Raw genomic sequence first — 70745 nt, 5'->3', positions numbered from 1 at the left:
AAAAGAAACACATATATGTTCATGAAACGTGTACAGCTATGATAGAAGTACTTAGGAGGTAGATTTGGGACAGGAGAAAAACATGAGGTGGGGATAAGAGGAATCCCAAGATGAGAAAGGGTCATAAGAAAAATTTTCTGAACAGATGCCACTGAAAGGAAGTAAGACATTACACTTAACTATGGTGCTCCCTACCGCTATCCTTGGGTACAGTATAACAGAGCTCTACTGTGGGTGCTGATTGGGAAGTTAGATGCCCAAGCAAGAGATTCTCAAGGCAACTTAAAACCTGGGCAACTCCGTCTACTCTCATAGGCAGAAAGCCCTGCTTACTGTAGATTTGGGTACCAATGTGATTCAAAGCATATCGAAAACAACCACATGCCGAAGGATTTCTTGAAGTCTACTGTTTTTTAAACTTTCTTTTGCCACATAGATAATCTCTCTCGGTGATATTTTAAAGGATCATTAATGATGAACTCTTAATCATTTTTCTCATTTGTAAGAGAAATGAGCAAAACACTTAAAAATCAATGAAAGTACATGGAATGTTGACTTTCAAAAAACCAACATAGTCAGGTATTTTAAGATGTCTATCTAATAGAGACATGTTTACTTTTCACGTAAATTTAGATATTTACATGATATTTAGAGAGGTCCTGAGATAGTAGCTTACCAGAGAAACATTTATTGTATGATATATACTCAGAAATTAACTTACATTCTGTCAAACTTCAGGTACAAGGCACTGAAGATTTTACAAAGGTAATGATTGTTCAAACTTTGGTTGATGTGAAAAACTTCAGATGGAACACTAGAAAGTATGTACCTTCGCGTAAAGCATCTCTTCCAGTATCATGTGAGTTAGAGTTCTTTGAGTAATTGGGACCTTAATTTCCATTTATAAAATTTTATATATTTATAAAATAGCCATATATATATTTGGAAACTATTGAATGGATTCTACCTAGAGTACTGGAAAAGCATTTTAATTGCCATATTTGATATCTGATGGGGGAATCCAGATTGAGAATATCCATGTTGTAGTAGGAATTATTCTACATTTCATTTATAAGAATAAACATGCATAATTATCAAAATACCATGGAAAAATTAATGCGGGAATTTTTATTTTTCAAGATTTTATTTATTTATTTTAGAGAGAGCTGGGGTAGGCAGAGGGGTAGGGGGGAGAGGGAGAGAGAGAGAATCTCAAACAGACTCCCCACTGAGGGCAGAGCCCAACTTGGGGCTCGATCTTACAACCCTGAGATCATGACCTGAGCCGAAACAAAGATTTGGAGGTTCAATTGACTGAGCAACCCAGGTGCCCCAATGAGACAACTTTTAGCTCTTCCCCCAAATTAACATATTTTATGTAGCAGTAATAATGGAAATACTGTTGTACTATTGGACTGTTCCAATTACCCACAGGCCTGGCTTTCATTCTCAACACACCTTAACATAAATGTATTCGGGATGATGGGACAATAGCTCATTTTTTCTTTCTTTCCAAACTTCCTGCACATTTGTCACATAATCTTTATAATAAAAGACTTTTAAGCCTTTTTTTTTAAATGTGACCCTTCTTCCCACCAATTGAGATTACCACCAATTTCAGATCAGAGGCCCTGAGTGTGAATGATTTGAACCTGGCCTAATGTGACAGTTGAACTAATAGAAACAGAGCTTTGTTCCAATGCTTAAACTAACACAGTCTTTCTTGAACCAGCTGCAAGCAGACTCTATAAAGAAGACCTTCAATTTGACACAAATATTGAGGTAAATTTAAAGCAGAGTCTTTTTAAAAGCTTTAATTTGGGGAAAAGAGAGTCTGGAATGTATGGAAATTATCAATATGTTTCTCTTAATCTGAAGGAGTTTACCTGTTAATCATTTTGTAGATATTGATATGAACACTGTCTCTTAGGGTATAGTGGAAATTGCATTTATATTTTTAGGTAAATATTGATAAATGACAGAGAAAAACAAAGTTCAGAAGATACCAGGATATTTATTTTGAATCACATGCGCCACCACGCACTACTGGGGTGGCTGGCTAGGGTTGTCGTGTACATGAGCCCCTCCCACTTCTCTGCCTTGGGCAGAAATTTTGACTGGTCTGAAGCCTTCATTGCTACCTCAACTACGCATCTGGGATCTTCCAACCTGGAGGCAGTTTGCTCAATTATTCACAATGCCTGTCACAAAGCAGGAGCTCAACAATGAATGTACTAATCTACTCTGCCCCAGGCTAACCTAAGTTATCCAGAAAATCTCATAAATATTGGTTAATTTCATAGTCCCCTATGAACTTGGATAGGCCACTTAGGGATCTTGGGATCTTCAAAACCCTGGGCCAACTTGGCAACGGTTATGAAACACTACAGGGCCCTGGACATGAAAGTAGGGCACAGAGAAATAGGATGGAAGTACCGCACTACATCTACACCAGCTTGCTTGTAGACTGAATCCTGGGGAGTTCCAGATGAGGTGGAGAATTTATTTTTAAATCTAGTTTGTGCCGAGCTGGTCATATTACTCCAGGAGGTGCTGATTATAATACCCACGATCTGAGTGATGTCTGCTACAAATACACAAGCCAGAAAATTGTGTCCTTGGTCGTTAAAAATATGTTTTACGTCAAGTCCATTTGCTCTATCAGCACTAGACATAAAACTCTGAGAACACACGTTCCTTCTCCCCTGAACCTCTCAACAAGCGTATGTTGCAAGAAAGGTGATTACAGGTTCTGCTGGGGGAAGTTGAAGGTGTTTCTCTCATGTCTGTCCGGTCTTCACGAGGCCAACACTTGTCTTTAACACCCACTTCCCATCCAGCATAAAGGCAAGAAATTCACCCCCTCCCTAAACATTTTGGAGTCTTTCTGGGGATGTTTTTCCTCAACCTTCCCTGGTTGTTCCTTGTTGCCTAGAACTACTGACTCAATAACAGAGGGGCTGAGAGTATGGGCTCTGGCATGGGACTCCTGGTTTGCTTCCTGGTTCCATCACTTCTTAGCCATGTGAGCTTGGACAGATTTTGTAACCTATTTCAGCATCATTTTCTGCAACTACAAAACTGAGACAGTAACCATACGGACCTCGTGTAGTGCTGCTGTGCAGATTAAAGAAATGAAAAGTACACTGCTTAGTGCTTGGCACATAACAAACAATCCATACACATAATTTCTATTATTCTCTTCTAACCCCTTCTTCACGTTATAAACTACTTCTCCAAACTTCTCATGCCCCCCAGATACTAATTTTCTAAAAAATACGGATACAGGTACCTCCTCTAATTCTCCCAAACACAGTTGCTGCTGAAGACTAGGAAGTAACAAAGGGAAATTACAATTTAAAAAATGAAGAAGATGAGGAGAACACTTAAGATAAAATAATAGATGGCTTCTAGGGGCCACTGGGTAGCCTATCTTTCCCCTTAGGCTGGACGAGCTGCCAAGCTTGTAGCAGTCAGCTTAATAGCATATTTTGAAGAATGAGGAGGCAGGGAAGCCAATGCTCTCCCTGTACATATTCCCCAAATTGCTGCTTTTTCATAATTTAAAAAAACCTGATTGCATGAGGTTGTTAATATAGAGAAGCGAGAGACATTTCATTAAATGGTAGAAACATCAGCTACTGAGTCTTATAAAGACAATTGTCAAATTGTGTTATTTAGTAAATGCTTTTTCTCCTTAATGTTAGATCCTGGCTATGTTTCTGGGCCAGCTCCCTTCATGCTCCCCCAACCCCTCCTCCTGCCACCACCCCAGAACTGTGGCTTTACCTTCACATAGTATAAAGGCCCACTGCAGCACCCAGCAGCTCTTTACAAAGTGTTTTGGTTCCCAGGATGGGAGTACACAGTGCTGCTGTTGCTAGAAGTCCCAGTCCTCAGTTCCCTGCTCCCTAGACCAGATTTGACACCTGCCCTGCTTTATAAATCTAATCCTTATTAACAGTCTCAGAATTTGACTCCTATCTCCTATCTCAATTTCTAGATTCAACAGCCTACAGGGTTACTTGATAGTATCAAGGAAAAAATGGACATCTACACGGTCGCCTAAATAAGACTTCAGTGAAAATCTGGTAAGCTGCCTCAGTTTTCCTCAACACGATCTGGATCACACCTGTCCCTGGAGATACAGGCTGAAGCCAGAAGTTCATGTGCCCTTTGGTGTGACAATATGAATTATACCCCTTTCCGCTAGTCATTATTTGTGATATGATGACTTTCCACTAGCCTGTTGATTCCTCTAATGATACTATTTCTAAATTCTAATTTGGAAAATTAACTCTAAAATAAGATTCCTTTATCTAGAATTCTGAAATAGACTCATGGTTTCCCTCTCTATTCTGCTACTTAATCTCACATGCAGCATGGTCATTTTTCAGGCTGCCATGTACTGTGGAAGATATAAACAAGTAACAAAGGTATAAACAGGTAATAAGCAACGACTTCAATTTTCAAGAGTTTCTGTTCTAGTTAAGGAGGCAAAACCGATCAGAAGGCAGTTGAATAGCCATTTGAGATACACTGTGGATAGTGCCAACTGAAGCTCAAGGAATACAAAACAGAAACAGCTGCAGGCGAACATAAACTCTTTGTGGAGAAGGAAGAGGGTGTTTGGAATAGGGGACACAGGAGACCAAGGCTTCTAGGGAAAATGAGTAAGCCAGGGTGGCCTTTGGTTGCTCAAAACGTAGCATCCATGGGTGTGTGTGTGTGTGTGTGTGTGTGTGTGTGTGTGTGTGTGTGTGTGTGTGACTATGTTACATAAAGTATATCACTGGGTTAAAAAAATGACCTTCCCATAAATCTTTGTGTCTCCATTTAAAAAATGTTAACTCTTGCATGCTACTTCCTATGACGAAGACCATATTTAAAAATAGATTCAAAGGGTAACAATAAACTATGAAAAAGTATTTTTAAGAATTACTTGTAATAGGGCGCCTGGGTGGCTCACTTGGTTAAGCGACTGCCTTCGGCTCAGGTCATGATCCTGGAGTCCTGGGATCGAGTCCCACAACGGGCTCCCTGCTCAGCAGGGAGTCTGCTTCTCCCTCTGCCCCTCTTCCCTCTCGTGCTCTCTATCTCAAATAAATAAATAAAATCTTAAAAAAAAAAGAATTACTTGTAATAAAGTCAAAATCTTCACGGGATAAAAAAATGTATACAAAATGATAAGGAAAACACTATGACTCCAATAGGCAAATTTAAGAACAGCCAATTCAGGAAAAAGACAATTGCCAGAATAGGGGGGAAGATAAGAAGTGCCAAGTTAAACAACAATGAAGTATTAACGTTGACTTTTTAAAATTAAAATTTTTATTCCATGGTAACATCTATTTTCCTTGAAATAGATGAAAATAGAGTGATACTTGTTTTCTTATATTTTGCTGGTAGATGATTAAACGGAATTTGAAACAAAAGTCATAAAAATGCTCATATACTTTGACTCCATGAATTTGCTTCTGGGAATCAATCCAAAAAGAGTAATCCAAAGTAGTAAAGTAGACATATGTACAAACTGTCCTGTGCACCATTTCTAATGGCAAACATTAAAAAGAGTCCAAGTGTCCAATAGTAAGAAAGTACGTAATTTCACTACTGACCACCTGTTAGAGGAAATATCATACAACCTTTAAAAAGATTGGGCATATAGTCCGATGTAAAATATAAAAAGGAAGGCAAACCTGTACATACAACTTTCTTAACATGAAAAGAGGTCGGGGGCGCCTGGGTGGCTCAGTCAGTTAAGTGTCTGCCTTCCGCTCAGGTCATGATCCCAGGGGCCTGGGAACGAGCCCCGCGTCGGGCTTCCTGCTCAGTGGGAGACTCCTTCTCCTTCTTCCTCTGCCTCTCCCCCTGCTTGTGCTCTCTCCCTCTCTCTCAAATAAATAAAATCTTAAAAAACAAAACAAAAAAAGAGGCCAGAAAAGATAAACCCAAATGATTCAACCAGGTGTTAGAAAGGTGAGAGTAGGGTGCCTGGGTGGCTCAGTCGGTTAAGCGTCTGCCTTTGGCTCAGGTCATGATCCCAGGGTCCTGGGATCGAGCCCCACATTGGACTCCTTGCTCAGCAGGGAATCTTCTCCTTTTCCTCCCTGCTCCTGCTCTCTCTCTCTCTCTCTCTCTCACTATCTCTGTCTCTCTCTCTCCAATAAATAAATAAAATCTAAAAACAAAAAGCAGGGCGCCTGGGTGGCCCAGTTGGTTAAGCGACTGCGTTTGGCTCAGGTCATGATCCTGGAGTCCCGGGATCGAGTCCCACATCGGGGGGTCCCTGCTCGGCGGGGAGTCTGCTTCTCCCTCTGACCCTCCCCCCTCTCATGTGCTCTCTCTCTCTCTCTCTCATTCTCACTCTCTCAAATAAATAAATAAATAAAATCTTTAAAAAAAAAAGAAAGGTGAGAGTAGGGACAGGTGTGTTTACCTCTTATCTTATTTTCCATGGTTTTATTGCTCTTGTAATGGAAAACATGATTGTAAAACTCCTAAGCATTATTCAAATATAAATAGTGTGGAACTTGTCTGTTCCTTTCTGCCTCCCTTTACACTCAGCCATCCCCATGCGGTGAAAAGGAGTGGTAGCAGCTAGAGCTGAGACGCCATCTGGGTTTCCCACAGTGGAACGTGCTCCTCCTAATAGTCCATAAACTACCCCTGTCCCGTTCAGTAGGCCCCAGGGGCTTCTCAGACTCGGACCCGCAGTTTAAATCACGCCACCACCACTTTGGGAAAGATGACTGACTCACACTCACTCACCCACTCGACGTCCTTCCTCTGCCTCAGCAATAATGACCAGGAGGTATTTCCTGTAAGAATGAAAACTGACCCTCTAGTACATCCTGCTCGGGGTTATAAGTCAATATTGAAAAACTCCAAAGCTCTTTTGCATTTGTTTTTCTTTCCCCCTCTCTACTTTTCTATTAGGAATGGTTGACAACACTTTTGAAGACTGATGCACATATGGGCACTACTGTCACGAGTCGCCTCCTGTTTTTGAAACTCATTTCCCTGCATCAAAAGGAAGCGACTTCAAGCTGGATCCCATATGGATGATCTTGGTGCCACAAGGAAAGATGTCTGGACCTTGCAACCATTCCATCTAAAATATATTTTTTGGAATATTTTCTTGATTTAAAATCTCTTTTATGGTAAATATCGAAAACATCTCAGAAAAATCAGAGAGTAAGTTTCCGTTTTAGAGCCAGAAAATAAGCTTAGGCCACCTAAGATAGTTTGCATAGTGCTCTTAGAGCACAAATGGTTTGATTCACTTTATGAAAAATAAAACGCTATTAAAATGTAGTTTAAATGTTGATCTTAAACCACGTATTGATTTTTGTCATTCATTGCACTTCACCCATCTTGGAACCACTCAGTGAATAAAATAGTAAAGAATGGAAACTGATTTACACTTAAACAATGTAACTCAGTCCTAAATGAGACTTCCAGGGTCCATCCATTTTGTTCATCATCTCATTACGACAATGAGCCCAATGCCTGGCATATCATGTTTTTTTTTTTTTTTTTTTGAGAGATAGAGGTGGGGGGGGGGGGGGGGGGGGGGCAGGGAGAGAGAGAGAGAGAATCCCAAGCACTCTCCACACTCATCATGGAGCCTAGTGCAGGGCTTGATCTCACAATCCTGAGATTATGACCTGAGCTGAAATGAAAAGTCAGATGCTCAACCAACTGGGCCACCCAGATGCCCTGGCACATCATTTTTTAAAATAGTCTTAACCAGGGGCACCTGGGTGGCTCAGTCGGTTCAGCATCCAGCTCTTGATTTCGGCTCAGGTCATGATCTCATGGTTATGGGATCGAGCCCTGCACTGGGCTCTATGCTCAGCAGGGAGTCTGCCTAAGATTTTTCTACTCTCTCTCTCCCTCTGCCCCTTCCCCTGCTCTCTCTCTCTCTCTCTCTCTTTCTCTCTCAAATAAATAGATAAATCTTTTTAAAAAAACAGTCTTAACCAGTTAAGGGTTATTGCATGCTTTCCATAGTGTCTAACAAACACTACGCACTTACAGACTGACTTAATCTTCACAAGCATATAAGGCAGATACTATTATTTCCAATTTACAAATGTGTAAACTGAAAGAGTGTGAATAATTTGCCAAATATCTCACAACTAGTAATAGGCAGAACAGAGATTTGGGAACAAGCCTGTGATTGGCTATTATACCATATGTCTCTCCAATATGGTAAGTCCTAAATAAATATCTGAAAAATTAATAAAAATTTAAATATATGTCTTCAGGACCATGCTTCCACCTGGGGATTGGAAATCTGAATATTAAACTTTGTCTTCTACAAGTGGTGGTAGGCACATTTTCAGAAGCCAAGTATAGAGACTCCATTCACAAAAGGTCCTTGCAGAGAAAACAATTTGGTTTGTTTATGTTGCAAAAGTCAAATCAAGCTACTATCACCTCTCTCCAAAACTGAACTCAACCAGTTTTTATTCTAATGATAATTGACTAGCAGCTGTTTTAGTGTTTGAGGGAACCCCATTAATGAGTACCCTTTTTCTCCTGAGTGTTAATGAAAATTAAAACAAAGGTTTGAGGCAGTTAGAGACTAAACAACCCACACATACACCCCCACACACACTCATGCACACGCCTTTATTAGTAACTGAACTGACATAAAGAACATGGTTGCCTTCTGACCCCCAGAATTGGATGTATTGACCATTGTAGGCATTTATCATTAAGTTTACTGCATAGCTGAGAACAATAAACAATGCAAGATTTGTAGAGTCAAATTCAGTCTTAAAAGAAATCAGGAAGAAAGGGGTGACAAAGAATGCCCAGATTCTGCTTCCAAATTCATCAATAAGCCACTCGACCTTGGCAGAATGAATGAGTTGGTGACAAGTTATGAGTGTTGGGGTAATGGGGAGTAAAGCCCTCAATCCCGAACAAGACACCAGGTGGGGAAAAAGTTCTCCACCAGTAGCTTGTCACTTACAGTGAGCTCAGTATGCACCACACTCTCTTCTGAGTCTTTTGCCCTCATTAGCTCTGGCAATCAACCCAGGAACTTTAGGAAGTGGGTACTATCATTGCCTCATTTTACAGGGGAAATAATGGGATTTAGGGAATTCGGATAAATTACTCAAAATCACAGCTAGATGTGGGGCACCTGGGTGGCTCAGTTGTTTGGTGTCTGCCTTTGGCTCAGGTCATGGTCCCAGGGTCCTGGGATCGAGCCCCGCATCGGGCTCCCTGCTCGGCGGGAAGCCTGCTTCTCCCTCTCCCACTCCCCCTGCTTGTGTTCCCTCTCTAGCTGTCTCTCTCTCTGTCAAAGAAATAAATCGATCTTTAAAAAAAAAAAAATCACAGCTAGATGTAATGACACCGGTTTTCAAATCCTTTAAGCACATTCAGTATAATTTGTGGAGTAAATTCCCTAGACTTCATTTTGGAAATCTAAAGCACCGGAGAAGAGGATACACTCCACAAATATTAGTCATGGTCAGTTTTTGGCCAGGTTTGTGTTCTGGAGTGTAATCATTTTCACATGGGGAAAGAACCCTGAGCAAGGTACTGAGATATGAAGTAATTCCAGAGCCAGGCATGGTATATACCCACCCATCAGCAGGATCTGGGTGATTGCTGCCAGGACTTTTCCCTCATCTGAAATAAAGTAATGCGCTGACTTTGACCAGAGGAGGACACTTAGAGCTCACTTACACTTGACTCTTCAGTGGAAACCCCTTTATTTGCTTACAAAGTCCAGAATGTCTGCTTTTAAAATTTTTAGATAAAAGGCTTTCCTTGAGGGCGCCTGGGTGGCTCAGTCGGTTAAGCGTCTGCCTTCGGCTCAGGTCATGATCCCAGGGTCCTGGGATCGAGTCCCGCATCGGGCTCCCTGCTCGGTGGGGAGCCTGCTTCTCCCTCTCCTCCTCACTTGTGCTCTCTCTCTCACTATCTCTATCTATCTTTCTCAAATAAATAAAATCTAAAAAAAAAAAAAAGGCTTTCCTTGATCCTTTGATTCTTGGATTTCTTTTTAATTTAGCTTTTAACTTTTATGGTGCTTAAGCCCAGTTTGTAATTTCCCCCCCAGATTCTTAATCATGTATGTTCTATGTCAGTCTCACTAATGAGAAACCGAAAACATTGCAAATGAAGGAATATTCTTCCCAAGGGTCATTCGTGGCTCAAACAGTGACAGGAAAGTGCTATAGTTTCCACCTGCCATTAGATTTGTAAGAGCCCTCTCAGTGAGCTGAACAAATTCCCATTTTGTTGCCAAATAGTCCTCTTACCATTAAAAATAACCCTCTGTGTTGTTATTACTCCTGGAAAGTCAGCAGAGCTATATGTGAATATCCCTCCACCAGAAAGCAAAATTCTAGTCCCAAAGTTCACTTAGGGAGGTACTGAAACTCTGCTATTACCTTCTGTTTCAAACCAAGTACACATTAGTGGGGAATATCAGCAATGAATAGCCAGAGTTTCAAACACATGACTAACTCTCTGATATTAGCCAGGACTCCTCATCAGCTCATACTCTGCACCACAAAGTAAACAGTTGGAAAATTACCCTCAGGAATACCTCTCAACAATATCACTCCATGAAGTCTTTACCCTCTCCGTAAGACCTTTGGGAAGGAAGTAGAATAGGGAAAACTTAGCTAAGCTATTAGATTCCTGACTCTACAAGAACTCTTAAATAAACCAGTTCTTTTCCTACCATAAAATGATCCATAAGGATTTTCCTTTCGCATAAATATCTCTCCCAGCTCCCTTCGCTAGCCACAAGAGTCTACAAAGGAGTAAGCTAGAGCCAGATTTATCCCATCCAGTTCTTTGAGACTGAAGAAGCTCGAAGAATCACTCTTTATCTGAAAGGCCTCTAACCTGCCTTAGCAGCTGAAGCCAGCCAGGTGTTTGAAAAGCCACATAAGAATTGGGAAGCATAATACACCCCAAACATGAAAGTATGTTTCAGTCTTCCCAGACACGTTGGAGTGTTACAGACCAGAGTTCAAAGCTAAGTTCATCTTTCCACAAGTACTTACTGAATAGAGCAATGAATAGACAGAAAGGGTCCACCCTCCTTTTGAACTCAGATTCTAGCTCTCTTTCTTATTAAGTGGTGTCCTTGAGCAAGTCACTTGGCTTGTATGAGGCTGGGTGTCCTCATCTCTAAAATAGAGGAAATAGTATTTATCCCATAGAATTCTTGCACGAGGGATGCCTGGGTGGCTCAGCCGGTTAAGCGTCTGCCTTTGGCTCAGGTCATGATCCCAGGGTCCTGGGACTGAACCCCACATCGGGCTCCCTGCTCAGCGGGGAGTCTGTTTCTCCCTCTGCCTGCCTGTATCACTCTCTCTCTCTCTCTCTCTGACAAATAAATAAAATCTTAAAAAGAATTCTTGCATAAACAAATGAGAAATTATATCTAAAACATTTAAACAGTTCATGGATTATAGGAAGTTCTCAACAAATAGTTATTTTGATATTAGCCTATGATCTTGAGATACAGCAAAACAGTTTGCATTTGTCATCAAGTGTCTGCAGTAATGCCAAAGGATAGGAAAGTAAATTTGAAGATTTCAACTCAACCTTCCACTGATTTCACCATCATCTGTTTACAAAGATCCAGGCTTCTATTTCCACTTCAATTCCTATAGTTTCTCATGTATTAGGCACTGGGGTCAGCACTGAGGAGGCTAAAAAGGAGGATCTGATTCAAAGCTTTGTTATTTTGGCTTCTTTTTGTGGGAATGTGTGCTGCTATACTTCCATTTGTGAAGTGAAGGTAGATTATTTAGTCCAGAGTCCTTTTCACAGCAATAAATGTGTGTATTTTCTATCAATGTCCTGCTCTTCACTGCTACCTCACACAATCACAGGAAATTTTCATGATGGGTAGCTAACACTTTTACTCAGCTCAGCTTCTCCATCTAGTGGCCTGAGTAAAAGTGCCCCTTGAAGGTTAGAAGTGATCCCTAGCAGTGGCATATTGATTTCCAACCCTCACCCCTGAGGCATTGACCCTTTGGCTTTGCTCAACATTGGAACTAAGTAAGCCACCCATGGGACAGTCTCCAGACTGTTTGCTCAAACTGTTCCACCCAGAGTCTGGGATATCTTAATTCATACTGATGAGGAGTCAGCAATAGTCCTACTCACTGGCTAAATGTCCTTGGCCATTTTGTTTTCTCCATAATACTGAAAAATTATGGTTCCCTTCTGCTGCCCTCTAGGCAGGGTGAAAGGCACAGATGCCATTGAGGAGAGGGACTTTTAGATTGAATTGAAATTTTTTTTTCATTTTTTTCCTGAAGATAATGGGGAAGAGAAAGGTTAGTTATAACAATGTGTCAAGACTACTTCATTTTCTCTCTCTCTCTCTTTCTCTCTCTCTCTCTCTCTCTCACTCACACACACACACACACACACCACTTTCTTCATACACAGAATGGCAGACCATTGACTGTTACCCCAGATTTCTTACACACAGAAAAGAATGCGTTAGATAACTTGGAAGACATTCCCTAAAATGTATTGCAGTTGGTCAGCCTGGAAAAGAAAGTGGTTTTGACAGAGAAGAATGGGAGAAACAGATTAGTGCAGCCCTAGATTTCTTAGACCTGCATTCAGTGGACACCCCTAATTTTCAATATATGCTTTGTTAAGAATTTTCTTTCTTACTTCACTGCTTCACTTAATTCGCTGAGGAAAGGGTTTCCTGAATTTTAGATATTCCCCGGGCAAGAAAATCTGCCACCCTAACATCTTTCCTAGAGTTAATTACCCGAGGGATTAATGAAAACATTGGATGGTGATACTGTTGGAGAAATATAATGAAAAAATCTCCTGCCATCCCAGAAAAATCTTTCCATAAAAGTAGAAAAAAAAAGTTTTATTATTGAATAAGCACGGAACCAGAATGTGCAGCAAGCCACAAGTGATTCACTACGGAGATTGTAAAGACAATGGAATTGTGCCCTTTTATCTAACCAAGCAGATACAATCCATTGCATGCATTCTCTCAAGATAAACAGTGCCTAGTCCTCAAATAAGAGGATTTGACTGTACCACCTGCCACACACAACTCACCCTAAATTCATTTGGTAACATATTTGCTAATTGTCCTTAAGAGAGCATTTCCTCTTTTTTCCATGGAAGTAGCTTGCAGTTTGGAGTCCCCAGGCCAGCTGAATTTCTGCGGCTATTCCCCAGGGGTAGGGGGACTGGGAAGTTGGGCACAATCTTCCTTGATGATTACATTTCAAAGAGAAAGCTCCCAGATCCTGAAGGAAACTTCATTCCTGGGTTGCTTATTCAACCTTTACAAGAGTTACTTGCCTTTCAAAGATAGAAAGAACTTACAAGTTTTCTAATGGAAAAGCTTTAAGAAAAGAGCCAGAGAGAAAGTCTCCACCCTCATTTTCAGCAGAGAGAATTAAACTTCTTATCTTTTAAATTTGTATTTGCCCTTAGAGTACTAAAATGTTAGAAATACTCATGTATTTTGCTTTGAGCCTCCAGTGCCCCTAGACTGGCATTGCCCTCCTTTCCTTACGGCTCCTCCTCAGGTCAGAATGTTTTCTCCTCCCCTGCAGGGACTGTTATCTGTCTGCCAGCTGGTAGTGAAGCCCTCCTGGAAATGCTCCACAGAGACAGACTGAAGCCTGGGGAGCAGCTACCAAGGGTGGCTGCAGAACTAGTACCCTCCCCATGCTGCTCCTGACTGTGGCAAGTGTGACCTCTGCATTACTCAAGGACAGGCAAGAAAGTAGCTTGCATTTTGTCTTATCTCATTTCACAGAACTCCATGAGGGCAAGCCTGTATGTGCTTTGCTCCATGTTGAACCCGCCGTGCCCAGCGTATAGTAGGTGTTCAACATATACTCGTTAAAGAAATGAAGAAACGAATGAGTGATCAAGCTGGAACCAGCCATCAAATATAAGGATAATACCAAAAATCGATGGTTCCCTGTCCCCGAGTTCATTTCTTTGTTTTTATAACCTCTTTTTTTTTCCGTTGAGACATAATTTACATACAGTAAAATGCACCCTTTTTGGTAGACAGCTATTTCGATTATGAGACACGCATGCAGTCATGTTGCACCACCACAAGATACAAAAGAACAGAAAAATTCCCTCCTGCCCCTTGAAGGTCAATCCCTCCCCCACCCCTTGCTCCTGGCCACTGCTGATATATTTTCTGTCCCTACCATTTTGCCTTGGACAGAATGTCATATAAAGGTAGCCTTTAAGTCTGGCTTCTTTCACTTCGTGTGATGCATTTGAGATTCATCTGTGTTGTTGCATGAATTTGTAGTCCATTCCTTTTTATTATCGGTCAGTCTTGGAGGGATGCAACAGTTTGTCTAGCTGTTCACCCCTTGGAAATCATTTGGGTTATTTCCAGGGTTTGAGGAGCAATTCTGAGTAAAGCAGCTATTGCATGCAGGTTCCTAGAGATCTTATGTTTTATTTCACTTGGGATTGCTAAATTGTATGATGAGGCTATGCTTATAAGAAACTACCATGCTGGTTTTCAAAGAGGCTAAACAAGTTTGCATTCCCATCAGCAATGCATGCAGCAAGCCCTGCGTTCCCTCACCAGCGCTTGGTGTCATCAGTTCTTCTGTTGTTTTCAATGTTAGCCATTCTAATAGGTGTAAATAAGACAACCACAGACCCACAATGGCTTTACTTAGGCTAAGTCACCAAATGGGGGCTTAATACCTAACTAAGTGCAATTTCAATCTCCTCCAGAAATTTAAGTCTTAACTGGTGAGTCGGGAATTTTCTGATCAACATCAGTGATCCTCTTCATCCCGGAAAGGAAGATGAGGTAATCCACTTAATAAGACCCCCTGTCCATCGTCCCTCTAAGGGAAAGTGACTTTGACTGGAACAATTCTTTCTTTTATTTTGCTAATAACTTTCCTGCCCCACCCTCCTATAAAAACCTTCCATTTTATACAGCCCCTCAGAGCATCTCTCTACTTGCTGGATGGGATACTGCCCAAGTCCTGAGTCTCTTATAAAGCCAATTAACTCTTCAAAATCACGTGACTGGCCTGTTTTTTAGCAAATGTGTATAAAGGTATTACATTGTGGTTTGATTTACATTTCCCTAATGACTATGGTATTGAACATTTTTTTCATGTATGTATTTACCATCTGTATATTTTCTCTGTTGAAATGTCTGTTGAAATATTTTGGCCATTTTGTTATTGGCTGTTTGTTTTCTTAGTGAGTTTTGAGAGTTCTTTATATATTCTGGATAAAATCTTTTTATCAGATATATGCTTTGTTAATAATTTCTATTGGTCATTGGGTTGACTTAACTTGTTTTAACCTTTTTTGTTTTTTGTTTTTAAAGATTTTATTTATTTTTATTTATTTGACACAAAGAGAGAGATAGTGAGAGAGAGAGAGAGAGCACAAGCAGGGGGAGCAGGAGAGGGAGAAGCAGGCTCTCTGCTGAGCAGGGAGCCCGATGCGGGGCTTGATCCCAGGACCCTGGGATCATGACCTGAGCCGAAGGCAGCCGCTTAACCAACTGAGCCACCCAGGCACTGCTAACCTTTTTTTTTGTTTTAAAACAAAATTCCCCCTCTGACTTTTCCAAGACTATGAAGTGGTTGAATAAATTTAGGAATCTGAAGTGAAAAACTCCATGGCCTGTCTGTAATTGCAGATGGGGCTTCCCCAGAAGCTGAACGCTCTCCTTGACCAATGGCTTCTGGTTAAGGCCAGTAGCCTGGTTCCCTCAGGAGTTGGGAAGGAAACATTTTCCTCTATTCTGGCTGGCCTATGAATTAAATTGACATGAAACAAATTAACAGGAGAGAAACAAAAGCTTAATAACATGTCTATCTCCTGTATGTAAGGGAGAGACTCAGGGAAACTAAGCAATTCCCCCAAAGGGCTGAAGCCATCACCTTAAAAACCATCTTCAGTTAAAGACAAAAGACGTTGGGGATGGAGGGTCCGTTGTGAGAGGAAAAAGCACAGTAAGCAAGGGTCATGCTGTTATGCAGATTTAATTGCCTTCTGCATCAGTAACAGTTTCTAGAGACTTAGAGCTCCCTTTTCCTGATACCCTTACACATGGAGATTTCCCTTGTCAATGCAAAAGTCTCTTACAGTAGGGTAATTTCTACTTGATTTTCAGAGCCCATTTTATATCTGAAGTTTCTTTAAAGTAACCAACTTAAAATAATATGCCAAAGAGGCGTATCTCTGAGTGGCGAAATTTGCTCCCGTTTACGGGCTCTGACATTTTAGGAAGTTGTGCGTGCGTGCACCTCAGACTCTCCTCCCCCTGGGGTCCTCCTTCCTTTGTGGGGAGGTACTCTTCTCCTTTCAGCTCTCTGGCACTGGTAGCCAGAGCAACGCACACTGGGTCAGGAGCTGCCCCCTTTAGAGCACCAGGCTGGCTGAGGGGAAGTCACCAAGAGAACTGAGAGAATGGGGAACTCTCCGCTGAGGGAAAACAGGTGAGTCCAGTCTCCCCAGAGGAAAGCAGCGGACGTGGGACAGAGCCATCAAGAAAAAAAAAAAAAGAGGTCTTTGGGCAAGGGGAGGGAACAGGGTAAAGAACTGAAAAAAAATTAAGTGCCTACTGAGGGTCAGACACTAAGTTCAACTCCTTATAGTGCTGGCCTTCTCCCCAGAATCAGAGTGAGCAAGCAGCTGGTGGAGAACCCCTAAAAGGCAGAAGGACTTTATCAAGGGAGGTCAATGCCGTAAACCATGACTTAAGAAATGCAACAATTTTCTGAGGGCTGGCAGGGGATGGGGGTGGGTAGGACAGTCTCCCGAGTTCTTAATGCCTGCAAGGAGCTCAAAGACACCACTACTCTTTTAATTACTATTTTAGTTCAAAATAAATAGCAAGCTTCTGCCCACAGGGAGGGCTCACCCGGTGCACATTCCCTGCAATGGGTAAGCAGCGGTCATTAAAATCGGTCAAGAATTTGGCTTTTTCTAGACTTTGGTTTCCTAATTTTAAGAGGAAGTAATAATACAATACCTACCTTGGAAGTTTCTAGTGCGTGTGATGCTAGCACAGTGCCTTACACACAGTAAGGTTCAATAATAATAAGATATTATTTTGAGGGACCATCATCTTCATTAACATCAAAGCAGTCATTGTAAAAATTAGTACCACCCAAAACAAAGAGAATCCCTAGTGAGGTGGTCTAGGAAGAATGAACTCGCTGGGACAAGGAAAGGGGAATACTTCTAAGGATTACGTTTGGCATCCCGAGTCCCAGTTCCTGCCACTGGGAGCTAAGACACGGGACTCAAAATGCCACCTGCCAAAAAGAGGCTTGGTCAGCCCATGGGATGTGTCCTGCCCCTCCCTGAAACCCAGTGTTTTCTGAAACTCCTCCCTGGTTCCTCAGGCCTTGAGCCATCTGCAGCTCGGCCATGTTATCAGCTTATAAATCCCTATTCTCATATCTATGTGTGAGTTCCTCAAATGGGGACTGTTTCTTAGTCATGTTTGAATTCCTGTTTCCTAGCATTATTTCTGACAAATAGTAGGCACTCAAAATGAGTTTGATGAATGATTGGAAACGTGAAGAAATCACTGTCTTGAGAAGAAAAATAAAACAAAATACAGATATAATGTGACTGAGAAAGTCATGATTGATGTGACATTTGTAGTTTTTTTGTTTTGTTTTGTTTTTAGAATTTTGGTGTGAGGGTGAAGGATTAGGACTTTAATACATATTAGTTGTAGAAACAGTGAAAAATACATGAAGTATAAAGAAAAAAATGGTAACTCACAGTTATAACTGTTGACAACATTAGATACATCTTCCTTATTTTAATGTCTATATTTATCAGTCATTTGTATTTCTTTGTCTGTGAAGAGCCAGTAATGTCTTTTGCCTATTTTTTGTTTTGGATTTTGGTCTACTTTGTTTTACTGATAGTACAAGCTATTCTCAGTTTGAAGAAATTAGCCCTTTCTCATATTACAAAAAAATAGTTTTTCTAGTCTGTATATCTTGTGCCATGCAAACTTTTTATGTTTTGTTTACTATTTCTTAAACATAATTGAATTAAATCTAGAAAGCTCTTAGGTTTCTACCAATTAATGCTTAAAATTTTTCCCCATCTTAAGATAAGACACATTCACAGTATCATTTTTTTGTTGTTGTTTTATTGCTTTACATGTAGACCCATACATTCACTATATGGTGTCAAATACGCATACACATACACACACACACACCCCACCCACACACACGCACATATATATATTTTTTCCAAAATAGTTGATCAGTTGGCTCAGCATCTTCATTTCCATGCTGATTTAAAATGTTTCCCTTAGGGTGCCCCAATGGCTCAGTTGGTTAAGCGTCTGCCTTCGGCTCAGGTCATGATCACGGAGTCCTGGGATCAAGCCCTGCATTGGGCTCTCCGCTCTGTGGGAAGCCTGCATCTCCCTCTCCCACTCCCCCTGCTTGTGTTCCTGCTCTAGCTGTCTCTCTCTGTCAAATAAATAAATAAATAATCTAAAAAAAAAGATTTAAAAATAAAATAAAATAAAATATTTCCCTTAGTATAATTTTCAAAGGCTTTTAGTTCCTGGGATCTGATTTTCAACTTCACCCCTATCTCCCATTTATCATCCAGTCAGCACAGCCCCACCATGGTTCTCCAGATCAGATTTGTTACAAAAGCCATGGAGATCCCCCCCGCCCACACACACACACACACACACACACTGAGCAGTGTGTCACCTAGTCCTCTACAAGAGGAGCTCAGAGTCTTACTGATTGGTGGTCCTCGGACAAGTTACCTAACATTTTTGGCCTCAGTTTTCTCATTGGTAAAAAATAGAATCATAACATCTATCTCATGGATTTATTCTGAGATTAAATGAAATATAACATATAAAATGTGTGTGTTATATACATTTAGTAAGTGGAGTGTGTGTGTGTGTGTGTGTGTAGAGAGAGAGAGAAGATGAGAGAAAGTAATAAGCATATAGTAAGTAGTACTTAATTTTTATTTTTTTTAAAGATTTTATTTATGTATTTGATAGACAGAGACAGCGAGTACAAGTAGGCAGAGTGGCAGGCAGAGGGAGAGGAGAAGCAAGCTCCCCGCCCAGCAGAGAGCCTGATTCAGGGCTCGATCCCAGGACCCCAGGATCATGACCTGAGCCAAAGGCAGACACCCAACCGACTGAGCCACCCAGGCGCCCCAGTAGTAGTTAATTTTTAGTTTCTTTTTTCTCTATACCCTCAAATCCCCACAAGTGAAAAAAAATGGTTATACAGAAACCCAACCCGCACAAGGAACAGATTTATTTTCTTTCTTTAATCCTTTCTTCTCCTCTTATCCCATGTTCTCTGCCTTGGTGCTGTAAAAGCTGATGACTTACCTGAGACAAGCCAGTACCCTTCCCCATCCCCGTGCGCCATCCCGAAGACTGCGCCAAGTGGATAGGCCTCTCCATATGCTGATAGCCTCATGGTCATCATGAGCAATCCCAGCCGCATGGGAACAAATGATTTAGGGCCGGTGGTGTGTGGAGTTTGTCGGAGAATGTCGGTGGGTGGGTTGTTGCCATGGCAATGAGGAAGTGTCAGATAAAAGGTTGCCATGTATGTTAAAGAGAAGCTGTGAACAGATCTGAGGGGAACAGGCTGAAGCTGAGGTGATGCCGGGGTGATACACAAATGGCAGAAATGGCAAAAGTTGGAAAAATTGGTAATCAGGGAGGGAAGCCCAGAAAGGAAGAACTTAGCTCATTCCTGATATGTTGGGTTTTAGGTGGCAGCAGAACACTCAAGAAATACCCTGGACTCTGGAAAACCAAAGCTTCGAACAGAGAACATCCAGGTGAGAACAAATCCAACAAACCTTCTCCCAGCCTTTGCCCATGAAGAGTAAAGTCTGTCAGGTACTGGACTTCACATGCTCCACAACGGAGCACCCTGCCTCGCCCAGCAGCAGCTGTAATCATGGTAAATGTGAAGACAAGACAAAAGACAAAACACTTTGAACCTTTGGACAGGAGACGTGCAACCCCTGCTGCCTCTGATCATTTAGCTCAAGTACCTTTGTGCTCAGCTCCATCCTGACCATTCCATTTTAGACTCTTTAAGTTTCTATTGCTGAGGTGACTACATCTCCCATATGATCGTTAAAAGGTTTGTGGAGAGAGACACTTGCAATCACCCTGATGCTGTTAGACCAAGATTTCCTCATGAACCCTTTCTGACCAGTCCTTTTGAGTGCCAGGGAATCACTCAAATATGGAACTAGGGTCTCAGGGTCCAAGAATTCCAAAAAGTAGCAAAGCCAGTTGTTCTGTGACCTATAGACTTACCTGCCCTTTTCCCATGGTTTCAGGAGAAGCTCTTGAAAGAATATCAATTAAATTAAAAAGCAACCACTGAGCCAAAGCTTGCATTAGGAGCTGGACACCCAAAGAATCCCCCAACAGGGATCTGTACTGTATCACTGGGGGAGGATATGTCTGGACGGTATTTTTACAGTACATGTCTTCAGGGCAAGCTAAGGATCATCTATTTGGGGGATATCCCTGGACGTGTGTTAAAGCATATACTCCAAATAATGAACCAGACCAGAAGGGTCATGGGCATTATAACAAGGGAGAGACTGGGTAGACTAGGGGGCCAGGGAAGCTTTATGTAAGAGACAGGAACCTGGAATTGCCGGCACAGAGTGTGGCGTCCCAGAGATGCATCCGGTCTCCTGCAGAACCTACCCCAAACCAAAACATCCAGGCTGAAATGCAAGAATACATTACAGAAAAATTGAGTGGGGGAAATAACAAGCTTGAAAATAGCTTTTGCCCATATTTAACTTTATGTGACCCTTACAACTCCATGAGGTAAGCAGTGTAAGCATCTTCGTTTTACGACAAAGAAACCATGGCTCAAGTTTTCCAAAGATCCTCGTCCCGTCAGTAACTCAAAATCGGCTGTCTTTTCTCATCACCCAAATCTCCTTAGGGAACCAAATCTCCTTAGGGAACCCAGTTTCTTAGCACTGGCGAAGTTCAGTGGTTTCCTTCGGGCGTTTCTTCAGCCACAGAAACAGGAGATAGAAACAACGGCTGAAAGTCGCATGAAGAGGAGCCATGCCTTTCAGCCGTCAAACTCTGGGGGTACAGGGACCCCCAGTTGCTGTCAGAACACTCTGCCATGCTGGTGCCGACAGCATCTCCTCCAGCACCCTTTGCAAGGGAACTCCCTGGGAAGCTCACTTTGTGGGGGATATGTCCGGATGGTACTTTTACAGACCCTTTTAACATAGTGTTACCAGGACATGCAGGGCTTTCACATTCAACTACATAGGTAGCTGACTATGACTCAAGTTCAGAAAGATGCCCAGCATGATAGACGTCAGCCTGGATGTCTGACTGCAGAACGATCTGCCTCCCATAAAAGAGATCCCAAGTCCTGTTAATTTACCTGTCCCTTGGGTCAAGGAGGCAGATTTGATGACCTGAGCCAGTTGGAGTTACTCTGTTCTTGGCTACTCGTTCATCTATCAAATATTTATTGAAAATAGATTTACCAGCCACTCTGCCACATGCTGGTGATCTATGCCGGCGATGAACAAAATAAATCTATACGGTCCCCGACTTTATGAATCTCTAGTGTAGGATGTAAACAAATGAACTGTTAAATAACAAAATTCAACAAAGTAAATGGGAAGATCTACTTGTCTTTATTAAATGATTCACGAATCAGCAACACCCCATCTAGTAGGTAGAGAGGCTCTCAAAGGAGTTATATATAGAAGGAGGGTGGAGAAAAGAAAGTTATTAGCAGAAGAAAAAGATTATCCCAGGTGAGGCTACTACTTTCTAAGGGGAAAAGCAAGGTGTCTTATCATGCAGATTATCTCATCTTTTTGTGGGGATGGAGAAGGCCAGGTGACAGACTTAATGGCACAAATTGAAGAATTCCCGGCTGATGGGTTAAGACTACATTGATGGAGGAGGTTGAAACTGCAATTCAATTATGTTTAAGCACCACTTTGGGAACTCAGTCCAAGTGACACCATTTTGAGCCAGTGTTGTTTTGGGGTTTTTTCAACCTAACAATTATAATGTGGTATACATTTATAATTATAGTTTAAATAGGAGAACTTCAGAGTACAGTAGAATTCGCTATAAATATTGCCTAACCTGTACCAGAAAGAAATTTCTAAAATGTCCGCACACTGATACCATGATTTCCTGGAGATGACTCTTGTGTGTCCTTCATCACAAGAGACCAAGTAAATCATTGAAATTGGGGATGAGCAAGCTCTTCTAGGTGACTTGGACACATCTATCATGCTAGAATGACTCCTCCCTCCCGGGATATGAACTGCCCCTTTGGAAATATGGAGATGATGCCTATCAACAGCAGAAAGTTCCTTCCCTGATTAGGAGGTGATACGCATCGTCTTCATATTTCCAAAGGGGCAGTTCATGTTCTGGGAGGAAGAAATCATTCTAACATAATAGATGTGTCCAATCGTCTAGAATAAATACTGTCTTGGGGGTTGGGAGAGAAAAAAAGGTTTTTCACAGAACTGGCAAAGAGAAGGAGTCACCCTAATCAAGCTGCAGAAACCAACATGGTGACTTGTGTCATCTCATGGTTATTTTAGATGCTGGGACTGCTACGTTGCCGAAGGGTGTTTCTGCCTTCCGTGGTGAGTGGAGAATTGTTTTCAAGAGTTATTTCACTGAGTGTGGTTTCAATGTGGTATTTACTGTAAATCACCTGTAACTGCCCACTGTCTGTGGCCACAGGGGAAGCCTCTGACTCCCCGGACACAGTCATCTGAGAGTCAGTCAGGGAAGTAACAATTCGAGCCTGGTGAGAAATAGGAACAATAGTCTTGATGGCGCTCCTTGAACCAGAAAGCCTCAGAAGCAAGGCTGAAAGTGGCCACTGTAGAGGGAAAGACCCCTCCTCACACTGTAAGTGCTAGACTCCATGTGTGGAAGCACACGTTCCTGGTCCTTGCACAGAAAACTCACAGCCAGGGTGATCATATAAGTCCTCTGACACCCTGGGAAGGCATTGAGAGTGAAAGGCATGCTACAAATAGTTTGGGGTCCCTAAGTGACTGATAAGGACATTACCCAGACTCCCTAAGCCAAGTGGGACATATGGTCATGCTGCTTGGCACACATGTCATTGTCTCCTGAGATGATAATGAGCTTCCATTATATTTAGACTGTGTTCCTCTGGGGGACTCGTCTCTACAGAGTAGTTACCCCTGTGCTCACATGGACCACATTTGCTTGCTTGCTTGCTTGGAGGTCAGAGATCAGGCTTGGGGTTGGAATTGGAAATAACCTTGGCTCCTTATGTCACATGATATAAAAGAAATTGATATTTTGTTAGAAAAAAATATCCCCAAATAGTTAACTATGACATCACCATAGTTCTCCATTTATAAATCAATTCTACCTCAACCCATAGAAAAGGGAAAAGGGAGAAGAGAGAGAGAGAGAGACACACACACACACACACACACACACACACACACACAGAGGTGGAGATTTCTACTTGGTCTTATCTTTCATTTTTCCTTTTATCTATCTTCGTTTTCCTCTACGCTAAAGGAGGTATAACTTTAACAAATGAAAGAGTTAAAGATAAGGTTTTAGAGTCCAGTGTCATTTCCTTTGAGAGTTTCTGAATATTGAAAACTTTTCCTTCCTTTTCTTTTTTCAGGAAAAAAGTATGCATTTGTAAAGCAAAGCCAGATTCCTCAAAGACGAGTAAGTCATTGCTTTCTCATCTTTTCTACTTTGGACAGACTTATATTTCCACACCGCCCCTTCTCTGTGCTTCCCAAGCTCCTTGGGCGTCATCCTTCCAGTGTAACACTTACGTGTGGGTCTGTGTCACTCATCCAGTTGCTTGTGTCTCTCTCCACAAGACTGTGAGCTCATCGAAGCAGGAACTGGCTACTGATCTCCGTATCCCAACGTGAGGTCTGGAGGCCAGACGGGTGAACTGGGAACAATAACTGGAAAGGTAGAGGGTCACCGAGAGCAACAAGGAGGGGCGGGACCTTGTAGGCAAGCTTAGGATTGGAGTTTTTGTCTTGAAAACTGCAGAACTATTGAGGGGCTTTAAACAAGGGGCTGGTATGATGCCCTTTGCATGAAAAGACACTGCCTGGGTTGCTGTGCAGAGAACACATTGCACTAGCGCCTGGCAAGAAGAGATGCTGGAGGTTCACTTAGGGGGTGAGGCAATGGTCTTTGGAGACAGAAGAGGACTGCAGCTAAGGAGAAGAAATTCGAGAAGGAGAGGGTGGTGAATAGCATCACATGCAAGAAAGAGAGAAAGGAAGTATAGGCCTGAGGACAGGCCATTGTATTTCTAAAGAAGAAAAGTGATGGAGTTTTGCCTCTGCCTTCCTGGGTTTAAAGAGCAGAGCCTAATTCATTCACTCTGAGTCTTGCAAACTAGCTCCATAAAGTGTATGTGTGAATAATACGGCCCTCCCACCCCTAGCATCACCCCGCGGAATGGTGGGGCCCAGGAAACCCCAATCTCCATCAGAGCAAAACAAGGTGGAGATAAGACCTCTAATGCAAAAACTCACAGACGTTCCTTGCAGTGATAATCAGGGACATCCTAGATGGCCATGGGAATTTATGGAGATGTGAGAATCTGGGATGTCAGTCCTGAGGGAAGGTAAATCCATAATATAATAAGATGAGCTGCAGGGGCACACCCACCTCCTGTGTTAGGAGGGCATCCTGCGGCTTCCGTGTGAAAGCTCACGTTGGCTTATCGAGCCTGTGTGTTTGCGAGGGGGTAGCGAGTGCATCCGTTTGCCTCTTTGCTGAGTGGCCAAAGCCAGTTGCTTTTAAATAAACTGGCTTTTGAAAATCTGGCCAGGTTTTGTGTGTATCTGCTAGCAAATTCAGGAATGGGAATGCTCAATTTAAGAATTTCCTTCCGTCAAGCTTTTCCTGAGCACCAGCCCCCCCACTACTATCATCCCCTGTCACCTGCAGTAGACACGACAGTCCTCCTTTGCATCGTAGATCCTCAGGGGCCCTTGTCTGCCTCCTATGCTAGCCTGTGAGCCCCTTGAGGACAGGAACTGTTTCTGATTTTTCTTTGTCTCCCCCGTGCCTGGTACAAGGTAGGTATGCAATGAATTTTGTATGAGGGAGGGAGGGGTGAGGGAGAGAGAGGAATTGTGATTTCCCTTCCAAGACCCCACCGAATATGTCTCCCTCCACTCAGCCCCAAACAGCTCTGCTGTTTCTTTAGATGGTCCTGTCATTCCCCAGGGGTGTGTCACAGGTCAGGATAGCCTGATGGACCACTGTTTGGCTCTCTGACTGCTTATGTCCCAGTGTCCACCCCTTCCCCCCACTCCCCATCCTCTCTAAAATCTCTCCATGACCTGAAATTGATTGTATTTTCTTTCTCCAGATAAAGGAATGTCATCTGCTCCTGTGCAGGTAATGCAAACACCTCTGAACCCTTTTCTGAGATGCTGGTAGCAATGCAGATACCCCAGATGGCAGAAGTTGGCCTCCAAGACCACTTCAAACCTTGAAATGAAAGAAAGACTTTAGATGCCAGTGCTTGTCGGCCCAGGGCCCTGTGTGGGGCCTGGTGGCAGCAACGTCAGCCACCTCTGTTGTACATCTTACTGAAAGGAGCTAATATATATGGAGCCCTTTGTTGATGCCAGGCAGTGTGCTGAGAGCTTTGCCTGGAGTGTCTCACGTCACTGTTATGGCGATCCTATAAGACTGGCACTATTATTTCCCCTGTTGTACAAATGAGAAAACAGAGAGGCTAAGTGTGCCAAGGGGTTCCACTGGTTCCACATATTTGAAGGACCAAATCCCCAGGCCAGACGCTGACAAGAAGTCAGGGGCATGATTCAAAACCAAGCCTCAGTCCCAGATCCAAGGTTCTCCCTCTTGTATTTTGCTGCTTTGCTTTTTATCTCCTGAGATTCCACTGCCTGGGAGCTTCTTTTGAGTGGTTTCCCTTTTTAATAATGCAAAAATCTCTAGGATGAGTGGTTAAATACCATAAGCTGTCATGCCAAGGTGGCCTCAGATTGTTCTCTTATATAAAAATGTGCTGCCCTCGGGGTCTGAGACTTGGGAATTATATATATGACTTGGGATAGTCAGGGGTCACTCTGGAACATGGGGCAGAGAGGACATGCCTGGGCAGGCTGAATACTCTGGACAGCATGAGCTCTCTGGATGCCTGGGCTAGTGGTTGGGGTGGGGGTCGCCATTAGGAAAAACAGCCAGGGGGTGGAGGAGAGATGGTCATGGAAGACAGATTTTGACCAGGGTTGGGTCTGTGTTGAGCCTGGAGTATATAAAGGGAATGGCAAGAGTCTCACTCTTGATAAGGTTCTTCTTTGACCAGCAGGACAGTGCTGATCAGAGCTCCTCGGAGGATCTCTGCTACACCCACATTAATCATGTCGTCCTTGGGAGAAGGCTATCAGGGATCTCCAGTGAGGGGTTCTATGAGAACGTTTCCCCTAAGACCAAGACATCCAGGAAGTCCTTGGGAGAAACCGAGACTTCATACGCACTTCTCCGGGTGCCTTCCTCCCCAAGGCATTTGTCTTCCCCAGAAGATGAATATGAACTTGTAGTCCCTAGTAGAATCTCCTTCCACTCCCTGCAACAGCCACATGTACCTCTGCTACCGTCAAAGACTCAGGTTTCCTATTTATAATGAAATAGTTGGACCAGCACTTGTCTAATACCAGTAAATAAAAACTGGGGGTGTGGGGCTCTGGTTGAAGCAGGTGTGGGGTCTAGAGCCCTTCAGGCTTACCCCCCTCCACACACACAACAGCCTTTGTTACAGGGGTCTCTGCAGAATCCGGTTTGCCAACCACAGGGCCTCTTAGATCCAGCTCAATATTCATCATCCAAAGACCAACCACCTATCCCGAACACCGCTCTTTGAGAACGGAGTGGCCATCTTTGATTCCAAATAGCTTTGGAAAAGGACCAATTAGCTCAATGGAGGGAGGGGATTCTTGGTCACCTACAGCTATGAGTATCACAAAGGGTCTGCTCCTTTGTCCAGATTCTTCTCCATAAAATGTCCACATGATTGTTTCCTGGAGTCACAAGGAAACTTTATCCATCGTACTAAGTGTGCCGAGGGGTTCCACTGGTTCCACACATTTGAAGGACCAACCCCTCACTCCAAGCCTTCCAGGTGGCAACCTGTGTGTTCCTCTCACCCTGTGCCACTTAACCGTGTCCTTTGCATTGTGTCCTTTGACTCGTTGACCCTTGTGGTTTTGTTGGTTATGTGAGTTGAATCAGTAAGTTCTACATCAGGTTTTTATATAATTTTTAATAAAATTTTAGTCCATATTTTTTAACCTCATATTTCTCCCTAGAAATCTTAACAAGAAAATCACAGCATTAGAGAATGGTAGAGTAGAAAGACCTATGGAGACACTCTAATCCCATTATCCGTTTTGCTCAGAGAAGTAACGCAATGTACATTGCAAGTTAGTGACAGAACTTTATCCAGAGCCTGATTTCCTGGTTTCCAATTCAGCACTCTTCCAACATATTACCTAGAAGAGCCTCTACTCAACTGTGTGGTGTGTGTGTGGATGAACTAATACGTCATGTATAAAATATGAAAAAAGTCCACATGAGAAAAATAATACACACACATCTCCACACACATACCCCTTCTCTAATGAGCCTTTCTCTGTATGTTCTGATTATTTTTCCTAATTTTTTCTTCATTATTCCTAGAATTCCATCTATCCCCTAAAACAGAGGTCAGCAAACTGTGACCTGCAGGCCAAATCTGACCTACTGTCTTTTTTTATATATAAATAAAATGTTATTGAAACACAGCCATGCTTATTCATTTATACTGTATACATGTTCATACTGTCTATGGCTCCTCAGCCACAGAAGAGTTGAGTAGTCGTGACACACACTGACGGTCCTGCAAAGCCAAAAATATTTTTTTGCCCTCTTCAGAAAAAAAAATTTGTAGACCCCAGACCTAAACGATGATACTTGGGAGATAAACTTTATAGAAATGTGTTTGGGTATTGTAACTCATAAGAGCTGGTACCAATAAACTGGCATGAAAATATTAAACCACAAATGATATGAGTGAGGCCAAGAACAATTAGCAAATTAGACTATTTCTATATTCACACCTGTGTTCTCAACTTCCTGTTTTTTTTTTTAACCTGTGGCCATTGTCCTAATTTTAGGGACGTTAAAATAGTAAAGGTTTGTTGACAAAGTAGTATATAAAATTATGTTTAATTACTGTTTTGTCCCCCAAGGTACCTAAAGTTAAATAACTGTTCTTTAAAATGCACTAAATATAGGGCGCCTGGGTGGCTCAGTTGGTTAAGCGACTGCCTTCGGCTCAGGTCATGATCCTGGAGTCCCGGGATCGAGTCCCACATCGGGCTCCCTGCTCAGCAGGGAGTCTGCTTCTCCCTCTGACCCTCTTACCTCTCGTGCTCTCTATCTCTCATTCTCTCTCTCTCAAATAAATAAATAAAATCTTTAAAAAAAAATTAAAAAAAAATTAAAAAATAAAATGCACTAAATACCAGGGAGGAGAAATCCAGTGACATGAGGTTGGACGTGTCAACACACGTTTGCTGAGACTTCAGGCAGTCAGTGGTCTTGAGCTAAGAGCCAGTCACATCTGGATATCTTGTCCTCTGCTAATTTCCCATTTTCAGCCATGGAACGCTATGGAACCCTAACCTTGACCCTTGGCCAGGATTCACTTAGGGAAAGAGTGTGGACGCTAGAGTCAGATAATCAATGATTCAGATCCTGGCTCTATCCCTTCCTCCCTCTGTGACCTTGAGCATGTAACTTGAAAATTTGGCTTTATCACCCATGAGGAGGAGGGTTGCATCTAATGTATGTAATTCATTTACCGCAGACCTTGAATAAATGATATTAAAGAGCAAAAAGGACAAAAACCTTCATGACATATGGAGAAAAACATGTGTGGATGTGCTTGATGATCAGGGTCATCCAGTGATCTTCCAGTGGGTTAGAAATGGAATTGCTGGTTTTATACTGGAATTTGTCATTTGGGCATTGGACCATTGCTAAAGTTGACCAGTTTAAATATCTTCAGTACAATATAAGTTATGTTAGTTTGAGTCTTCTCCTATGAAAGCATTATTTGTCCCAAATAGTATATGCCTCTTACCAGCAATATATTAAGTATAAATGCTTCGCCAATGAAATTTGTTCTTATAATGAAATTCAGAGGGATGATGGAAGGGAATGATTTTTGAGCAGGAGAGCCCTTCAGGAGTGCTTTGTCTGTATATAATGCTAGTCCTCTTTTCCAGAGATTTCAGGACTTTGATGAAAGCCATGTAACCCTCTTCACAGAAAATACACATTCACACAATATTTTATACAATTTCACGTGGTCAGGGCTGTCACCCATCAATGAAAGAATTTCTGCGCTCTTGATAAGAAATGGAGGCTGAGGATTTAAACTGCTCCCTCAGAGCACAGACATCATCAGGGAACTCCCCTCCCCCACGCTTTCCTTACACCTGTACTCGGCCAGTTCACGGACGCAGGCTTTGTGGTTTCCGTTTTACGTTCATAGTAGCGTCTACAAATAGCCCTTTAGCCTGTGAACAAATTCTTATTCAGAACAGAAGAGAGGTACAAGAAAAGGGCAAAGCTAGGTCAGGACAATCTACCGTTGATAACAAATAAACTCAAGTGCTGACATTTTTCAGACAACCTTGGGTGCCAAGTGCTTCGAATATTCTCAGGAATGGGATGGAAACATGTAGGTAGAACAGGACAGGTGAGTCCCTGGAATGCTACAGGAGCCTTCAGACAAAAGGAGATTCCGTTTACACGTATCTGACTCTGTCCTTTTTCCAGCCTCTTGTGTTCAGAAGGCACCTTGAAAGTCACTGGATCTGAGCGTACCTCAGTTCTGCCACCTGTTGAATGGGTCAGTGTAAGTTCTTCCCACTTTCCTACAGAGGGTGCTTTTGCAAGGCCTTCGGGGGAGCCCTGGGTGGTCATGATCATCCCAGAGGGTCTTCTACAGTCTGATGGTAACATCTCTTAACTCATCCCTTCCCCTCTCACCACCTGTGAGAGCACACTCTTCGTGGATTCAGTCAAGCCTGAACTGAACATGACCCTAGGGAGCCTGCCAAAGTCAGAGGCTCTTGACGGTCTGAGGTTGCCTAGTGGGCTGGACATTGCTCCCCAAGACTGGGGAACTCCAGGCTCATCCATTCACCTCTCCAGACCTTGCTTTCCTAAGTATGAGATGAGGGGACTGCCTGTGGACACCACCGCCAGCAACACAGGGCAATGTGAAGGAGCGGACTGTAAGGCAAGGAAACCATAATGGGGAGCAGGGGAGGGAAGACTTACTGAGATTTCTCTCATGTTTCTCAGCACTGATGAGACTCTGAACGGGGCAGGGGTCCATGCAGAGCCCACAGCTAAGAGGGAAAAGAGGGGCAGCTGGTGGCTCAGTCGGTTAAGCATCCAACTCTTGCTATCAGCTCAGGTCTTGATCTCAGGGTTATGAGATCGAGCCCCACATTGGGCTCCACACTGGGCATGGAGCCTACTTAAAAAAAATGAATGAATGAATGAATGAATGAATGAGAACGTGAACCTCATCCTAATCAGACACAAACATGTGTAAAGGAAAGCAAATCTGTCTATTCCAATCCCACCCCAGCTGCAGGTTCAGCTGTATCGTCCCTCTTAGGCAAGGCCTTCTCCAACTAGACGACACTGACTGCTCTCTTCTCTGACTACCCACAACCCAAAGTCTGTCCCCATGTTCACAACAGGCTGTTTTGTCTTGCTGTTTCCTAGCTGGTCTGTGCAGAGCCACACTGCCCAACGAGACCAGCAGCTTCTTTTCTTATTATCGTCCTCCTCTTCGCCCATATCTCCTGGAGTCTTCTGCCAAACACATCATTAAACAAATCTAGAGCTAAGTTAAATTGAAAGGTAGAAAAGAGGGACACCCAGGTGGCTCAGTCAGTTAGGTGTCTGCCTTCCACTCAGGTCATGTCCCCAGGGTCCTGGGATCGAGTCCCGCTTCGGGCTCCTTGTTCAGCAGGGAGCCTGCTTCTCCCTCTCCCTCTGCCCTTCCCCCCCTGCTTGTGAGCTCTCTCTCTCTCTCTTAAACAAACAAACAAATAAATAAATAAAATCTTTAAAAAAAAAAGGTAGAAAAGAATTGGATGCATGGACAGAATTTTCATTGGGGATGGGAGGGGGGCACACTCCAGTACTCTGGCTGTACCCTTTCTGCCTGCATCTAAGTGACTTCCAGAAAAGACCAGTGCCTCTTCTCAAATCCTTCAGTGATGTCACAGATAATTGTTGAGACCTTATTATGCATCAGGCATTATGCTTATCGTGAAGATGCGTGGCGACCAGTAAGTTCATCTCCTCTGGCAGAACAGTGTATACCTGAGTGCCATATTTTTTCCCAGACACCTCAAAATACTTAATTCACAAAGTTCAGTTCTTCCCACACCACTGGAGCCGAGTCAAACCTATGGAAAGTCTTCTGTATGACTTGGTAGTTGCGTCTTAGTGCTTTCCAAAGGAGAAGGGAAAAGCCCACTGTCCTGGCCCTTCCTTCCAGCCCGGCCCTTCAGACACCTGGGCCTGCCGGGAGAGCACCCTGGAAGGAAGCAGAAGGGAGAGGGGGCCCCTCCCTGCTCTCCCTGCAACAGAGGAGGACCTAGCCCACTCCAGCCCCTCCAGCTCAGTCTTACTCAGGAGGGGAAACTGCCCTCCGGGAAATGAAAAATCAGTTCCAGCACCATTCACCGCAGGAAAATGCCAGCCCCATCATGCCCCCGAGACACAACACCTGTGAAACAAGCGTGACTGTGACCACGCCCACGCCAGGAATAATTTATTGCCAATAGTTTTAAATCCTTCCCCATGAAAGTTATTCATTACGTTCTCAAAAGTAGACACACGTTACGGTTTACATTTGACATGTAAAAAATAAAGAGGAAGAAGGGAAACACACCTATTTGGATAGTTTGAGGAACTGGCCTCAAAATGAGACAGCAGGTTACAATAAACGTACCCTCCAGTTAAATAAGAAAACAAGTTCACATTATCCAGAGTCCTGGATCACAAAAAGACCGGGGCAAATCTAGCCTGAGACTCACAGCTGGACACCTCCCCCGTGCACGGCAGCCCCTCACACTGACGTCCACCCACGGCCCATTAACTGAGATCCCAGGGCTAAGAATGTCTCATGATAGGACCACAACACTCTCTCTTGGAACATTTCCAGCAAAACAATTTTCCCAACGAAACAAATCCTCTGCTTCCTCATGCTAGGCAATTCCATGTCTATAGATGATCAATACAGTCGCTGACATTCCCCCTGGCCTGCTAACAAATTGGCATCAAGCCTCCAACGGGTTATTTCAAACAGAGAGTGGTTCTTCCTGTTTCAAATCCTTTTCAATCAGTGTGTGAAGACACTGAGTTTTAGAGGAAGCCTAGTCACATGGGACAATAAAAAGCCAAGGACCAGCGTGCACATGGTAAGCAGCCTTAACGATCCACTGAGGGAAGTCTGAGAAACTGTTAAGTGCAAAAACCATCCCAAACAGCAGTTGTGTTCAAAACTCAAAACACACAGGGACCCCCGTTTCCAAAAGCGGTGTTCAGGAGTCACTGGAGCAATGAGGAGATGTGAAATAAAGCACACCTCTTATTCTGTAGCTACACATGACCCAGTGATACTGGATGATGTGCCTGAGGCTGGGGTAGGCAGCTACAGGTCATAGAATTAGCCACAGAACTTTGCTGCTGTGGTCTGGTAAAGTGACTTCCTCACAGTCTTGCTAAGAGGTAGATCAAATAGCATGACAGGAGTGGGAGGACTTCAGCGAGTGATTGGCTCAGTTGTCCCTCACCTCGTACCTGCCCACTCTTTCCACCAGCACAGGCTGACAGGATCCTGCCTGAAAGGTCACCTTTGCACTAAAGAGAAAGTGTGCACGTGTGGGCGGAGGCAACTCAAGCTCCAAGAATAGCAGTGACCCCCGCACTGCAAGGCCCACCCACCTACCCCATCACCCCAGCTCCCTCAGGCTTCCTGCCTTTGCCAAGAGTAGACCCCACGGGGGTGGTTCACAGGGGCTGTTCTGCGGGACACAGAGCCCAGACTTCATAAATGCTGAATCAGGAGAAGTCTCCCCCCCACCCCCAAGTCACTGCCAGGCCTTCCATGGTAATTCGCAGGATCTTCTCTGGAAAACAAAGTGAATTCTCTCATCCCCAAACTCAGTGGAGCTCTGCCTTCAGATACACACCGACATCCTCCCCTTCATTCTGAAAAGAGAATACAGGCAAACGGAAGTCACTAATTTTTTTAAAATCATGATTATTTTAAAGATTTATGCTTTCATTTTATTTCATTGGGTTTGAATATAAACTCTTCTGTAAAATTGAAATGTTTGTAAATTCCTAACAGAGGAAGTTTTCTTTTCAGTCAATGCACACACACCCCCACCCCCCCCCCACACACACACCTCTGAACACTTTTCAGAAAGCAAATAACACAATGCTCATTTGTTTTGGCATAGCTCATGATAAATAACATTTTGATGAGGCCTGCTGAGTGCTGAGGACATTTAAATATTCAGTCCTTCTTCATAATCTCACTACTGACCTCTAAATTTTCAGTTTGTTAAAACGTCTACGGTAGCTTGTGAGAAGGTCTGCTGAAAGAAATGGTGTGGACCTGGTGTGACCAAGGAGATGTCTGTGCAAGGACCTGGGGACACCACACAGACAGCCCACGTGCTACCACAGGGTCCTCGCAGTTGACATTATGGGCTGGATAATTCTCTGTCGCAGAGAAGCTGTCCTGGGCATTGCACGATGTGCAGAAGCATCCCTGCCCTCCACCCACGAGATGCTAGTTATCTCACGTACACACCCAGTCTTGACAACTACAAATGTCTCCAGACATCGCCAAATACCCCCAGGGGTGCGGTGGGGCCGCAGAATTGCGCCCACAGGAGAATTAGTGCTCCTTGGCCAAACGTTCCTTGAGTTTCTGGAAAATCTATAAAACAACTCAAATGATTTTCCTTGATACCAAGCAGTCCTTTCAAGGACGGAACTCACACATCGGCCCCTCTGCCAGCAGCCAGCTCATCGGTTTACCACAAAAATGTGCAAACAAGATTCACCGTTCTCACTGCCTACAGGTTTTTCCTCTTTTCTCTCACATAAATCTGGTCTTTGCCTCTGTTTCTCATTTAGTGTACTAGCTGACTCCTTCCCCTGTGAGAAAACAATACAAAATAACGAACTCAGGTCAAGATGTCTAAAGTAACTCAGACTGCCATTTTACATTTGTAAAGCAGATTTCTCCTCCTCATCCCCAGCGCCCCCAAACATCCATAAGGTGAAGTAGCTCCAAAACCAGGGAAGGCGGGAGGTGAGAGCTATTACAACAATTCCCTGACCCTCGAGGGCATCATGCCGCGTGAAATCAGTCAGACGGAGAAAGACAAATGTTGCATCAGCTCACATGTGGACTCTAGAAAAAGAGAACGGACTGGTTGTGGGGCAGCGGGTGGGGGGCTTGGGTGAAGGTGGTCAAAAGGCACAAACTTCCAGTTATAAAATATGTAAGTTCTGTGGATGTAACGTACAACACAAGGGCTAGAGGTACCATTGCTGTATGGTGCATTTGAAAGTTGCTAAGAGAGGCAATCCTGAAAGTTCTCATTACGTGGAGAAAAGAATTTTTAAGTCATTGCTCTTTTATTACCAACAACAGCCAAACGATGGAGAGAGTCCAAATGTCCATCGATGGATGAAGGGATAAAGCTGTGGTGTATGTACACACACACACACACACACACACACACACACACACACACAATGGAATAGTCAACCATAAAAAAGAATGAAATCTTGCCATTTGCAATGACATGGATGGAGCTAGAGTGCATCATGCCAAGTGAAACAAGTCTGTCGGAGAAAGACAAATACCATATGATCTCACTCATATGTGGAATTTAAGAAAAAAAAACAGATGAACATATGGGAAGGAGGGAGGAAAAAAAGGAGAGAGGGAAGCAAACCATAAGAGACTCTTAATGACAGAAAACAAACAGAGGGTTGATGGGGGGGGATGGGCTAATGGGTGATGGGTCTTCAGGAGGGCACTTGTGATAAGCACTGGGTGTTGTATGTAAGCGAGGAATCATTGAATTCTACTCCTGAAACCAATATTGACTGGTTAACTAACTAAAATTCAAATTAAAAAAAAAAAAAAGAATCATTGTTCTTTGAGAACTGGAACATTATCTCTGTAGGAAACCAGCTGCCCGGCTCACCACAAATGGCCCCGATGATCACAGGGGGTCATGGGGGGAGGGGAGGTTTAACCGTCAGGCTCACAGTGTCCATGAACATGGAAAACTGGCTGGGTCTCACTGGGCCCCTCCCAAGGGCCTCTACTTATCCCTGCCTGAGCTCGTCCCCTCCCTTGGCCTGCCCGCCTTTTTTCTAGGTCTCTCTTCTTCCTTCCTCACTCCCCAAATGGTCACTGTGTCCTCTTCCATTTGACTGATACTCATATTCCTGAAAATATCAAATGGCACAAATACTGCACCTGCATGTTCTAGAAAGTGGACATAGGGTCATAGAAACACCCTGTCCCCCACAGCCCAAATGTCTCAGAGGAACAGTACAAGCTCCCGCTTAGCTCCGCGCTGCATCCGTGGGGCCTGATGCAGAGGCTGGCCCTGGGCAAGTGTCTCCAAGGCCATCTGCTCAAGGTCTGCTCAAGGTCTTCTCAAGCTCTCCCCAGGCTCACAGGCCACTTGCCCTTTGCCCTACTCTGTACGGCCTTCCCAACCCAATCATCTCCTCAACTTTTTTTCACCATCCTCCTCTACCTTCCTCACCAACATTTGGAAGAAGCTGGTGACCACTGTACTACAGAGGGGGCTCAGAAAATCACGACCAGTCACAACACACAGCGGCCGCCACACACAGCTCAGGCAGGTGCACCTCCCCTCTCTCACCTCTTTACACAGGAGGGGTTCGAAGGGCTTGCTTGCTTTCTTTTCTTCTTTTTCTCTCTCTCCTTCCTTCCTTCCTCCCTCCCTCCCTCCCTTCCTTCTTCCATCCCTCCCTCCCTCTTTCCTTCCTTCCTTCCCTCCCTCCCTCTTTCCTTCCTTCCTTTCTTTTCTTTCTTCCTCAAATTCCTGTAGAGGGGGGTATAGCCTCTTCACTCTCCACATGTACGCCCTCTGTCTGGCCCACAGACGCAATTTATTCAGATGCTCTGTGAGGAAACTATTCATTCCCAGGGAGCCAAGATCTGACCTTCTGAATGTCATCCTTTCTATATGGGAAAAAAAAAGCTTTCAGAACTGCTTTATAACACTCTTTGCCTTCTTAGACAAGGATTGGCCTACTTTCACTTCCCATCATCAAGAAATAAGCATCATTATAATAAACACCCCTTCTCATACTATGTAGCAACAGGGGTGCTTTATAATCTCTCTGTTCTATCTTCTAATGCGAGGCTGGCTGGCACTGTGCCTGCTGCTAACGCATCTCCTGATTGGCCTTTTTCATTCATTCAACTACTATTTACTACTACTAGTGTGCGGAAAGTATTTCTGATGGATCGTGGGTGATGGACTATCAGAGATGGCCGGCATCGGGGCTAACAAGAGCCCATGCCTCGCCCGGAGAGGAATCAGAGTGGGGCATGGGACCAGAGGCCCGGCCGAAGTTCTCGTGCAGATGCAAGGGAGGCACCTCTCCAAGGCCTGTCACCGGGTTTTGTGCAAAGTCTTAAAAGTTCTCAGATTCTGACAAGTGGGGTGTCCTCCAGGCTCATTAAATCTTTTTTTTTTTAAGATTTTATTTCTTTATTCATGAGAAACAGAGAGAGAGAGAGAGAGAGAGAGAGGGGCAGAGGGAGAAGCAGGCTTCCCGCCGAGCAGGGAGCCTGACGCGGGACTCGATCCCAGGACCCTGGGATCATGACCCGAGCCGACAGCAGACACCCAACCATCTGAGCCACCCAGGCGCCCACCTCCAGGCTCATTAAATAACATGCCAGTTTTCTCATCGCACTCTTGGTTTCAAAAGTAGGTAAGTGAGTGTATTATACTCACAGACTGTTTTGCCTCTCTATTAATGTAACAGGCAAAGTGGCCTTCAAGGGAAAAAGAGATAGGTTCCCCATGTTGGGATCATTATTAGTTTCAAATTCAGTACTTGCTTCTCTTATGAAACCGCGGCCTTTCCACGGAGCTTACTAATAATATTGCAAAGTGGGATACGGGGCTTCAAATGCGGGTGAACGACAACAAGGAAACAATTTAATTGTTTTATCCCAAATACTCTGTCTGCTCGGGGAAGGCAGGGACCAACCTCCACGGAGCGCGAACATCACCAGCGCAGAAATCAGACCCCAAGCAGCTGCCCTCAGTCTGGCTCACCACAACTCTGCCTTCCTGACTTCCTCCACTTACCGTAGAGCAAGAGGGACGCTGGATCCAGTCCCAAGGTCTCACAGCCAGGCACTCCCCGATCATGCAGATTCTGTAGCAACACGCCGTGCACCAACTCCTTACTCATCCTGTACTTCATAAAGCCGTCACCTTCTGAAGGAACCCCAAATTGCAGGTGGTAGGCTATTGTGGCATTTTCATTGCTGAAAGACACACCAAACCGAGACAGCAACACGTATCAACAGAATCCCACTGCAACTCAGGAAATTGGCTTTAGCGGGACCATATTTATAGTTCCTCACGTTCTTCCAGGACAAAATAGCAAAGGGCACACTGTTCTAGAAGAACCCTCTTCTGTAGTTTCCTCACAAAAAGTTGAGGTGACCCTAACCTCTTCCTGGCACCTAAAGCCCATCCTCTAGGAGATCACTGGAAGAGGCCACTGAAGGGAGAGTCATGACCCAGCTATTGTCAGGGAAGACCCAAGGCTGGCCCACCGTAGGCTCCAATGCCAGCCTTTTATCCCCTGGGGCAGGGAAGCCACGTACTCCTCTTGTATTCCCTGCTCCACGTTCCCACACTCCATCCACCCTCTCCTTGCCCCGACAAGCTACTGGGTTCAACCAGTTCATTCCTTGACCTATAAAATATTTAAGGTAGGACGCAGAGCTCCCTGCAACCCGCTCGTTGCAGAACTCCTGAACTCCCACACACAGCCCCGTGTAGCACCACGAACCGCACCCCCCATTTGTCTCTAGGCTGAGAAACCTGTTCTGTCCCATTTCCACCTCCTGAGGCTCCCAGCTTTGCAACTCACAGTAAAGACACCTAAGGAAAAGGAGTTTTCATCTTCCCAGCACATATTTTTCCATTTCCAAAATGAAAATAATCATAGGGCTATCCTCAGTTCATTAGTAGCTTATACTGCTCCTTAAATGCTAGCTCAGCATTTAGGTGTTTCAAAGCTATCCTGTTACTTTGGTTCAAGAAGGCCCAGATCAAGAGCCAGTAATAAAATAATTAAGAGGTGGCCACATGTGAGACCCTGCTCTGCAGTGTTTTTTTACAGACTGGACACACTTCCAGGAGCCAGACTCAGACCGCTGTCCCTGCTAAGGACAGGAAACGAGCTCCCTCTTGTGGCCAGAGGTCACATAGGCCAAGATTCTTGCATTAATGTGGCCGTTTATGAACTCTGCGACAGCCAAGCCCTGTGCCAAACCCTGCCATGCAAATGAGCAATATACCATCAAGACTCTGGAGAAACTCTCTCGGGTTATGGATGCTGCTACAGAAAATGGCTAGAAAATGCACATTCACACTTTTAGCCGGCCACCCAAGTTTGCAGGTGTCCTTCTTTGTCCCCTGTGCTCCACCTTCCAATTATGGCTATCCACGGTCAATGTCTAGACGCGCAGCCACCCTGCACTCCCACAGGTGGGCAAAGGCTCAGGCTGGCTTTGCCAATGACCAGAAGCTGACTTCTGGATGGTGAGAGGGTTGCCCTGCCTAACTCAGTCCCACTAGTTCAACCTAGTCCCACCGTGTCCAGTCACCCACCGGGGGAGTTTACCTTATGGCTAGATTTTGAGGGGGAAAGGAGGGATTTTCAGGAAAACAGAGAGCCTGCGCGCTTTGCCTCCACTGCCCACCATTAGAGTGGGCCCGGGAGGTGATAAACCAATGGGCATTTTCTTAGGTTCCTGCAGGGGCATGGCCGGGGCAGGACCGAGGTCAGTATCCCCTGGAGACACAAACCCAGCTGTCAGGGGTCTGGCTGTCTCCTGCCCACTAGCGGCGGCACATTTTGGGGGGCAATGGCTTTTGTTTCTCAACTCAACATTGTTAAAACTCTGCCTGCACCTCTTTCTTTCTTTCTTTTTTCTTTCTTTTCTTTCTCTCTCTCTCTCTCTCTCTTTCTTTCTTAAGATTTTATTTATTTATTTGACAGAGAGAGACATAGCAAGAGGGGCAACGCAAGCAGGGGGAGTGAGGGAGGGAGAAGCAGGCTTCCCACGGAGCAGGGAGCCCGAGGTGGGGCTCAATCCCAGGACCCGGGGATCATGACCTGAGCCGAAGGCCGCTGCTTAACTGACTGAGCCACCCAGGTGCCCCTCAAATAACTTTTAAAAACAAATTCTCTAACATCAAGTCTTGAAATTTCTAGCCATGCTTGACTCAACTTTCTGATGTTTTTTTCCCCAAGGTCGACCCCAACCCATTATGCAATCCCACCTCCTCTAGACCCATAATCTGGGGCTGGATTCTTGGAAAGACCCTTCCGATTGAATGCCTTCCCTTTCTCAGCTGTCTTGAAATTGCAAGTTGGGGCAAGTACATGGAGGAAAATGTGTTGGGCTTTTTTCTATTGGCATTTTAATACCAGTAATTTGTGATTAAAATGAGCAATGTCAGAGAGGTCACCATAAGGTAACATGCACAGTGGGGGGGTCCATAAAGAAGGAGGAAGAGTGTCGTTGCCAAGGCAACCCACCACTGGAGGCAGTTTCAGACGTCAGGTCCCTTTTGGTCCCATCCCGCTGTGCTACCACGTGCTTTACATGCTTCCTCTCTCAGATGTACGAAGATTATGGTCTGGGAAATGTATAGCTGGAGAGGGGGATTTCAGCACAATACTATCTGTGATGGTCACGGTCCAGAGCTATCTTAGGAATAGTGGATAATACAGCTTTGTCACCTAAATCTTGTCCTAGCAATACAAAAAGAGAGTCACATGTACACCTCTTATCTAAGTTCTGTAAATGGAGACAAATATATTTAAGATTAAGAAATGTAAAAAGAAAAACTGTATGTGTATGTATAGGCTATCCATGTTTAGTACATAAAGTATATGTGGTAAGTACACAGATAGAAGAAATCATACCAAACCGTGGATGGCAGTCCATTCAGTAGAAGGGAGGAAATACACTATGTGTATGGAATCGACTGGAACATGCAATATCCAAGGGTAGTAGGCTGGGGTGGAAGGGCGAAGGTAGACTTTTCCTGTATTACATGTCTTTATATTTTTAATATTATACAAGGAGCATGAACTCTTATATTAATTATGTTCCTCAAAAGCAAAAGCTAGTATACGGATTATATCATTTACAGCACATCACTATCTGAGATCTGGTTTTTTCTTTTTAAGTAGCCTCCATGTCCAGCGTGGAGCCCAGTGTGGGACTTGAATTCACGACCCTGAGATCAAGATAATGGAGACGTGAGCTGAGATGAAGAGTCCGACGCCTAACTGACAGAGCCACGCGGCCACCCTCTGAGATCCATTTCTAGTCCTACCCCTAGCTTATTTTGAGCATCTGCTGTTAAACAGGAATGGTTTACCTGGGACTGGTTTTTCCTCTCTTCTGTGTGACCTTGTTGAGGCATATAATTAATCTGGGCTTCACTTTGCTCCTTTGTGAAATCATGGAGTTGAGCTAGTGGGTGTCCAAAGACCCTTCCAAGCCAACAGTCTATGATTCTATCTATCATCGGTTCCCTTTGTCCTTTGAGACTCAAAGGTCCTTCTAGATAAATGGTGATGGGTGTCGCCTCCCAGAGAAAGAGACCAACGTGGAACGTTCCACATTCTTACCTGAAGTCCATCATTTCCACTGAAGTAAAATAACGACTCAGTGACGGGGATGAAGTGTACACATCTGTGAGCTAAAACAAATAGGAACAAATTAAACAACCACGCGCATTACAGATGGATCATATTGTGTATCACCTGACAAAGCAAAACTACTAGTAGACAGAAATTCCATGCTAGCTCGGAATTCACTTATCCAGAGGCTCTGGATTGAGAAATAGGAAGGTGTGGACCCCACCTACCCAAACCCAAACTCAACACTCATTTAAAAGAACCTCATTTCTAAGGAGCAGGTGACCAGGCTGGGATTTTCAACATCTCTCACATGTTGTGTGGACACCTGAGTCCTTCATGGTGAGCATGATCAGCAGCCGGAGCCCCCACGGACCCCGAGGACCTATGGGAAGGAGACGACACTGAAGCGGCTGGGAAGGCGGCAGAAGAGGCCACTCAGGACCCAGCACATCACCAGACAAGGGCTTGTTCTCTCCTTTCTGCGGAGCTTCACTGTAAGGAGACACGGCCGTGGAAGCCCCAGGTGTGGCACTTTCCCCTGGATGAAGGGACCGAGTGGGGCTGGTGTGTAATTGCAGAGTTCTTATTTCATGCATCAAAGACTGCAATCACACACCAAAAATGACAGCTGTGTGCTCACTACCCAGGTTTCACAGCTACACATTTTAGTTCAGCCCTTCACTCGAACAAACAAAACAAAGCTAAATCTACTCCTACACACTATTTTTCCTCCCTCCTGCCCCCAGCACTAACCATTGTCCTGAAGTTGGCATGTATCCTTTTCATGCAGGTTTTTATAAATGTAATACTTCCTTGTATAATCATAACAACTCATAATTACTTTGTTTTTATTCAAATAAAAGGTGGCATATTCCACACAGTCTTCTGTGACTTATTTTTTTTTCATCCAAAATTGCATTTGATATTTACCCCATAATGGTACATCGAGATGGAGGTCATTTAAGCTGACTTCTAACTCCTGCAGAGATCCGATTAAATGACTACACCAACTTTTCCATTGCCCCATGCTGGTGACGTGCAGCGTTTGCAATTTTCCCTTATCACAAACTGCCCAAGGAATCTTCCTGGAACATTTCGGTGCCTCTCTTCTGATACATGTAAAAGTTTCCCCTGAGTATGTGCAGAGAAATGGAATTGCTGGGTCCAAGAGTGGGTGCATCTCCAACCCACCTAAATCCTGCCAAATTGCTCTCCATCTCAGCACTTGGCAGTGTTCCATTTCCCACAGCCTTGCTGTCACTTCCTGTTACCAGAGTTTTAAAAAAAATTATTGCCAAACTAAGGGGTATAAAATTGCTTACATTGTTTCAATTTGCATTATTACAAGTAGGGTTGAGTATCTTTTCACATGTGTTTATGAACTCCTTTAGGATTTTGCACCTTTGATGTGCCTCTTGGTTTCCTGTCTTTCTCTTGAGTTGTCTATTTCTTGGCTGTATCTCTAACTTTTGTATCTGAGGTGTCGGGTGTTATACTCTGGACACTAGCTGCTTTTTTTTTAATTTTTTTTAAGATTTTATTTATTTGACAGAGAGAGATACAGTGAGAGAGAGCACAAGCAGGGGGAGTGGGAGAGGGAGAAGCAGGCTTCCTGCTGAGCAGGGACCCCGGATGCGGGGCTCGATCCCAGGACCCTGGGATCATGACCTGAGCCAAAGGCAGATGCTTAACGACTGAGCCACCCAGGTGCCCCGACACTAGCTGCTTTTACATTACCATTATCTTCTCCTTGTATTTGATTAACCTTTTCATCATGTTTCAGAGATGGGAATCCTAGCCTAGTAGGGCTTGAGGATGGGTAGCTGAATGTACTTACATTGCACTTTTGTGAAATTGGCATTTGAAGGTTAAATGCCTTGCCCTTTTGCAGACAGCTTCTAGCATAAATCGGGAGGACTGCCTGGATCTGGCTGCGCTCTCTACCCTGGACCGAGCTCTAGGGCTGGAGGGAGCCCACCATCAGGCCTATTCCTGTCTAGCCTGAAGTCAGCCTTGAAGTGTTTTTGGAAGGCTGAGTGGCATCCAGTGGCAGCTTGGTGCTGAGGTGAGTGGCCCAGCTGCACCCATGATGGCTCAGTGCCTCCTCACCTCACCCAGTAGCAAGCAGCAGACACACCCTAAAGAGCAGTGCCCGGAGGGTAGCTCAGCTCATTTTGTCTCCCACCCAGTTCCGAACAGAATCTCAAGGAGCCTACATTTCTACAATACGCTCCCACTTAATTCACCTGGTGACAATTCAGTCCCTTCAAGGTGGAGCAGAGGGGATCAGAGTACCTACAGTGTGTACGATTCCAATCTTGTATCTCTTTTCTGAGCTTTATAAGAACCTGACATAAGCGGCATTACCACCCTTCCCTTCTTACTAATAGAGAAAACAGCACGCGGAAAGGGTATGAAACCTGCCTGAGGTCGCTCTGCTCATAAGGAATGCAGTCCTAGGGGTGACAGACACTAAAACCCACTTTCTTTACATTTGAGGATGAAGCAAGAAAGTGTCCTGAATAGCAAAGAGGAAAGAAGCATAAGGTGATAAGAACCTTGGAGGAAAATGAGTCATCTTATAGTTTTTGAGCCCCCGAGAAAGAATGCTGCCAGAGGCCAATGCAGGAATAAAAAAGTGGCTCTCACAGGGCTGCTCTGAACAATAAGGAGGAGGACGATGTTATGGACGGGGTTTTATTTTTCCAAGCACTTCCTTACATACACACACAAACACGCGCACGCGCGCATGCATGCATACACACGTACACACATAGGCACACACATACACATGCATGCACACAGGTACACAAACATGCGTACACATGTGCACACATGCGCGCGCACATGCGTATGCACATGCACGCACACCCACACCCACACACATGCGCGCACATGCACGCACACCCATACACACACATACATGTGTACACACATACATACACATACACACATACGCACATAAACAAACATGTTATGGCACGGATGGTGTCTTTCCAACCCTCTCTGTTCCCGCTCTCCTCTCCTTCCCTTTTTTTTTTAATATTTTATTTATTTATTTGACATAGAGAGAGAGAGAACAAGTAGGCAGAGAGGCAGGCAGAGGGAGAGGGAGAAGCAGGCTGCCCGCTGAGCGGGGAGCCCGATGCGGGACTCGATCCCAGGACCCCGGGATCATGACCTGAGCCGAAGGCAGCCGCTTAACCGGCTGAGCCACCCAGGCACCCTCCTCTCCTTCCTTTTTAATCCTTAGGGCCTAGTATTCTTTGGCACAGAGTCGTCTCTCAGAAAAAAAAAACTAAGCTAAAATTTTCCATTAAGAGCTGGAACGGTGTACCAGATCACCTTTAGTGTCCACTCTGATTCTTTTTGGTGACACGGCCCCCTGATGTCGTTGGGACATGTCCACAAATCTGGGAGCAGTTAACCGCACTACTATGGGCCCAAAGAAGTGAAATTGGGGGCTTCTCACCCCTGGCCCTGGAGTCTCACACTGTGCCTATGAAGCTGGGTGCACGCTGAGCTTGGCACCCGGTGAGCTGACTCCCGGGGTTGGGCAGAGCCGCTAATTCGAGACAGGGAGGTATGTTCCGTGTTAGCAGACCTGCCGTTGTTAACGCCTGCATCAGGGACACGGGCCAGGGTAACACAACACGCAGCTAACCGGCTGGCCGAAGCAGAGCGAAGGCCCCAGCGGGAAGAGAAGAAAATTCTGGCAGTGGGATAAGAGAGGGGCTAGGAAAACTGTTTAGAAAAGCAAGACAATAAAGCAAAAGCGAGGACGTGGTGTTTCACTCTCCACTCCCATTTGCCTTCCATATCTGGAAACTTCTAGAAGTTGGCCTGAGTGAATGAAAGAAAGGGGCTCTTGACCTGACAGTAAGACTAATACCTCTAAGGTCTCAGTTTTGTTCCTGAACATACTTGGTTGGGACACCAGGGGGCAGTAGCTTTTTCACCTTGCTGTGCCTTAACTTTTATCATGTAAACCAGACCATTCTTAAAAAAAAAAAAAAGTGTTTTACAGAGTTCTTTATATGCATCTCATGTGCACCTGTGGGTATACAGTAAAAGTATAGCAATTCCCACTTATCAGGGAAGGAACCAACTCGAACAGGCCTGTGCACTTGCCCCGGGGATCATGCCAGTCCCTGCCCCTTTGCCACTACATAGCAATGAGATAAACATACCTGCAGGATCTGCTCATGTCTGGCTCTGTGCAAGAGATAAGGCTCTGAGGTGAATGATTAACATCCACTTCCCTTTGACATAAAGAATTCGATCTGTAACATGTGACATGTGTGGATGCTGCATCATCTCATTTCTGCTCAGCAAATGCGAAACCCCTTGACAAATAAAACAATCAAGAGGAAAAAGGCAAGAGGCTATTCACTCAGCAACTTGCTCTGGAAGCAGGTGAAAGAAAAAGAGGAAAAGGGGCTTGCAGGTAAGATTTAAACAAGGAAAAGAAGGAGGAAGAGAAGCCCAGATAATCATCCCAGAGCACAAACCCCTGTGGCCCGAAAGAGCAATCAAATAACATGCCCTTGGGTGCCCAGAAATTAACTCCGGGGTGACCGAGATGGAATCGCCTCCTGGGAAAGCTTTCGTAGGAATCAGATGGAAACCAAATGAAGGTGACTCACCCCGTTCCACCTATCAACTGCAGAGAAGGGTGTAATGGATGGCAGGCTGGTCTTGCTTCTCTCTTATCAAATACTTCTCTGGATCTGGCTGTGAACCCAACCAGCCCTCATGGTGACGCTGCATGCCCTCTTCGTGCCCAAAGGACATTCTCCTGCATTTCCTGCTCCAAGAACAAAGCCACCATCCACCCACTCGGCCACCCAACCAGGAGCCTGGAGTCGTATTCTCCCTCATCCCCACAGCCAATTAGCCATAAAGTCCCGTCGAGTGAGAAGACCTCTTAAATCTCTCTCGAATCTTCCTTACCCCCCCTGCCACTGCCCCGGGTCAAGGCCTCCACATCTATCAACGGGACTACTGCAGTACCTTCTAACTGAGCTCTCAGCTTCCAGTGTTTCTCCACCACCACTCTCAAGGACTAACATGAAAAGTTGACCAAGTCAACAAGATGAAAACGTTTCAGTGCCTTACCAAAGAGTAGGAAAACCTTCATGCCTCACCCCTGCAAGTCCCCACCGCACGGTCCACAAGAGGCAGCAGGACACTGTGGGGCAGATCCCCTAGTATTATCTAGAACACTCCTACCTCATATTTCAAGACTCACCCTGAGCATCACCTCCTGAAAGAGGCCCTCCAAGCTTCCATCTGCACCTTCAGGTAGTTTAGATGACCCTCCCTCGTGCTTGCAAAATATTCTGTATGCATCTCCCCAATAGAACATACCACACTGTTTAGAACTATCTATTTAACTGCTTCCTCTACTTGCACTGAGCCCCCACTGAGGGCCCAAACTCTGTGACCGTGGCTCTCAGCACGCTGTCTAGCACATCACAGGTCCCCCATGACATGAGAGGTTGAATCAAACGTAAGACTAGAGTGAGGAGACGGAGCACTATCCTCCAGGATGCATTTCACTGGAGGGCAGGGCTCCTCTCTCAGGCTTTGCACTATAGAAAATTCTAAGCAGGGCGCCTGGGTGGCTCAGTCGTTGGGCGTCTGCCTTCAGCTCAGGTCATGATCCCAGGGTCCTGGGATCGAGTCCTGCATCGGGCTCCCTGCTTGCGAGAAGCCTACTTCTCCCTCTCCCACTCCCCCTGCTTGTGTTACCTCTCTCGCTGTCTCTCTCTCTCTCTGTTGAAAAATAAGTAAAATCTTTAAAAAAATAAAAAAATAAAAAAATAAATTTAAGAAAAAAAAAAAAAGAAAATTCTGAGCATCAGTGTCTGCCTAAATCCAGACAAAGAATCCAAGCCTGAAGCTACTTACGTGATTGCTCTATGCCAACTCCTCGAAGAACCCACATTCTAATGTTAAGAACTCTGTAAACAATGCTTAAGATATAATTACCCTTTTCATGAGCAGGTGAGGCAACGCCTCCTCAGTAGCACACTCCTCTGGAATCTTTAGCATGACCAAGAATGTTTTATTTGATGATAACTCAAGTATTTCATTTGCATCTTCATCGATGTAAGTTACTAAAGGGGGGGATAAAAAGTAAAAGTAAACACATGCTTAGAATAATAATTTGTTCCACTGGCTGCTATAAAAGACAAGGAGCATTCATCAAGGATAAAGCCTAGACACAGTAAGCAAGTACAAGCAGAAATGCTTTGTCTTCCTGGCGATACCAAATAAAGACAGGGGCTGGCCTCCATTATGATAAAAAATTGTTTGTTTTACACCATAAGAGCTCCCAGATGCCACTGAATACAAACTGGGGGAAAAGCCAGTGGGAGGGTGCGGGAAGAATATGAATTTCTTGGTTGAACGGGACCTGCAGCTTTAGCTATGTCCACAGGCGTCGAGGCAGGTGTTGGGCGAGCGTCTAGGGGGTGAACCATGGGTAATGGGGGCCAGGGGTTGGGAGCAAGGAACTTGAGTGAATCACCTCAGTCCCGGGCTGTCAGAGACCCTGATGAGGAAGGGACATCATGGACCAGAACAGAGTGGGGACTAGACATGAGCACGTGAGCCATGTCCTGACATCTCCCAGGAAGACAGAAGATGGGCAGGAAGCCTCCACTCTGCAGTCTGTCCCACAGGAGAGAAATGCTGACACACTTTTTTTTTTTTTACACACTCTACAGAAGGGAAACCAAACTGCACTCAGAGCCCCAGGGCCCAAGGGCCTTGCATTCCTGGCACAGTGAGCTCTGCGCGGCTGTTAGTGCTCTAAGGATGGTGAGCTAACTGATTTTTAAGCAGTTACAGCCAAAGGGAAAACACACAAGGTCGGGGGCCCGGCGCTGGAAGCTGGCACTCCAAGTCAAAACTGCTCGCCCGGCTCCCCGGCGGCCTCCCCACTGGGCCTGCACAGGAACCACAGCTCGGGCCCTGAGAAAGGCGTGGGTGGCGGAACCGGGCGCTCACCTTGCCCTACACTTGACTCTCAGATCTCATGCTTCAGACGGAACATAAGCAGCCTCTTTGGCTGGACTTTGAAAAGGCCCTCAGTGTATGAGAGAAAGGCAGGTGAAAAGAATCCTGATACGAACTCCCTGGGAGGCACGAGGAGCAAGGGGACGTGCAGAACAGAGTTCTCAGAGCCTGAGATGAGCGGCTCCGAGCGGCTGGCTCAAGGCTGGCCCATGTCTGGCCTCTGCGAACCTGGATCTGGGGAGGGTTCCCACCTCGCCCTCCCAGTTAGTACCCCCTGTTGATACAAGCAATGTGGCTGATACTGACCACCTTGCCTTCCGGGGATCTGGAATTTTAGCATGTGCCAGGCTGAGGCTGCCTCCACGACCGGCCCCAGTAAAACCCTGGGCACTGAGCCTCTGAGCTTCCCCAGGACACAACACTTCTCACGTGGTGTGTTGTCACATCTCATTGCTGCGGCAGTTGAGTGTGTCCTCAAGTTTGTGCCTGGTTTCCTACTGGATTTTGCTTTATTTCATTTTGCTATGATACATCACAAGTGATGTGATCTGACATGGGGCCTGGGTGCAATTGGTCAAGAAAGAATTCTTGATACATCGTTTTCGGTGCAAAAAGGGTGTTTTATTAAAGCACAGTGACAGGACCCATGGGTAGAAAGAGCCTCACGGGGGTTGTGAGGAACAACTGGTTAGATACTTTCAAGTTGGGAGGGGTAGAGACAAAGGAAGTTTCCAAAAGGATTTCCATATGTTAAAGAGGACTTAGGGGTTCCTGGAAGCCTAGCTATTGTCAAGCTTAGGGTTTTTTTTTTTTTTTTCTTCTAGAAAGGCATTAACTTAAAGACAGTTGGGAGTTCCTGGAGGAATGTGCTACTCTCCCTGAGTCAAGTATTTGTCGACCGGCTGCAAGTTTTAAGGAATTTTATCTACATTTCCTTTTGCCTTTGTTCCCCACATCAATAATCATCTCTTTGCCTATATGCTGAGTCCCATGAATTCTCCCAGCAAATCACTAGATCTAGGAGTGATCCTGAGGATCCCAAACACAGGGAATTATCCCCCCACACCCTTACTTGCTGTAAGTCCTGACATTATTTTGTCTGACAATAAAGTTAAGTCTTCGTAGCTGAAAACTTGCCAAGTACAGGAAATTGTAATAAAACGAGAAAAAAAATACAATAACTCTTTAATCAACAAGTTTTCCCTCACATTTTATGTTATATATTTTAAGTCTTGGGGCGCCTGGGTGACTCAATTGGGTAAGTGTCTGCTTTCTGCTCAGGTCATGATCCCAGGATCCTGGAACCAATGGCTTAGAAGAGAGCAGGAGGCAAGATCCAAACGCAGACCTCCGTTTCCAGAAGTTTGCCAGTGAAAAAAGAGAAAGAGAAAAAAATTCCTAAAATGAAGTAGCAAGATTCTGATGGAAGAAGGTTTTGAAGGACAGACAACGTTAGCACATTTTAAGAGGCCCAAGTTGAGAAGAGCCTGAGGATGCTTGGCGAGACACGGAGATATCTGAAGGTCCATGGGTCAGGAGGAGCTGGGGAGGATCCTATGGAGAGCATAGGTGAAGAGGCTGGTCCTGGGAAGGTAGAGAAACAGGGGAAAACACAAAGAAATTTCAAGGAACAGGGCCTATGGATTTGCTACTAAGTTCCTGCCCCCAAGGACCTTGCTAGTTTATAACTTACTAATGCTGTCTGCCGAGGATTTTCCCATGAGTCACCCTACACTGGGGAGCACTGCCTTGTGCAACCTGTCTGCCTACCAACAGGTTGTGACAGCATAAACTGCGGCTCTTACACCCAACGCAAAGACAAAACAATCCATTCAACACGCGGCGCTTGTGAAGTCCCTGCTTACATCTCAGCACCACAGCACTCCTACTCAGGGAAAAACTTGTATGGAAGGACAGTAAAGAAGTCAGGCTTTCCCCACCCATAATACTGGGGAATATCACATAAGAGTCCCTAGGGTGTTAAATCTGATCACCTTTAAACTATATCTCTAAGTATCCACCTACTTGTCACAGTTTGGCTTATACAATATTCAAAATTCTTTGCCCACTCCAACGAGAGTTTCATTTGTAGGGTGTTACTCAGGTGTCTCCCCTCCCTGGCTGGGGCAACTCAGTGAAAAAAGCAGAACCCCTGAAGATGCTTAACTGGTCTTCTAAATTGGCCAGAAAGAAGATGACTTGGGGGGGGGGAGGCTTTTTCCCCCCTTTTATCATTTATTTACATCAAGGAATTTATACTTCTTTAGGGAGAAGAAGAGAATCCATCATTATCTTTTCCCTGAAGAGTGGAGACAAAACCAAGCCTCCAGACTCAACAGGATTCCCTGGGCTCTGCTCCCCAAATTGGCCACTTTAAGAAGATTTCATTGTCTACCAGAGCATCTCCTGCACAGGGCATATGTAGCCCCAGCTCAATGCCTTACGCTGAGCCATGACCCTGAAGTTGTCATCACTTCAATGGCATGTCAAGGGCAAAGTGGCAGGAGACTCGCCCCAGATGCAGGCAATAAAGGGTATAGAGTCTGTAGAAAATTAACAATAATAAAACAGACCACAGTTGACAGTAATTCTTAACAATGTCAGTGACAAGGTAGACCTCTGCACTGAACACCTCACCCTGGGTACCCCACTGTCCCCTCCTCAACCCCTTCTATGTCGGTACCTGTTTATTGTCCACTTCTGTGTGCACTCCAGCTCCACAGTTATTAAACGTCTCTGCCTCTGAGCCTCAGTCTGCATGCTACAGAGCCCGGTGACAGGAGACTGCGGAGCTGGAGGGCAGGAAGAAGGAGGCAAAGGTAGCTCCCAAGGAACCTCACTTCTTAGCAAAGCCAGCCATACGTGTAGCCCTTGGCTCTGCCAATACTGTGCTTTTCCAGACAGCAGAGTTTTCCCCACAGTGCTCAGAAGTTCTATGAGTTCGATTCCTAACTCTGGGGCTTGGCCATGAGGCAATGGCCAATTACTGTATACGGTCATCCCAGAAGTACCTACAGAGCTGCTCTGGGCGAGGCTGGGACTGTCAAGGAGGAAAGGAGGAGAGCCCTGGCCCCGCCCCTTTTACCCATGGCATTCCCCTTCCCCCACCATCCCACACCATGACTCTCCCTAAAGGCCCAAACCCCTGAGGGCTGAGGTGCCAAGTGAAGTAAAAGTATCTCTCGGATTAAAAAAAATGTGAAAGTGGGCAAATCTCTTTATAGCATTAACATTTGAAAATACACTTTTATAACCACATTGAGAATGAAGTTTGCACTACAAATGTTACAGAGCTCTTCCCTGAATATTATCCAGTGAACTCTCATGTCCCTTGGGAAATGATGGAAGGAAAAGAAATTCCTTCCTCTGCAGATTGCCATTGGGCAGTTGAAGAGGTCCGATGATTTTTGGGAATGGAAAACAGCTCTTGGGTCTTGTGCTTTAGAAACCTGAATATTAAACCAACTGGATCTGCTGCATCCTCCTTTGTTATAGGCCCCAGAGGCCAACAGACAAATTAGCCAATGTTCAGGATAGCACCACCTAATTGTGATGGGACAAGGTTGCACAGCTCAACTTCAGTTTCGACATCCATGTATGGGAGTCCGATGGGAAGAGAGAGTAGGAAGGCTCACACCAAAACTCTTGTCCTCAGCAGGTCAGAGGAGTTATAGTACCTCTTATCAACTTCTCCTTAACTCGAAACCAGCCTGTGGCCTCAAAAGATCACCATCCCACCTCAACTATGCCCTAAGTAATTAAGCAAACATGGTGTCATCAAATTTCCCTATTCCTTCAGGGACTTTAACACCTTGAGACAGGAGAGGAAGAAAAGGAATAGGAAGTAAAGGGCAAATGTAGTTCCTGAAGAAAATTCCCAGGACCCCTTCTGGAGAGACTCAGAGGTTCCTCATCCAAGATTGGGTTTATTAAGAAGAATCCAACTCAACTCAAATCCTTGTGGAGACCAGATCACCCTCAAGAGTATCCCAACTCCAGAAAAGCGCCCCCCATCCCTGCAATCACCCCCACTTACAAATAAAAACAATTTTCTTCTTTCTTGTTTTAAAAATGGAAATGACTGCCCCCTGGAGGGTGCTATATTTATTCATCATGGAAACCTTAATATCAATAATCATAAAAAATTAGCAACTACCTAAAAAAGCTTTAAAATTGTATGGAAGACTATATCATGCAGTCATTTAAAAAAAAAGTGTTCACAAATAATTTTTAGTGAATTGGCAAAATGGCCTCAATATAGCATTAAAAATCCTAAAGGTAGGCCCCAAGATGATTAAAAAACAATCTTATTGGGGCACCTGGGTGGCTCAGTCAGTTAAGCATCTGACTCTTAATTTCGACTCAGGTCATGATCTTAGGTGGTGAGATCGAGCACCATGAAGGGCTCCACACCTGGCTCAGTGGGTTAAGTGTCTGCCTTCGGCTCAGGTCATGATCCCAGGGTTCTGGGATCAAGTCCTGCATCGGGCTCCCTGCTCAGGAGAGAGCCTGCTGCTCTCTCTCTGACAAATAAATGAAAAAAATTAAAAAAAAAAAAATTAGGAGTCTCTCTCTACCTCTCCCTCGGCTCCTCCGCCCACCCCACCAGGGCTCACACTTGCGCTCTCTTTCTAAAAAAAAAAAATAAGTAAGTAAATTAAATAAATAAATAACAATCTGATCTCAAATTATTTTAAAAATGCAAGTAAGAAAAAAATGCAAGTAAGAAAAAGAATATAGTAAATATTAATAATATGAATAGGTTTTATGGGTAACTGAACATGTATTATTTTCATATTCATAATAAATAAAAAATAAAGGGTGCCTGGGTGGCTCAGTCGGTTAAGCATCTGCTCAGGTCATGATCCCGGGGTCCTGGAATCCAGCTCTGCATCAGGCTCCCTGTTTCGCAGGGAGCCTGCTTCTCCCTCTCCCTCTGCTGTTCCCTCTATTTGTGCTCTCTTTCTCTCTCTCTCTCAAATAAATAAATAAAATCTTTTAAAAAATTTTAATTTTAAAAAATAAATAAATAATAAATAAAATAATATATGTAGAGTATATAGTTAGCACCGTGTAACTTTTTGTTTTGTAAACACATACAACACAAATATAATAAAGTTATTTCCAAAATAGTTAATGACAGCATATAGACACATGGTTCTATAAAGTTAAGATGTTTTCAAATGGGTTGTTCATTATTTATCATTCTAATAATGTACTAGGTATATCAGAGGAAGTACAATAATTATTTTATGAAACAAATGAAAAAAATTTCAAATAAGTAGGTGTAGAGAAACAATAAAAGATAAATTAATGTTTAAGTAAGTTAAAACTTAAAAAATCTTCAAGATCCGGTGGGCAGAGTTTAAAGTAAAACATTGGTCTCCATACTTCTTTCAGAGCTTATTAAATAAACAAAAAAATGAAATAAAACAAAGAGCCATGGATAGCTACCACCCATACAACAATCCCAAGCCAGTTTTAAATTCATATTATAAATAATGAAATAGCAATGAGCACATCTTCCATATCAATGTAACTCATAAATGAACATTAAATAAGTTCTTAAAACACATCAGCTTAGTCCTGTTTAAATCCTCTTACCTCCAATAAGACATAAGCTTATGATGATGACTACAATGAGACCTAGGAAAACAGAGGCGATGACCATCCACAGTTTGCACTTTCCAATCAATTTCTTATTACAGGAGCTCCAAGGGTTCTCCTTGTTCACCTGGAAAGCAGAGGGACACTGAGGCAGTCACTGGTTTCAAGAAGCACTTCTGAATGCTTGTGAAGGGCCAGTGATACAGAAATGAAGGCAGCAGGATCCTGCCCTCTCGAGGCTATACTCCATGGAGTCAGGTTTGCAAAGAAGCAGAATGGAACCTCACACAGAAGGCGGGGGGGCGCCTGGGTGGCTCAGGCAGTCAGCTCAGGTCATGATCCCAGAGTCCTAGGATTGAGCCCTGCTCAGGTTCCTTGATCAGCAGGGAGTCTGCTTCTCCCTCTGCCTGCCTTCAGCTCAGGTCATGATCCCGGGGTCCTGGGATCGAGTCCCACATCGGGCTCCCTGCCTGCTTCTCCCGCTCCCTCTGCCTGCTGCTCACCCTGCTGTGCTCTCTCTCTCTCTCTCTCTCACTATCTCTCTCTGTGTCAAATAAATAAATAAGATCTTCAGAAAAAAGTAAGGGAGAAAATACCCTGGGGGCTTTGAGGTGAAGTTGCGGGGGAAGCAGGACTTTGAAGGATGGACAGAGAAAGGCATTCCAAGTCCAGGAGAGAGCGTCCTCAGTGTTGATTCATAAGGGAGCTAGCTGGCCAGGAGGATCCTCTGATGGGAATGTGGTGGGTTCCAGAAGCAAGTCCCGATAGTGAAGATTAGAGACCGTGAAAGCCTGGAGCCTCCTCGAAAGGGTTTTCAATGCCGCCGGAGCAGTCTGGACTTAATTTGCTGTGTGCTGGGGACCTGCGAAAGGTTTTGGAGCACAAGAGCAGAGCTGAAGATGAAGAGAAGAATGATGTGCAGTTTAGAGCGGGCACACCAAGAACAAGCGAAGAGGCTGCCGCCACACCCCATACTGTGGAATAAGGGGGGCCTGGGAAGGGAAATGCAAGGCAGCTGGGGAGCCACACCAGGAAGGGGGTGGCCATGGGGGTCGTGAGGCCACAACAGCCATGCTTGATTGGTGGCCAACACCATTTCATTTCAGTCGAACGGCCCTGCAAGGGACGCGTTAGCCCGTCTCCAAGATGCAGTTAGAGCAGGCGGGACGGATCCCTGCTGCGGGTCATGGCATAGCTGGCCCCTTTTGTCCACAGCCCACCGCGACACGGTGCAGAGCCCCAGGTTACGAGCGCGTCTGGCGGCCGTGGGGTGCCTCTGCTCAGGGCCACCCCCGGCCCCTACCAGCTTCCGTGACTCTGCTCCATTCCCACCGAGCCATTCAGGAATTCCCACACTGAGTTCACGGACTCCGAGGGGGCAAAATGTGGTTCTGTATCGACATTCGCTGCCCACACTCGAAGGCAGTGACTGCCTCATTCAGCAAGTTACTGAAGCTCACCAGCCCTGACATCCTCAACTGTAAAATAAATCCAGCTCCCAGGGTTCTTGTGAAGACTAGAGATCATGGACATGAAGCACCTGCTATACAAATGTTAGGAACCCCACACATGGGAGCCATCATTACTGTGTTCTCCAGTCCCACAGAGCAGCATCTGGTTGACTTTCTTTCCCTCATGCCTGTGGTGATGGCCACTAGAAAAGGAAATCGTTCACTTCAGGATGACAGTTCAGACTTGCTCAGTGAGAGGTTCCCAAGCCTGGCAGCACATCAGGATCAGCTGAGGAGGAATTTAAACCACAACACCCCTAGGCTCTACCTGGACATAGGGGACCAGACTGTAGAGGAGGTGGGGGATAGGCCCCAGCCCGTAATTTTATTTATTTATTCATTTATTCATTCATTCATTCATTCATTTGAGGGAGAGAGAGCGCATGAGTGGGAGGAGGGCAGAGGCAGAAGGAGAGGGAGAAGCAGACTGGACATGGGGCTTGATCCCAGGACCCCGAGATCATGACCTGAGCTGAAGGCAGACGCCTAACTGACTGAGCCACCCGGGCACCCCCCCCACCCCCCCCTGCACCACCACCACCATCCCCCCTGCCCTGTCTGTAATTTTGAGCCTCTCAGAGTGAATCAGTTGCTTTATCAGGGTTGAGACTTCTGTTCTGAAGCCTCATCACTCTCCAGGAGCCAGGTCAGATCTCTCCTTTTGTGGAGGCCTCCCTGCCACGTCACCCATGGAAAGATCCCCCAGAACATGAGCTGTCCACACAGCACATTTGTCCCTGCTTTGTCTGGTTTCATGTTCAAATATAAACAGATATCAGCCTATCTTCCAAGGTAAACTGAAACCAGATAGGAGGAGGGGTAGTTCTTAAACTTCCTCATTCTTATAGCCCAGGTTTGTGCCTCATTCAGGTATTAGGCTCTTAATACATTGTAGAAGGTTCTAGAACTTTTAAGAAGGTACTTTGAGAAATTCTAGAGTGGAGGTCATACTTTGGAGCCCCTGAGTACACTTTACACTGGCTCTTCGGGTCGGGTGTGAGAGGAGCAATAAAGGAAACACCTGGACAGAAGAAAATGCTCTTGAGGTAAGTGTATTTCCAGAGTCCAAGGACAGAGCCACCTCTCACCTCACCTGAAGACTGAAAACTGCTCCAAAGACACCAAAGCCAAGGGCTCAATAAGGCACATGGGAATAAAGTCCCAGGACAAGGAATCTTCAACTTCCCAGGGAACAGAAACGTATCTTCCTACTTACAGTTCTCCTGAGAACAAAATGACCTCATGCCATTTTCAGTGCTTACACAAGCAGCAGCCAGGACCATAAGATTAATACAAAATGAAAGGGGCTGGAGTCTCAAATGAGCCACAAAATGAGGGTCAGTGAATCTCTTTGGCCTCTTGTGCCTCCACTTATGATTTCCCTTAGAAATAATAAACTAGGACCCTGGTGCTGTGAGGGGACCATTACTCTGACTTCTGACTTGTGAGATAGTCATCTCACAAGTACACAGCCCTCGCCTGTAGGAAATGCCTCTTCCTGTCCAGCCCAAAGCTGCCAACCTACAGCCTGGCCCCTTTGCTGCCTGCCATCAGCCCTAGGGGTGAGACACTATCCTTTGCAAAATTAATCTTCACAGACTTTAAGTCATTGTGAAGTAGTCCATCAGCTTACTCCCACCCCAAGAATAAACTACAGTGCTTCTCAGCTCTCTGCTCATTAGAATCAACCAAGAAATTTGTATTTTTTAGAAGTTCCCCCAGGAGATTCCACTGTGCCCTGAGGGCGAAGAGCCTCTGATATAGTAGGTGTGTGCCACCTGTGCTGAGACTCCCCTAAAAACCAGGTCACAAGGACACACTGCCTCCTTCACTAGCATCTTCTTTGTCTCGTGCCCAAATTCTAGGTCATGAGGAGAAGCCACAGGCAGGTTTTTCTACAGGGTGCTTTCCAGAGATTTTTGCAAACTGCATCTTACATTCTATGATTGCATTATATGGCTGGAGAATTTTTGTGGCTTTCCTCTGAACAGGTCCCCAAATAGTCACATCCCCCTTCAGACAGGGATCCAAATACATGACCTAAGGTCCTGCAACAATGGCGAACTCTCTCTCTTAGACACAAGAAGCTTTTCTTCTCTTTGGCTCTATTAAGAGCAGATATTATATACATCTAGAAAATTTTTCTTAGCACTGTAGGAAAATCTGTACTTTGTAATCTCATTGTGGGATTTAATCCACTTGTCCACCCACAGAAAATCCAGCTGATTCTTGTCCTAAATTCTGAACAATGCATAGCAATGGGGCTAATTTCCTTCAAGCTCCAAGCCCAGAACAAGCAAGGGAAAGAACTTCTTTCCCCACTGCCTTTGTAGACTCTCCCAGATCCGCCCTTCCAACTAGGAAGTTACCCATGAGGCGGGATGTCTTCTTCCCAATAGTCCCAAACTGAGCTTGGAGCCTGCTTGAGATTCTCTCCTTCCCTCTCCCTCTGCCCCTCCCCCGGCTGCTTGTGGGTACACATGTGCTCGCTCTCAATAAATAAATAAATACATCTTTAAAAAAAATAAAATACACTTCAACTTATTCTATGTAACCAAAGAGAATGATTAACACCTTAAATGGAGATTTTTTTCTCCTTTTAAATGTTTCCTGTTCAAATATCTGAATGCCCTCCAAGTGCTCACCTTCTCCTTCATGCCATTCTGTCACTCCCAATAGCTTTTCCTATTTGGCGACCTACAAGGCTAAGTCACGAGGAAGTCTAGGCTATCAGTGTACAGCTGGCTGACAAGGAAGTAATTAGAATACGAAAGAGCCATCTCTCCTGGGTAGGTACTAAACAATTATAAAATACTGATGCCCTCCATGTATGCGCCATGTTCTTCTACTCATCCGTTTTCAGCAAGGCATTCCCAGGCCTCCTAGAGAAGCCCGGTTAACCTCATTACATGACGATTTGACTACAGACGTTAGCACTGTGACTCAGGGCACACCTTTTAGTGGTAAAACTGTCACCAAAACTCCTATCTCTGGATTCAGTCCCAGGAGTCGTTGGTACATCCTGGGTCTACCTAACATGACGCAAGTATTGCGCTCTCCATTCCTAGACCCTGGCTTGGAGGACTGACACAGCAAGCCCACAGCTGTGGCCACTGCACAGAGAACAGACCATCTTCATCCAACCTTCATTCTTCTGTGGTGTTCATCTTTTTTTTTTTTTTCCTGTGGTGTTCATCTTTCGCTCAAACATAGAAAGTCCCAAATCACCCTCCAGGGTACCTATAGGTCCTTAGAAAAGCAGACTTTACAGTGTTTCCAGGGTTCGATGTCGAAGCAAAGGCAAAGCTTTCCCCTTCTGATGTCCTTGCTTATCCCTTAAATCAACAGGCGAAGAGTCAAAGAGGTGGGAATGGAGAAGTGGGACCTCGAAAGATCAGGTTGAAGCTATATATATGGGGAGCTCCAAGCACCCTGTAAACCTCCAGCCAATCCTAGGGGTTAATCAGAAGGCAGATGGCTGTGAATTCCAAGTCTCTGCTGTTTTACAAGCATTTGATGAGAATGGATAAACTTCCCATCACTGCCAGGGCTAGATCAGAAAAGAGCTCAGCCTAAGCACCTCCATGATTTGCTGTAGAGACTGAGAGGAGGGAAAGCAAATGAGGCATAGTCTAGTTCTTTGGGACAAAAACTTTGACATTACTTCCCATCAACTGAGCAGGGCGAGTTCACGCGCCTCTCCCGGTCTCTTTTCCTGCCAAATCAAATGGCCAGATCAGTAAAGGACAGAAAGTGTGTGTCTGGGGGATGTGTAGCGGGATAGGGGATGATGGGCAGTGGGTGAGGGCTAGGGGGAGGGCTAGGGGGAGGGTGGAAGCAGCAAGGCAGTAAAGCTAAGGCAAGGAGATTCTGAAGAGCGAGCGAAGACTCCATCTATCACTCTAGTTCTTTCTCCCGCTTGAAAAAGAAAAAACTTAGTTACATTGCTTTTTAAAACCACCTCTATCCCTGGGGATTCTCTCTGAAGAGAGGGGCCCGCACACCTGCACGGTAGGGTTCCACAGGTTGCGTGGGGGTCAGGGGGATTGGAGGGGTGGCAGGGGCCCTGGCTGGCTCAGGCGGAAGCGCACTCCCGCGTGCGCGCCATTCAGAAGATTCCAGGGCGCACCAGCGCTCCCCGTCTGAGACGTCCGGACGGTTGGCTGGAACCCCGCAACTTTGAGGGTGCTAGGCCCGGGTCCTGGCCGGAGGGCGCCGGGACACCGCCCGCAGCGCCAAGCAGGCCTTACCTGGGCTGGGCAGGGTTCCTCGACCGAAAGAGGGATCACCTGGACGGTTCCATTGAGAGGCTTCTGCTCGTCCGGCTGCCCCCCGAGCGCCAAGAGCTCCAGGTCTTCCCCCGGCGATGGGGATCTGACCCCTTCCATGGACGGGCAGAGGAGTGCTGAGCCGCCCTAGGGAAGCAGGGCGCTCACACTCCAGGGTGCGGAGTCCAGAGTGGCCTGCCGACAGCTCGCACTCCGCCCCCCGCGGGCGGGGCGGGGCGGGGCGGCGCTGAGGAGGCGCCCCAGGCCCCTGCGGGGTAGAACCGCCGCGCCTCCTGTGGGCTCGGGAGCCGAGCAGAGGAGGGCTGTTTTTCTGGTTTGTTCAGGGAGCTGCCGGCTCAGCCTTTCCCAGTTCGCGCAGATCCAAAGCAGAAGCTGAGCCAAGGGCCCGGCCAGGTGGTGGCTGTGGCCGGGATGGGGCCGGCAGCGCGGTGCCACGGAGGAAAGTTGACATTCCATCTCCAGCAGCCCTCTGCTGCCAGGGCTTGCCCCGCCTAGCAGAAGTTCATTCATTTCACCAGCGAGGAACTAGGAAGCATCCCCTGCGTGCCAGGCGTCGTGCGAGGTTCCGAGCAGATGAACGTGGATAGTACACGCGAACACATTCCTTCCCTGTACAAGTCCAGAGTCAGGCAAAGAGCCAGGATGGGGTGATGGAGGGGACGGCGGGCTCTGGGACCAGGCTGCCCAGGTTAATCCCCTTTCACACGGTTCCTACAGTGAGACGTTGGGCTTCATCTTTCCTGCCAGCTTTCTCACCTGGAAAGTTGGCCGCGTGTTAGTGCCTACAGAATGGAGCTGTTGCCAGGATTAAAAGAGTTGGTGTCAGTAAAGCAGTAGGAGCAGTGACTAACATGTAGGAAACAATCACAAACGTTTATCATCATCTGCCTTTGAGAAGAGGAGTCACAGACACCCCTCACCCCCCAAAACACACACACACACCCAACCTGAGGGAAAGGCTAGGCACTCACACACAACCCATAGTTCAGAACTTCTGGTTTGGGGAGACTGGAATTAGGTTTGCTAAGCATGGTGTGTGTTGATCCTCTCAAGCTTCTGTTCAGAGCAGGCTTGCCCCCAACACACAGGTATTGAGACCAGTTTGAGGTGCGGACAGGATGCATATAAATAGGTTTCACTTCAGAAGATGCTGGCTTGCGTCCAAAAGTCTGACATCTTCAAAGCCTACGGTTCAGACACTTCCTAAATATTGGGTTTCTAGTTGTCTCTTGCCTGGTACCAGATCATCTGAACTCTATCTGCCTGCCTTCCGGGCGCCTGGGTGATTGAGTCAGTTGAGTCTCCGACTCTTGGCTTTGGCTCAGGTCATGATCTCTTGGGGTCCTGGGATCCAGCCAGCCTCCCGCTCCGTGCTCAGCCTGGAGTCTGCTGAAGATTCTCTCCCTCTCCTTCCCCCTCTACCCCCTGTACCTCCTCGGGCTCTCTCTCTCTCTCTCTCTCTCTCTAATAAAATTCTCTCTCTCTCTAATAAATAAATAAAATCTTTTTTAAAAAAGACCTGGAGCCTTCAAAGAGGGCCCTCCTGACAGGATCTATAGTGACAAACGAGGTGCAGCCATTGCCAGGACTGCAGCCCAGCAAGGAGGAAACAGACATGAATAAATACTCTGACCTCTGTCCCCACCTGCCACTCTCCTTTCCATGACTCCCATTGGGAACTGGTGACAGAGTTGGGGGTCAGCCTCCTAGAGCTCACAGAAGAAAATGAATATGAGGTGCAAAAAGAAAGGGAGCCTGCACCTTTCTGTACCTTTCCTTACAATAACTGACATCTTGTCTTCCTTCTCAGACATTCAATAATCAGGACACCCTTCTTGTCTGATCAGATTCCTCTTCCGGGCTGGCCCTCACCTGTCCCATTCTATTGCCACCCCCCCCCTTCTTTGTATATGATGTTCCCTCTGCTTACAATGTTTTTCCTACCCACTTTCTGCATGGACCATTCCCATTCATCTTTGGCTTCTAACTGAGACTTACTTTTTCTACGAAAGCTTCCCTGGCTTGCCTCCTCCACCAGAAGTTATCTACACTCTTCTCTGCAACCAATACACATTGTACCTATGCTAAATGCATCATATTCAGTCCAATTTAATTCAACAAATACTACTGAGTGCTTGCTATGTGTCAAACATTCTTCTGGGTGCTTGGGATAAGTCTGAAGAGATAGTTAAATTAAAACAAAATCACGGCCATTGTGAGGCTTATATTTAATGAGGGGAATCAAACAACATTTCTAGAATATTTGAAATGCCTTGTGCTATGGAAAAAAATAAAGCAGAGGAAGGGAGGCTGGAGTGTCTTGTGGTGAAGATTAGGGGGAAGAGGAGGTACAGTGATAAATAGGGCAATCACCTCAGGCCCCATTGAGAAGGTGGTATGGGGATGCAATGTTCAGCATGGCGACTGTAGTTTAGAATATGTGTTGCAGATTTGAAAGTTGCTCAGAGAGTAGATCTTAAAAGTTCTCATCAGGAGGAAAAAAGCCTGTAACTATGTGTGGGGATGGACATTAACTAGATTTATTGTGGTGATCATTTACACAAATATCGAATCGTTACGTTGTACACCTGAAACTAACATCATGTTAAATGCCAATTATTCCTTCGGTTTTTTCATACGAAATTGGAAACAAAAAGTTAAAGGTGGTAAGGACAGTAGCTGCACTGTGTGGAAGGAAGAGGGGCGTTCAGGAATAAGGACTGTAAACTGGGACCTGTTTTATTTTTACTGTCTGAGAATCAGTAAAGTGGCCCGAATGGTTAACAGGAAGGATGAGCAGTAATTTTTTGTCTCATCTGTCTCCTCTACTGTTTAAGCTCCCTGAAGTACCTGTGAATTCCCAGTGCTTAGCTCTGTGTCAAGCACGGTGCCCTATATAAATGTTGGGTAATTGGAATGATAGAATGATATTCTCAGCACTGATGGTTTGGTAGACCCAGGGCCTGAGACCCCCACTTGAATCACCAAGACCTCTCAAACCTGGACCCCCATCCTTACCCAGGCCCAGACAACCTTTCCCACAGTTCCCTCATTTGACTGCAAGAGCTTAGTTTCAATGGGAGATTCCCTCCCTGTGTTGGATGAATTGTAGCTGTCTTCCGAGCCCGGTTTCTCTTTGAATAGATGCTTAAAATTTCCTTCACCCTCCAGAGGATCAAAAAGCTACTGTTTACTGTCACAAACACACTCTAAACCAGATCTCCTAATGCTTTCTGAGTGGTGGGAAGCAGGGTTTATGTAATCTCTAAACTAGATTAGGATGCATTTCTATAATTCCATAAACCTAATCCTTGCATACAGTTGGCATCTCTATGGTAATATAGGTCTTGAGGACAAACAGATTTAAGACTCGCACTACTGTGTGCTCTTGGGCAAATTGTTCAATATCTATCAGCTGCTGCTGCTTCTTCTTGAGAGAGAGAATGTGCACCCAAGTGGGGTGCGGTGGGAGCAAGAGAGAGAGGAGAGAGAGAATCTTAATTCTTGATGTGGGGCTTGATCTCACCACCTGAACTCACGACCTGAGCTGAAACCGAGGGGTGGAAGCTTAACCAATTGAGCCCCCCAGGCTCCCCAAGCTTCTGTCCTCATTATAAAATGATTCCTACCCAGTAAAGACAATTAAATGAAGTAATTAGAATAAAGCATTTATTCCTGTACCTGACAAATAGCAGGGTCTCAGTAAATATTCCCTTACTTTCTGTGACTGTAATGATCTTTGTAAGTAATCCCCACCCACTTCCAACCCTTAGCAGCCAGCAATTAATCCTTGACTCAATAGATTTTCTTTTGATATTGATTTGTGTTCCTGTCCTGTTGCATTTTTTTGATCACTGACACTTGCTGACACCTCCCAATACTACCTGAACTATTTAAAGTCTTACTTGCAACTTGTTCCTGATTTCTGATAACTGCAAATTTCTTAATCTCCAGAGAGCTGATCTAGAATGTAGATAAGTGTCCTAATCTCTTCTTGAGGACTTTTTCATCCTGCCAGTCAGTCTGACTCTAAACTGAGGATTCAGAATGAGTAAGAAAAAAATGTTTCTCCCTTGAGGTAGAACCAAAACTAGATTAAACAATTCTTGATGGCAGTTGAAGATTTTTGGATGAGAAACCAAATTCTATATAGGTTTGTTTTTGCCATTTCTTTAAAATCTCTATAGGGGTAGCTTTTTAAAGGGGATTGTTCTTTCATAAAGCTATTCAAACATGTTTTTTAACGTATACTATTCTTGCACAAATAGTTCTTTTTAATATAATTTCGAATTATTATTGACTCAATTGCTTTAGTTTGCTTAAGGATTAAAATGTAAATAAGGGTAAAAAATTAAAATCTACTTGTTGCCAAGGCTTGCTGACCAGTAGAAGATTTTCAATTTTGTTTTTCTTGTCATAGAACTTGCTCTTTTTCTTCATCTCTCTTTTGAGAGCAAATAATTTTCCAAATGATTATTTTATAAACTGAAAAATAAAGTAACACCATCTAAGTGACATCACCAAAGCACCAAAGCATCTCATTACCTTCAAACAGGCCTGCACCTCTTGAAAGCACAATATATATCCATATGTTGTCAGGTGACAAGCACTACTACTGCGAACATAGGCAATTGGGTCAGCCTCTCAGACCAATCAAGCAGAAAACAATTGGAAAAAGGTTGGTTTGTGAGGTTGCAGTTTGCAGATTTGAAGACACTGCGAAGGAGGGCAAGTGTCCCCAGTAGTCTGGCCCATAGAAGTGCTCCTGTCTTGGTTTATGGAGACCATTCCTCTCTGCCAACTAATCCAATCTTTGGATCTGCCTCTATTCACACTTTTGCAAGAATAAAGTATATTAAAGAATAAAGAAATAAAGTTCCATGTCATCCTGGCATGTTGGCATAAAATAGCCAAGTAAGTTAGGTTGGTGTTTCTGAACCTTCTCCCCACCCCTGCACTGCTGAAGAACATGGTACAATCACATTTGAGCAAGCAAGCGCATTGAGTGGTAGCATGTATGTGTGGTTTGAAAAATTCCCTGTGTTAGGGGCACCTGGGTGGCTCAGTTGTTAAACATCTGCCTTCGGCTCAGGTCATGATCCCAGGGTCCTGGGATCGAGCCCCACATCGGGCTCCTTGCTCCACAGGAAGCCTGCTTCTCCCTCTCCCACTCCCCTTGCTTGTGTTCCTTCTCTCGCTGTGTCTCTCTCTGTCAAAAAATAAATAAAATCTTTAAAAAAATTAAAAAAATAAAAAATAAAAATTCCCTGAGTTGAATCTGATAGATCAAGCTAGCCCTCCTCCATCTCCTGAGATCACAAACTTACTTAAGGTGTTGGTGAAGTTTTTAAATAGTAAATCTCCTTAAAATTGACCACGAATAAAAAATACAATTCAGAGATGCCTGGGTGGCTCAGTCAGTTAAGTGTCTGCCTTCAGCTTGGGTCATGATCTCAGGGTCCTGGGATTAAGTCCACATCAGGCTCCTTGCTCAGCGGGAAGTCTGCTTCTCCCTTTGCCTGCCACACCCCCTGCTTGCGCTCGCTAGCTCTCCCTCTGGCAAATAAATAAAATCTTTAAAAAAAAAAAAAAGTACAATTCACCTTGTACCTAGGTCATAGCAATCCCAGGCAAAATAAACCTGGTTTTAAGAACTGTCAGCCTAATTTGTTCTTCTACACAGTGAATTTAGTAGCTAAGTCCCACTTTGTGAATTAAGTGGTGCACTTGGCACTCTGAATTGTACTATGCCATAGCTGGTTTACTGAATCCTTAGGAACCCGTTCAAAAAGGTATCATTAAAATGTTGTGCCTTTTACCTGATGGAAACAGTCTTTTGGCAAATCAAAATATATTCTGTGAACTGGAAATTGTTCACTATTCCAGGGATATTAAATCCACATTTCAGCCTTTTCTGTCTGATCCAGAGAATGAACCCTTTTGCTCTCTTTCTCTCCTTTTACTGTTACATTAAGATCTTCTGAAGCCCCACAAAACCATTTTCATTATTCTGGACCCTACTTAAAAATAGCATTGTTATTACTCCTTTGACTCTGTCCCAGGGAAAACAAATATCATTCTTCTCCTTCCTGCTGTTTTCCCCTAGTCAGTGGTATTGTTAAGTCTAGCCTCTGTTCATGGAAAGTTTATTCTGAGATCAAATAGGAAACCTTCTAAATCAAGATCAAATAAATCAATAACTGTGATGTATTGAGCATGTATTACAGGTTTACAACTATGCTAGGTATTACAATGCCCTGAAAATAGAAGTAAGTCTAGGCCACTGGAGTTTTATTTAAAAAAAAAAAAAATCAGAAGCCAAATGATAATATTTCTGAAAATTTTGACTTTCAAAACAATCATCTAAAAATTCCCTTATCGTTCAACTGCTGAGCAGCATTATCACAATTCCTTAAATCCCACGTAAGTGCTTTCAGTCGAACTCCCATGATGCTTCATTCCATGATTTTCGTGAATATAGTTCCGTGTCATCCTGCCATCTTGGCATGAAAGAGCCAAGTAAGTTAGGTTGTCAGTTTTGTTGGTTAGTAGATTGGTTTCTCTGTACACAATATTACCCTGTGTCATGGCTGAAGAAAGTCTGTTATGATATAGTTAGACAAAACTGGATTGGAAACCAACAATATAGATACTTCCTTTGTCAATAACTGAGCTTGGGTTCATTTGCGTTTATAAAAGAGACATTTTTGTGCATTTACTTTTATTAGAACACTGAAATCAGGCATTTTTAGTGGAATTTTTTATTTTAATAAATCAGATTTGCCTAAATCCTTATAAATATCTGTACCTTGAATAGAAACATAAATTTAAGAATGGATTCTTGAGCATCTCACCCATTTCTTATCTTATTTTAGAGTCTTGATTCATGACATTACTTTAGGTTTCCTCCATTTCTGAATCAATGGCCCCTTGATGCTTAAGAATGAATACAGTTCTATCCTTGAGGCAATTTTTCCTGGAATAAAATACATATTAATTTCTCTGCCTTTCGATAAACATCGAATGAAAGCAATCTGAAATTTACAGGAGAAAAAAATAGGGTCTCATTTTATGGATAATTACTGCTTTCTTTTTCAAAGAATCTATCACAGAAATCATAGTCAAAACTCCAACTTGTACTTTTACATAAGAGAAGGGACATATTTATGAATCCAGGGAACGAAGTTTGACACTCTTGTGTAAACACCAGGAAAGTTTGGTCTTCCGCATCCATGTCCCCAGCTAACGATGCCAGTCAAAATCCATTTTCCATCAGTTTTTCTTCGACAAGATAAAGGTCCACCTGAATCTCCCTGCACAAGAAGATAATGTAAGTAGGAAGTACCTTTCTCCCGTGATCATCAATTTTGTCATTAATGTGTCTAATGGATTGTAGCAAAACTCCCGTTCTGGAAAGTTTTCGCTTGGCTAACCATTACGTAGTTTGGAGAAGGGTCAGGAAATAATATGAAGCTTCTAATGTCATTTTAGAATTATTCTTCCCAGAATCAAAAAGCTTCATTCGTCACAAGAATTGTAATTCTTTAGGCCAAGAGTATCTTTAGAATATTTTTGTAGGGGAAACAACTCTCACATATCCCAAACAAAGAATAAACCTCAATAGTAGTGGAGGTAGCCATAGTAGTAGGGGTAGTAGTAGTAATAATGGCTAACATTTATTTAGTGTGAGCTGTCTGCCAAGTACTATTTTGGGTCATTTAGCCCTGACAACAACCTCAGGAACCAGGGTTACCTTGGCAAGTTGACCTCTGCCTCTGGGCCATGCAAATTCAGTGGTTGGCTCAGGATTCTGACAATGAATGATGAAGAACCACACCTCTAAGGCAACCCCTAAGGCTCACTGGCCCACAGCCATCAGGGACAAATCACCCTCATCTGAGAGTGCCTTCTGATACCTCAACTCCACAAAGCAAAGCAAAGACAAAAATAATTCACAGTGTAAACATAAATCCTACAGTACCCATCCTTTACATTATAACACCTGGGCTTTATTTTTCTAGTTTGGAAGACAGGTAAAGCTGCAACTTAGCTAGAGGCAAAGATTAAAAAAAAGCATTCCGAATTTGCCCCCGGAGTCCCACCCCCCAATTCCAACCCTGATTAGATGAATTCTGACTGGTAGAGAAACTGGACTCTTTCTATTTTAATTATCACGACACCAGCTCTACTAAGTCTAAGTTGACCTGTAAACTTGAGTGGCTAGGTAGAACAGGACTCTAGAACTGACTAGCCTCAGGAAGCAGCCAAGACAGAGCAGCTTTAGCATTAGACAGAGAAGGGCTCACATTCTGGCTCAGGCGTTTACGTACTAGCTGTGTGACCTTGGGTAATTTGCTTGCGCTCTCCATGTCCCAGTTTCCTCTTCCGTAAAATGGGCGTGAAAGAAAGACTTGAATGAATTTATGCAAAGGATCTAGTGCTTGCCGCAAAACAGGAGTTCAGAAGATAAAATCCATTTTTATAGTAAGATGAGTTTTTGTGGCATGGTGGCTAAGGTTGTGGAGAGATGTGGGAACAGCTCCCACTGCCCTCTTCATCCTCTAAATCATCTGTTCACTTTTTGGCAATCATACAGCTATCTGCATGGGTTGGAATCTGAGACTTAGAAACGTCCTCACGAAGACGAACTCCAACTTGACCACTGTCAGGAGGCCTAACCAGAGGCATGTGAATGAGTGTCCTCTGTGGCCTCTCCCAGTCCTCCTTCCCTTCCCCCAGCCTATGCATCAAAGAGCAAGTGAATAAAACCCTGATATTTCAGAAAGGAAATGGCAGCTAACCATCCTAAAACACTGTGTGTGTGTGTGTGTGTGTGTGTGTGAGAGAGAGAGAGAGAGAGAGAGAGAGAGAGAGAACTGCTTTGTTTTTTAGTTCTGGTCATAAGAAAATAAATTATGGCAGAATGATAAATCCCAACCTCATTTTCTAAATGTTGGAGGAAAATACATGGGAGCCAGAAAACTGAGTTTTATAGACCTAATTATTTAATCATCTTTCCCTGATCTTAGGCAATTAGATTATAATTAATATCTGAATTAAGGGAAATACCCGTCCTAGTTATTTCCCAGTGTTGTGCAAGTTAAACATGAGAGCATTTATGGAAAGTATAACCTCTTGGCAAAGGAAAGGTGCAATGACTTACCCTGCAAGCATCTCTCTTGCCTGACATGACCCCTGCGCAGAGCATCCGTGAAGTGATGATCCCATAGGTGGAAACACAGAGGGTTTGGTCAATGAGCTCTACCTCTGCTTGCTGCAAAACAGGGGAGCCTTTATTGTCTGGAAAACACATTGGAAGTAGAAATCATGGTAACGATTACACTTATGCAGGGTGCTATTAGACCATCTACTCACATTATCTCAGAACAATTTTTTATGTAAATTCTTTTATAATCCCCATTTTGCTGATGAAGAAATAGAGGCTGAGGAGGTTAGAGGGAGTGCCCAATGGCACACACCTCACAGGTAAAAGAGCAGGATTCAGACCCAAGGTCTGACTCAATCATTGGAGCCACTGAGCCATACTCCTTCACCATGGACTTCTTGCTTCTGGTAGGACTGTGAATCCCAACAGTTACTAATACTTACTGGTTGAGAGGACCACCCCTGAAATAGAGCGGCATAATCTGATATATGGGAGAGTCCTGGGAACCATAAAAACAAAAGTTTTGTTATAGCCCTTTCACTTCCTTTTTATCCTGTCTGGCTAAAATGATTCAGAAAAATAAATACACTCACACTCATGCTTATAAAGAAATGTCTCATGATAAAGCTGGTTGAATAGACTCTTCCCTCCCGTGATATAGGATAATGCAATTAAAGCCCGGAACACAGTCCTGATAGGTTACAGGTGTTGGAGCCGGGAGCCACCCTCCCTCATTAGGGTCCTGAGATCCCAGCAGGCCACTGGGAGGGCATTAACCACACACTGGCAGTGAGCCCTAGAGAAGCTGCCTGCAAGGAATGTTTAGAGGGTGTCGAAACAAGGCCAAGATTTGCAGAAAATGCGTCTGTCCTAAACCCTTGGAAATGGCTGCTCGGGACTCTGAGAGGCGTGGGAGCTGAAGGAAGAGCGTCAGCTCTGGGGCAGTGCTCACAAAGCTATGGCTTCTTCCTCTTGCTGCACATTGGGAATCAACCTTGAATCCTAGACCACGAAAAATCTTGACGGAGCAGATGTAGGGACTTCCCTACCAGTCCGATCTTTGTGCGTAATGATAGAGAGGCCAGCTAGGGTGAAGGGATTATAAGGAGGCATCCCCTCCAGGCGGTCCGATTCTAGGCTGATGGAACCCCCCGGGCCTGAATTTGCAGTGCGGGGAGCTAAGGGCAGGCAGGTTTTCGGCCCTGACTCTCATCTGCCTGGTGAGTTGCCTTTGTGATGGCCATACTTGTATAAGCCTCCAGACAGTTGCCTGTGACTTGACACAATGGGTCGGGGGTTGGGGGGGGCGTCCTTCTCTTCTTTAAGAAAAGGAATCGCTTCTTTGGATGGAAGGGAACCTAAAAGTAAAGAGGAATTGCTCTTCTATAGTAGAAAACCCAGTACAGTTTGAAAAGGGCCCATACTATCTATCCAATCTTGCCTTGCTCACAGGCCTCCTTCCCCTTGTGAGGTGGGTCTTGCTTCTTTTGGGGGTAAGGGAAGAACATCATAAAATAGGAATAATAACACCTTCCTCCATTCTACTTCTTAGAATTATCAGGAAGCTCAAATGAGACCATATACAAAAACCCTCTCTGTGAACCCCAAAGCACCACATCAACGCAAGTGAGTATTATCTGGAGGGGCAGGGCATGACCATTTACTCGTTCACACACCTGCTTCGTGCCTTCGCCCCCAGCCAGTTACCCAGCACTTCTCCCCACTGCGCACTTTCTGGCCAGCAGGAGGAATGCATATTGGCTGAATGAGCTGTTTCAGGGTCTCAGGCCAGGCCGCACTGAGCTGTAGCAGAGCAATGTCATAGTCAAAGGTCTGACTGTTATAGTACTCATGGACCACAATTCTTTTCACAGGGGAGACGAACTTGGCATTCCCCTGCACGTACATCCCGAGGTGAGCAGTCCATGGCGTGGGGTCTGACAACCTAGCAGAAAAGGAAG

General features: G+C 44.7%; 4 protein-coding genes across 20 annotated transcripts in view; 2 read left to right on the top strand and 2 right to left on the bottom strand.

The window, feature by feature from the left end:
* SLC9C1 (solute carrier family 9 member C1) overlaps positions 1–7337 on the top strand; it is an 88804-nt gene extending 81467 nt beyond the window's left edge. For 12 of the 13 annotated variants that reach the window (XM_073893233.1, XM_073893266.1, XM_073893242.1 and 9 more), the window contains 4 exons: positions 739–859; positions 1733–1782; positions 4004–4091; positions 6940–7337. In XM_073893233.1, coding sequence (XP_073749334.1) covers positions 739–859; positions 1733–1782; positions 4004–4069 — 237 coding nt within the window. In that variant the 3' untranslated portion in view covers positions 4070–4091; positions 6940–7337. The remainder of the gene's footprint in view (positions 1–738; positions 860–1732; positions 1783–4003; positions 4092–6939) is intronic. The other variant, XM_073893230.1, reaches the window with a different exon arrangement.
* Positions 7338–16356: 9019 nt separating this feature from the next.
* Positions 16357–27403, top strand: GCSAM (germinal center associated signaling and motility). Of its 4 annotated transcripts, none has more exons than XM_025874043.2 (6): positions 16357–16493; positions 19795–19863; positions 22657–22701; positions 23736–23782; positions 25464–25492; positions 26433–27403. In XM_025874043.2, exons 1-6 carry the CDS (start codon positions 16465–16467, stop codon positions 26745–26747), a joined length of 534 nt encoding a protein of 177 aa, XP_025729828.1. In that variant the 5' UTR covers positions 16357–16464; the 3' UTR covers positions 26748–27403. The 4 variants fall into 4 exon arrangements, with proteins under 4 accessions (XP_025729828.1, XP_025729825.1, XP_073749307.1 ...); XM_025874040.2 differs by having other exon boundaries at positions 26430–27403; XM_073893206.1 differs by lacking the exon at positions 22657–22701.
* A 4546-nt stretch (positions 27404–31949) lies between these two features.
* On the bottom strand, positions 31950–59765 carry CUNH3orf52 (chromosome unknown C3orf52 homolog). Its single transcript, XM_073901361.1, has 6 exons — positions 59580–59765; positions 53816–53945; positions 47180–47307; positions 41174–41244; positions 37597–37778; positions 31950–33412 (listed from the first exon to the last, which is right to left on the bottom strand). Exons 1-6 carry the CDS (start codon positions 59715–59717, stop codon positions 33408–33410), a joined length of 654 nt encoding a protein of 217 aa, XP_073757462.1. The 5' UTR covers positions 59718–59765; the 3' UTR covers positions 31950–33407.
* Positions 59766–66373: 6608 nt separating this feature from the next.
* Positions 66374–70745, bottom strand: part of TMPRSS7 (transmembrane serine protease 7) — a 36513-nt gene continuing 32141 nt past the window's right edge. For both annotated transcript variants that reach the window (XM_073901289.1, XM_073901238.1), the window contains exons 16-18: positions 70461–70729; positions 68782–68918; positions 66374–66931 (exon numbers count right to left, since the gene is read on the bottom strand). In XM_073901289.1, the coding sequence (XP_073757390.1) occupies positions 66761–66931; positions 68782–68918; positions 70461–70729 (577 nt within the window). In that variant the 3' untranslated portion in view covers positions 66374–66760. The remainder of the gene's footprint in view (positions 66932–68781; positions 68919–70460; positions 70730–70745) is intronic.

This window comes from Callorhinus ursinus, unplaced genomic scaffold (assembly GCF_003265705.2).
Source record: "Callorhinus ursinus isolate GAN/ISIS: 27379988/994484 unplaced genomic scaffold, GSC_fseal_2.0 scaffold1, whole genome shotgun sequence".
Lineage (NCBI taxonomy): Eukaryota > Metazoa > Chordata > Mammalia > Carnivora > Otariidae > Callorhinus > Callorhinus ursinus.
This window is presented reverse-complemented; position numbering and strand designations above follow the sequence as displayed.

Coding starts and splice junctions, on each gene's coding strand:
- GCSAM (XM_025874040.2), top strand. CDS start 16,465: ATGGGGAACTCTCCGCTGAGGGAAAACAG. Junction 16,494..19,794: donor TCTCCGCTGAGGGAAAACAG/GTGAGTCCAGTC, acceptor GTTGGGTTTTAG/GTGGCAGCAGAACACTCAAG. Junction 23,783..25,463: donor GCCAGATTCCTCAAAGACGA/GTAAGTCATTGC, acceptor TTCTTTCTCCAG/ATAAAGGAATGTCATCTGCT.
- CUNH3orf52 (XM_073901361.1), bottom strand. CDS start 59,717: ATGGAAGGGGTCAGATCCCCATCGCCGGGGGAAGACCTGGAGCTCTTG. Junction 41,245..47,179: donor CTCACCTGCTCATGAAAAGG/GTAATTATATCT, acceptor TATTTGTTTTAG/CTCACAGATGTGTACACTTC. Junction 37,779..41,173: donor GTGGAAATGATGGACTTCAG/GTAAGAATGTGG, acceptor TGTGTCTTTCAG/CAATGAAAATGCCACAATAG.